At 48.5% G+C, this 71,013-nt stretch overlaps 1 protein-coding gene across 3 annotated transcripts; it reads left to right on the forward strand.

The window, feature by feature from the left end:
* Positions 1–23,059: 23,059 nt before the first annotated feature.
* LOC122431024 (inner centromere protein) lies at positions 23,060–50,766 on the forward strand. 3 transcript variants are annotated; one of them, XM_043452047.1, is made up of 20 exons: positions 23,064–23,216; positions 23,435–24,060; positions 26,554–26,704; positions 27,065–27,178; positions 28,001–28,770; positions 33,656–33,707; positions 34,551–34,608; positions 34,692–34,785; positions 36,097–36,148; positions 36,577–36,694; positions 36,967–37,101; positions 37,578–37,589; positions 43,175–43,284; positions 43,355–43,475; positions 43,799–43,921; positions 44,978–45,156; positions 46,864–46,942; positions 47,127–47,234; positions 48,657–48,807; positions 50,239–50,766. In XM_043452047.1, exons 2-20 carry the CDS (start codon positions 24,000–24,002, stop codon positions 50,451–50,453), a joined length of 2,703 nt encoding a protein of 900 aa, XP_043307982.1. In that variant the 5' UTR covers positions 23,064–23,216; positions 23,435–23,999; the 3' UTR covers positions 50,454–50,766. The 3 variants fall into 3 exon arrangements, with proteins under 3 accessions (XP_043307985.1, XP_043307982.1, XP_043307984.1); XM_043452050.1 differs by lacking the exon at positions 23,435–24,060 and having other exon boundaries at positions 23,060–23,216; XM_043452049.1 differs by lacking the exon at positions 37,578–37,589 and having other exon boundaries at positions 23,065–23,216.
* Positions 50,767–71,013: the final 20,247 nt, after the last annotated feature.

Below are 71,013 nucleotides of genomic sequence, written 5' to 3' on the forward strand. Positions count from 1 at the left end.
GGTTCTCATGCAAATGAGGCAAGGCTTATGCAACTCAGTTTTAAATTATCAGTAGAGATTTCTAAATGATATGATTTTAAAGAAATGATTCCTGGACTTCCCTGGGGGTCCAGTGGTTAAGAATCCGCCTGCCAATGCAGGGGACATGGGTTCGATCCCTGGCTCGGGAAGATTCCACATGCCTCAGAGCAACCAAGCCCATGTGCTGCAACTACTGAAGCTCATGCTCTGCCACATGGAAAGCCACGACAATGAGAAACCTGAGCACCGAAACTAGACAAAGCCTGCGAGCAGAAAATATTTTTTTAAAAAAAGAAAATCTAATTTTTAAAAAAGTGCTAAAAATAAAAAAGGAAGTGATTGATGTGAGCTAGATGTTTGGACTAACCCGGTAATTTCTTTCCTACTCTGCGCATCTAGGGCTTTATGAGATAAGGAAAGCTTTATGGCAGAAGACTAAATAATAGAACCTTCTCCTAGGTCGTGGTAGGCAGCTTCTAAGCTAGCCCCTGGTGATCTTTGTCTCCTGTTATTCGTGCCCTTGCATGGTCCCCTCCATGCTGAGTAGAGTTGACTTGGATAGCCAGCTGGATGCCGTGGACAGGAAAACCTTGAGACTTCTGAGCTAGGTTGTAAAAGGCATTGAAGCTCCTTCCGCGTTCTCTCTTGAACTTCTTGCCCTGTGGCAAGTCAGCTGCCAAGTGGTAAACACACTCAGGCAGCCCTATGGGGAGATCCTTGAGAGAAGCTGTGACTTCCCATTAACAGCACTGACTCATCATCCACCTGAGTAAGGCAGGGTGGGAGCAGGTCCTCTGGCCCTAATCAACCTCAGATCAGCTGCATCATGTCTGACATCATGACCACAGCCTCGTGGGAGACTTGGGGCCAGATCTACCCAGACAAGCTGCTCTTGAATTCCTGACCCACCAAAACAATGTGAGCTAATAAATATTTGTCCTTTTTTTTTTAAGTTACTAAGCTTTGGTGTAATGTGTTTTGCAGCAATAGATAACTTGTACAATGGTTTTCTTATAGATAATCACCAGTCTAATAACAAGAAAACAATTCTAATTGCTCAGAAGCCTTTAATGATTGTTATTACTCCCACAGACTCTGAGGCAGATGGTGAAAGGGAAGTCTTAGAGAAGGTGAACTATTTCTTTAATTCAGAGGGATAGATGACAGGGATAAAAAGATATTTCAGATTTCAGTGCACAGTACAGTACTTGCACTTTCAAGTTATAGCTATTTTAAAAACACTCTGGGGACTTCTCTGCTAACACCCCTTGTTTCCAGTGCAGAGGACCTGGGTTCGATTCCTGGCCAGGAAACTAAGATCCTGCAAGCCACAACCAAAGAGTTTTCACACCACAGCTAAAAGTTCCCATGTCACTAAGACCTGGCACTGCCAAATAAATAAATATTTAAAAAAATGAAAACAGTCTGGCAACTCATTTAAGCCTTACAATGTTAGGTTTATAGATGCATACACGGTATATGTGTGATTTAGAAAAAAGTTTTGCAACTTCCTTAAGTACTAGAAATACTCTAGCTAGTATTCTACACACTCCTGTCATTACTGATCTGTTTTTCCCGCTTTAATAAATGGTCACCATTCATTCCTAGAGAAAGCATCAACTTGTGGGCAAATTCATGTTTGATAGTCTTTTTCTACTCACACAGAAAAGGGGGGGTAGATTTAAAATATTCAAAAAGAAAACAGAACCAAAACAAACAAACAAAAAGACAGTTTCTTATGGCAACTGTAACAAACACTGAAAACTGAGGGACTTCCCTGGTGGTCCAGTGGTTAGGACGTGGCTCTTTCACTGCAGAGGGCCCAGATTCAATCCTTGGTCAGGGAACCAAGATCCTGCAAGCCGTGCAGCGCATTCAAAAAATAAACTATAAATTTAAAAAAATTAAAAAGAAGATATGGTACATATGTACAATAGAATATTACACAGCCATAAAAAGGCAAAAAATAGATTTCACTGAGCTCAAAATCAAGGTGTCAACAGGCCTGCGTTTATTCTGAAGAGTCAAGGGGAAATCTGTTTCACACAGATGGGGCTGAGTTCAGGATCTTGACATGGGGAGATTATCTTGGATTCTGCAAACGGGTTGATGTGATCACAAGAGTCCTTATAAGGGAAAGGGGGAGATAGGTGACTCAGAGGAAATGCTACAGGCTGCCTGCATTCCTTGGCTCATGGCCCCTTCCTTCCTCTTCAAAGCCACCAGTGTAACATCTTCAAACCTCTTTCTTTCTGTGACATCCGCTATTTCCATTGTCAAGATCCTGAACTCAGTCCCACTGGTAAATTCCTTTTTGCCATGTAAAATAACATATTCACAGGTTCCTGGAATTAGAATGTAGACATCTCTATGGGCCATTATCCTGCATGGCGGTGGGTGGGAGTGGGGCGTGCTCAGAACCACAGATGAGAAGCAGGATGAAAATGCATTATGGTGAGTGGGCTTGCAGAGCTCCAGGCTCAGACATTCAGTGAAAGCCCCAGATTCATTCCTGGAGGGTCAAGGGAACTAAAAGTCTCAAATTAGATGGGGGATAGAATTGGACCCCTGCCCAAAGTTGTGGGCCGAACCAGGCCAGGCTAGGGGCTGCTGAACTAAATTGCTGCTGAAACCTGCCTGGGCTAAGGTGTATAACAGGCTGCAAGTCCAGAGACTCATCTTGCAGCCCAGGGAGTGAGCCAGGCTGCCTGCTGGCTTCGTGCCTGGATCTGTGTCATCCTTCATCACTCAGTGGAGCAGCTCAACCATCATAATGAGACGCAGTTCTGAGCTACAGCCTTGAGGATGGTAGGAAGGCAAATGCAAAAGCGTAAGACCTAGAGGGTTGAGCACGGGAGAGAGACAGGAGAAACATACAAACCCTGAGCATGGCCCACAAACCAAATTATGAAACCCTGAAAAGATGTAATACTAAGGCAGTCCATAAAATCAGAAATTAGAATATGAGTTTTAGATGAAATTAGTCTAATAAAATAATCTGACAAAGACTTTAAACTGAGCCTGTTCAGTTTTGTTTCTCACTTTTAAAAATTTTGTTTGTTATCATTGTTTACCAATAGGGAGATGCAGGTTATTTACACCAGCAGCTATAGGGGCAAGGGGAATGCACAGTAAGTTAGCAACCTGTATAGGATGGACAACTTAGGCAAAAATAAGACTCTCCAAAACAAAGGACAGTGGTGAGCTTCACTACACTCTGAGCATGCTGTTTGCCCAAAGAGATAAACAGAATGGTTCCAGGGGAGTCCCAGGATGCTGAGGTCCTGTTTGAATTTGGGAGAAGGTTACCAACACTACAGTCGGGACTTTGTTAGGAAAAGGGGAGTGTCCTTACCGTGGAAGCCATTGTCAGGAAGATCTCACTGGAATGTCAAGGTCCAAGCTCGAAAAGGCGGTTTCTTTGCCAAGTGTATAAACATGTCTTGAGAGACTATGTCACCCACAGAGAGAAGCCAGATGTGTCTGGTCCAAATTCCATCTGGAAAACGGGGCAAAATTTTGTCTTTGGAAGTCAGAGGGATGTGAAGTGTTCAATCCTTTGCTATGTTCCCACTTTACTGTTTATCCACAGCTTATTAGTTTTTCTGTAGTAGAGTTTCTCAGGTCAAAAGTTCTATTCTATTCCCTCTCAGGGCATTCCAAAGACTCAAATGCTCTAGTCCACTGCAGCCCCAAGGGATGGTCCCATGAATTCTCAACTATGAGTTTATAGTTTCTAGATTTGGAGACATCAAATCTTTTAAACAGGAAGATCCTCTTTTTACTCAGCAAGGATTGCTTTTTTAAATAGGTAAGAAGTGGACTTTATTCAGAAAGAAACACACTCCACAGATAGAGTGTGGGCCATCGCAGAGGGCAAGTGTGGCCTCTCAGCAAGGATTTTAATGAGCACCTACTATGTATAAATCTTCGGCCATATTGCATGAGATTTCACAGTGCAGTCGCTTTCCAGGACCTTTGAGGTTAAACTGCAGGTTTGAGGTGACATTTTGTAGGGGCCCTAGAATCAGGCATCCCTTGTGACTCAGATGGTAAAGAATCCTCCTGCAATGCACGAGACCCAGGTTAGATCTGTCAGTCGGGAAGATCCTCTGGAGAAGGAAATGGCTACCCACTGCAGAATTCCTGCGTGGACAGAGGAACCTGACAGACTATAAGCCATGGGATTGCAAAGAGTCAGACATGACTGAGTGACTAACAGTTTCTAGAATCAGGACCTGAGTTCAAAACCTGGCTGCTCCCCAAGCACCTCCTCTGGGTCCAGAACTAATTGGCTCATCTCTTTGAGACTCTGTCCACATTTGTAAAATGGAGATGATGCTAGTAACTACCATATAGGATGTTGTAAGGATTGAGTAATGCCTGAAAAGTACTAAGCCCCATGCCTGGTACATGCAGTATCAGTAGATGTTAGTCAGTAATATAAAGCAAATAAACATTATCTGAGAAAGAATTTATGGTGCGGATAAGCTGAAAAGTTGCTAAGAAAGGGGACAACGTGACAAAAGTGTGAGGTCAGAAATCTGAGGGTAAACCCAGTCAGAAAGCCTTCAAACCAGAGGAAGGACATCTCAACAGCAGTAGAAAAGGACCTAGGGTTACACTTGGAGTATATACTTTGGAGTATTTGAATATGTGAATCTTATTCTGAGAAGCCCTCATTAATAGCTTGTATGTCACTAGTTTCTGGTCTTCGCTGACCATGGGAGGAAGTAGACAAAAGCTAACCAGTTCAGTTCACATGGAGACGTGTTAAACGTCAAGTACCTGTGCTGAACCAAATTAAAACTACTCTGAGAATAAAGAGGGGCAGGTGTTTAAGTGTTTCATTTTATTTTTTATTTTAATTTTTATTTTATACTGGACTACAGTTGATTTACAATGTTGAGTTAGTTTCACATGCACAGCAAAGTGATTCATTTATATATAAACATATGTCCATTCTTTTTCAGATTCTTTTCCCACTTGGATTATTATAGCATATTGAGTAGAGTCCCCGCACCATATAGCAGGTCCTTGTTGATTATCTATTTTATACCTAGTAGTATGAATATGTTAATTCCTAATATATCCCTCCTCCTACCTTTCCCCTTTGGTAACCGTAAGTTTCTTTTCTATGTCTGCACTTTATTTCTGTTTTGTAAATAAGTTCATTTGTATCTTTTTTTTTTTAATTTATTTTTGGCCACGATGGGTCTCCATTGCTGTGTGCGCGCTTTCTCTGGTTGCAACACTTCAGGATCTAGAGTGTGGGCTCAGTAAGTGTAGCACATGGGCTCGGTTGCTCTGAGGCATGTGGGGTCCTCCTGGACTGGGGATCAAACCCATGTCCCCTTCATGGGCAGGCGAATTCTCAATCACTGGGCCACCAGGGAAGTCCCCATTTGTAGCTTTTTTTTAGTTTCCACATATCAGTGATATCATATGATATTTGTCTTTTTCTGTCTGACTTACTAGTCTTTCGTTTTAAAATAGCATTTCAGGATGGGGAACACATGTAAATCCATGGCTGATTCATGTCAATGTATGGCAAAAACCACTACAATATTGTAAAGTAATTAGCCTCCAACTAATAAAAATAAATGTAAAAAAATAAATTTAAAAAAAAACCATACTCTTAGACACAGGAAAAAAAAATAAAGTGCTTGTATACTAATTTCAAAAAAAAAATAGCATTTCATCTGTTTATTGTCCTAGTTGGTTAGTCACTGAGTCACGTCCAACTCTTTGTGACCCCATGTAACTGCAGCATGCCAGGGTCCTCTGTCCTCCCCTCTCACGGAATTTGTGCAAATTCATGTCCACTGAGCTGGTGATGCTATGTAACCTACTTATAGTTGTTAAACTAGCTAACCTATATCTAATTTAAAATAGAATATTTGATAATTACTACTATGAAGTTAAGCCCTCTCACTCCCACACTCTATGGAATGCTGCCCCTTTGAACATGTACTGCTAAACTCTAAATGGTTATCAATGGGAAACATCCTTCTACTTGGTTCTGTCTAAAGGAGTTAACCAGGATGTCCCCAAAACAGAAGATGCAAACAAAAGAATATGGAAAAGTGTTCAACTTCACTGATAATCAAAGAAACATGTATTAAATACAAGCTTTTATTTTAATTCAATTAGTGAAGATTTTGAGCATAACAATAACTAACATAGGCAAGAGCCTGGCAGAATGAATCCTTTCAGGAGTTTCCAGTGAGTAACAACAACAACAAAAACTGTATTGTCCTCAAGCTCAACAAGGAAATATTAAATGACATGTGCCACCCACAGGAAGCAATTTCATAGGCAGTAAAAGTGAGACTCGTGGAATGGTGACATGGTAAAATACACACACACACAAGTGACGAAAGACTATGAGGTGGTTAGGAATGGTTTTTCCAGGAGTCATGTATGGATATGAGAATTGGACTATAAAGAAAACTGAGTGCCGAAGAATTGATGCTTTTGAACTGTGGTGTTGGAGAAGACTCTTGAGAGTCCCTTGGACTGCAAGGAGATCAAACTAGTCAATCCTAAAGGAGATCAGTCCTGAATATTCATTGGAAGAACTGATGCTGAAGCTAAAACTCCAATACTTTGGCCACCTGATGCAAAGAGCTGACTCATTGGAAAAGACCCTGATGCTGGGAAAGACTGAAGGCAGGAGGAGAAGGGGATGACAGAGGATGAGATGGTCGGATGGCATCACTGACTTGATGGACATGAGTTTGAGCAAGCTCCGGGAGTTGGTGATGGACAGGGAAGCCTGGCGTGCTGCCGTCCATGGGGTCGCAAAGAGTTGGACATGACTGAGTGACTGAACTGAACTGAAGGTTGCCACGATTACAGTTGTGCCTAAAAAAAAATACCCAGAAGGAGCCATAGGAAGACATACAGCCACGGTGTGATGAGGTAATGAGATTAGTGATCACTTTCTATTTCTGTTTGTCTCAAAGTTCCTATAATGAATGTGCCCTATTTGTAAATGTTTTCTTTTACTTTATAGTTTATCTTAAAAATTTACTTTAATTATGTAAAAACCTGGTGATCAAACATCACAGCTCTCAGTCCCCAGTTCATATGTGGGTGGGGAAAAAAAAATCACAGCTCTCAAGGTGACAAAAACTTGGTTTGCAGGAACAGTAGAATGACTATACCATTCTCCTGAAAGATTCTAGAACATTCCTAACAGCACACCTGATGAAAAAGGTTTTGCAAGTAATGTACTTATCTTTGGGAAAATATGTACTAACCCACCAGAGCTTTTTATTATAGCAGAAACTTTATAATCCTTAAAATTTTTTCTTTTTTTTTTAATTCATTTATTTGGCTGCATCAGGTCTTAGTTGGGATCTTTCCTTGTGCAGGCTTAGTGGCTCTGCAGCAGGTGGGATCTTAAGTTTCCTGACCAGGGATTGAACCCATGTCCCCTGCTTTGCAATGTGGATGTTTAACCACGGGATCACCAGGAAAGTTCAAACAGTTGTTTTTTTTTTTTTTCTTATTTCACCCTCTCCCCCTGGTTCAACTTTTCTGAGGAAATGAGATTTTCAGGCATAACTTCAAGTTCTGGAGAGACGTCGTGGCACAAACCCCTTTCCCTTCAGGTGGTCATGGTTGCCTGTTCCCTGGAGGTAGAAATTCTCTGGACTCCTACGTTATTCAAGAGCACACAGTGCCTAGGGAGTGCCCTGAATGCCCCTACTCTCTGCGAAGAGTCCTAGACTCACTTTTATTCGGCTCTTTGAAGAAAAGAGGCAGAGTCTATGAGAGAGAAAAATGGGTCATTATTGATAAAACAGAATATAGGTACAGTCTTATGACCGAAAGGTGCTGGGAATCATACTCTGATTTCTATATACCCAGTAAATCTCGAAAGAGGATGAAGTTTGTTTTTTTCTTTTTTTAAGTATGTTATTTTTTTCAGACAATATAACATAAGAGGCAGATAAAGTGAAGAGTGCCAACTGCTGTCAGGAACATGTTGCTTGTTAAAACTGGAATCTTGGCACTTCCTCGGGAGTCCAGTGGCTAAAAAGATCCCACATGCCACAACTAAGACCTGGTGCAGCTAAATAAATAAATGAATAAATATTTTAAAAAGAGAAAAAGCTGGAGGGACTTCCCTGGTGGTCTGGTGGTTAAGACTCCATGCCCCCAGTGCGGGGGTCATAGGTCCCATCCCTGAGGGAACTAAGATCCCACATACCACGTAGTACAGTAAAACAAAACCAAAAAAAAAGCTGGAATCTGGTTTAAAGAGAAGAAGAGAAAAGCCAGCACTATCTGAGTGACTATTGCTAAGAGTCATACAATGTCCTTTAAAACTCTGCACAGGGATTAGTCCCTTTGCCAAAGAGCCACTGAGTAAATAAAAACAGGAATTCAGTGTCTTGGTTTCTCCTGAGGATGATCTTTGTTGTTTTTCAGTCACTCAGTCACGTCCGACTCTTTGCTACCCCATGGACCGCAGTACACCAGGCTTCCCTGTCCTTCACTATCTCCCAGAGTGTGCTTAAACTCGTGTCCATTGAGCCAGTGATGCCATCCAACCATCTCATCCTCTGTCACCCCCTTCTCCTCCTGCCCTCAATCTTTCCCAGCATCAGAGTCTGTTCCAGTGAATCAGCTCTTTGCATCAGGTGGCCAAGGTATTGGAGCTTCAGTTTCAGCATCAGTCCTTACAGTGAATACTCAGGGTTATGATTACCGCTCCCTTAACTGCGCTCTCTGAATCTGCTGATTCTGAGCACACTGACTCATGAGCCCACACAGCAGCTGCCTACACCATCCTGTAGGATTTAACCTACCTCTTACTGGTACAGCAGGTTAACATTCACAGAAGGAAAATTTTTCTCTCTTTCCCACCCCCATTTGACTCCTAAGCCTCCAGAATGTTTTATCATCTAGAAATTCAAGTTACAAATCTCCTAAGAAGTTCTTTGCAAGTTCAGCTTTAGAAGACCTACTTTCCCACTCTCACTATTTTCTCTAGCAGCCTGGAAATGTGTTCAACCTCCAGCATCTCTTGAGGGGAGCCAGGCAGAGGCAAAAGTGTTCTTTTGTAGAGGAACTTCAGTCACATTGGCTAGTTCCTTAAGGCAGTGGTTTCCAAGGCTGATGTGTAGGCTGGGTTTGGCGGGTGGCAAGGATTCTACTAATTTGGGCAAGATGAGAAAAATAAGAACAAGGCAAGCGTTTTTCAAAAAGGAATTTATCTAGTTGTGATGGATTCTGAGATTGCATACTCTTTTTTTTGGGGGGGGGGTTAAATGTCTTTTATAATAGTGGGATCATAATAAGTGATAGATTTTTTAAAAAGACATGTGTATCTGCTCAGTAAAATCAATACAATGTACATTTTTGTTAATTTACAATTTTGTGAAATCCAAAAGTCCAGAGAACAATTTCTCTCATGGATTTCATCAGAGATTTAATGAGATAATGGTATTTAATGAGACTTAATTAATTGCACTCATCTCACAAGCTAGTAAAGTGATGCTTAAAATTCTCCAAGCCAGGCTTCAGCAATACATGAACTGTGAACTTCCAGATGTTCAAGCTGGTTTTAGAAAAGGCAGAGGAACCAGAGATCAAATTGCCAACATCTGCTGGATCATTGAAAAAGCAAGAGAGTTCCAGAAAAACATCTGTTTCTACTTTATTGACTATGCCAAAGCCTTTGTGTGGATCACAATAAACTGTGGAAAATTCTGAAAGAGATGGGACTACCAGAGCACTTGACCTGCCTCTTGAGAAACTTGTATGCAGGTCAGAAAGCAACAGTTAGAACTGGATGTGGAACAACAGACTGGTTCCAAATAGGAAAAGGAGTATGTCAAGGCTGTATATTGTCACCCTGCTAATTTAACTTATATGCAGAGTACATCATGAGAAATGCTGGGCTGGATGAAGCACAAACTGGAATCAAGATTGCCAGGAGAAATATCAATAAACTCAGATATGCAAATGACACCACCCTTACGGCAGAAAGTGAAGAAGAACTAAAGAGCCTCTTGATGAAAGTGAAAGAGCAGAGTGAAAAAGTTGACTTAAGGCTCAACAGTCAGAAAACTAAGATCATGGCATCTGGTCCCATTACTTCATGGCAAATAGATGGGGAAACAGTGGCTGACTTTATTTTTCTGGGCTCCAAAATCACTGCAGATGGTGACTGCAGCCATGAAATTAAAAGACGCTTACTCCTTGGAAGGAAAATTATGACCAACCTAGACAGAATATTAAAAAGCAGAGACATTACTTTGTCAACAAAGGTCCATCTAGTCAAGGCTATGGTTTTTCCAGTGGTCATGTATGGATGTGAGAGTTGGACTATATAGAAAGCTGAGCACCGAAGAATTGATGCTTTTGAACTGTGGTGTTGGAGAAGACTCTTGAGAGTCCCTTGGACTGCAAGGAGATCCAACCAGTTCATCCTAAAGGAGGTCAGTCCTCGGTGTTCATTGGAAGGACTGATGTTGAAGCTGAAACTCCAATACTTAGGCCACCTGATGCGAAGAGCTGACTCATTTGAAAAGACCCTGATGCTGGGAAAGATTGAGGGCAGGAGGAGAAGGGGACAACAGAGGAGGAGATGGTTGGATGGCATCACCGACTCAATGGACATGGGTTTGGGTGGACTCCGGGAGTTGGTGATGGACAGGGAGGCCTGGCGTGCTGCGGTTCATGGGGTCGCAAAGAGTCGGACACGACTGAGCGACTGAACTGAATAGAATTTCATTCCGATGAGGAAAGTTCTGAATAATCTATCTTTGTACCCTCAAAAATCAACCTACTTGGAAGCTACCACGGTGTCCTTCAGTAGATGAATAGATAAATAATAGATAAGTTCCATTTTCTGCAGTCCATCAGAAAATGGAATGTTATTCAGTACTAACAAGAAATGAGCTATCAGGGCATGAAAAGCTATGGGGGAAACTTAAATGCATATTATGAACTGAAAGAAGTCAATCTGAAAAGTCTCTGTATTCTGGGATTCCAATTATATGACATTCTGGTAAAGGCAAAATTTTGAACATGATAAAAATAATCGTGGTTGTCAGGGGTTGTAGGCAGGGGTAATGACTAGGCAAAGCAGGAGAATTCTTAGTACTCTGTTTGATATATCATTTTGATACATATCATTACAATTTTAGCTAGACCCTACAGCACCAAGAGTGAATCCTAAGGTCTAAGCTATAGACTTCTAAGCTTAGACGTCTATAGACTCCTTTTTTAAATATAGAAGTCTATAGACTTCTGGTGATAATGATGTGTCAGTGTAAGTTCATTAAATATAGTAAGTGGACCATCTGATCAGGGATATTAATAACTGGGAAGGCTAAGCATGTGGAGGGGCAGAAGGTATATGGGCAATCTCTCTATTTGTCACTCAAGCTTGTTGTGAACCTGAAAATTCATTTAAGAATAAAGTCTTTTTTTAAAAAGTCAACCTATCAAGCAAAATTAATGATTAGTTAGAGCCGCCATGGGGGAGCAGAGATCTCTGGCCAAGACCAGAACATCAGTTTCTTAAGCCTAAAGCTTTAGATCTTCAGAGATCACCTCTCACATAGCTGAGAAAGTTGACTTTGATGGTTTCTAGTCCTGGCCCTACCACTAACTTGACATATAACCTTAAACTAGCCACTTACTAGTCTGGTCCGTTTCCTCAGGCTGCAAAGAGCCCTTTCCAGATCTGAAATTCTGTAACTTAACAAGTTAATGATCTGCAAGTTCAACATATTAAGAAAAACAGAGTGTTCCTCCTGGGTAAGGGGTCAACGCTGGGAAAATTCACACTAATTATAGAAAGCAGCAATATACTCAGTGAAACTAAAAACTGGAAACATACAGTTTTTCTTATTGCCCTAAATGGTCATGACTTATAAGATGTTATTTTAGAGTGGTTTGGTATTGAGAGGAAAACTAAGAAGACATTCCTACCCTATCCCCTCCCCTCTCCCCATTCACTGACTTCTAGTAAGTGAGAAATCCCATGGAGAGAGGGGCCTGGCAGGCTACAGTCCATGTGGTCACAAAGAGTCAGACATGCATGCCTGTTAAGTCACTTCAGTCATGTCCAACTCTTCGCAACCCCATGGACTGTAGCCTGACAGGCTCCTCTGTCTGGGATTCTCCAGGCAAAAATACTGCAGTGGGTTGCCATGCCCTCCTCCAGGAGATCTACCCGACTCAGGGATCAAACCTGAATTTTCTGTGTCTCCTGCACTGCAGGCAGATTCTTTACCACTGAGCCACCTGATAATCCTGAAGAGTCAGGCAGGACTTAGCAACTAAAACAAAATAAGTGAGACATTGTTCTCAAATGGCAGTGGATCCAAATCCACAAAGCGAGTCACTGCCTTTTAGCGGACACACAGCATGGGGCTCACCTCTAGATTCAGAGATTTCAACTCAATTGCCCAGCAGCTGCAAGAATCGTTGCGGCTGGAGGGGCCGTAAACAGCTGGCCGTTTCACTTCCTTTACTTTGCGATGGGGGTGTTGACACTTGAAGTCACATGGTGGGGCCCAGGGTTTTTTGTCTCAAGTCCAGGGACCATCCCCCTGCATCACATGGCAGCTTCATAGGGCTGCACAAACTCTGCCTATTTCTGTAAACATCTTGAGCGCTGGGGAACTACCTTTGGCAGGAAAAGAAAGATACCTCTCCATGTCAATTGGTCTCCCACTGGAACAGGAGGAGGATGCCTCAGACACAGCCATGTGACCTGTGGACTTGAAAAATATTCACAACCTAAAAGTTGAGAGTTATGTTTATTCAGTGGGAATTTTTAGGACTTCAGATCCAGGAGACAGCATCTCAAGCAGCCCTAAGAGAACTGCTCTGAGGAGGCAAGGAAGGAGCCAGGTTGCATAGAAGTTCTGCAACAAAGGGCAGTAGTCTGAACATCAAAACATTGTCGTGAATTAAAGGAAAACCAACCTGCCAATGCAGGGGATGCAGAAGACTCAAGTTCTATCCCTGGGTAGGGAAGATCCCCTGAAGGAGGAAATAGCCACCCACTCCAGTATTCTTGCCTGGGAAATCCCATGGACAGAGGAACCTGACAGGCTACATTCCATGGGGATACAGAGTCAGATCCAACAGAGCACACACACACACACACACACACACATACACACACACAAAGCAGCAAAATACCAGATAACTCAAGTTAAGGAATTTAGTGCTTTCCTATGTATGGGAAAAAATCAAGGGTTTCTGTTGGAGAAGGAAATGGCAACCCACTCCAGTATTCTTGCCTGGAGAATCCCATGGACAGAGGAACCTGGTGGGCTATAGTCCATGGAGTCACAAAGAGATGGACATGACTGACCAGCTAACACACACACACACACACAAGTCTCTGTTCACTTAACTCATTCCCGGGATACGCACCTATGTAGGATATTCCCTGTGTGTCACCTATCTGGGGCCAGTAAACTGTGTTTTCCCACCCTGAGTTTCCTCAGGGCTCACCATGGGGAGTGACTGCAGTCTGATGGCTGCTAGATGGCAGGTGTTCTTTCCTTCCTGAGTTCCCTCTGGACTCACCAGCTTACCATCCATAATGGTTACAATTGCTGATGACTGTGACATCCTTTGTTTACTGATATGGCAGGAATTATTCCATTTCTTAGGCCTGATAAGGCTAACACAGAGGGAGAAGGTCATGGAACATGAAGGTAGAGATGGGATGCGCCAGGATGCCCGGCAAACCACCCGACACTAGGAGAGCAGCAGGTAACAGCTTCTCCCTCAAAGTTCTCAGAAGGGGCCAATGCTGCCGACCCCATCATGAACTTCAGGACTCCAGAATGATGAGACAATACATTTTTGTCATTTAAGCCACTCAGTTTGTGGTACTTTGTTATGGCAGTGCTACCAAATTCATAACAGATTTTGCAGAGCTTTCTCCATCAAACACCTTCCAGTTGTCAAATAGACTTTGATTTTGCAGGACCAAATGAAGCTGCCTTTTCTCCAAAGTATCCAATGACTGTGAAATTTCAAAACATGGAATGGTTGTGTGTACTTAGAATTTCAGAATCATTCTTTGCGGGACTTCCCTAGTGGCCCAACGGCTACCAAGTGCTCCCAGGCTCAGCACTCCCAATGCAGGAGCTTAGGTTCAATCCCTGGTCAGGAAACTAGATTCCCACATGCTTCAACTAAGGGTTCGAATGCCTCAACTAAAGATCCTGCATGCCTCAATGAAGATCAAAGATCCCATGTGCTGAAACTAAAACACAGAGTGGCCAAATAAATAAATAAAAATAAATATTTTCTAGAAAAGAATCATCAGTTGGAAGAAACATAATCTAATGCAGAACGAGTAGGAATCCTTCTACAGTATCTCCTTCAGCCAAGGGCAGAAAAGAATGCTGTATCCCAGGATGCCCCTGGTGGTCCAGTGGTTAAGAATACATCTGGCAATATAGGGACACAGGTTTGATCCCTGATCTGGGAAGATCCCACATGTCCCAGAGCAACTGAGCCAGTGAGCCATAACTATTGAGCCCAATCTCTAGAGCCAGTGCTCCACAATAAGAGAGCCCACCACAATGAGAAGCCCACACACTGCAATGAAGAGTAACTTCCACTTTCCACAACTAGAGAAAGCCCATGCACAGCAACAAAGACCCAGCACGGCCAAAAGAAAGAAAAGAAAGAGAACTCAACTCAGCTGTGTCCGACTGTTCGCGACCCCATGGACTGTAGCTGACCAGGCTCCTCTGTCCATTGGATTTTCCAGACAAGAATAGTGGAGTGGGTTGCCATTTCCTTCTCCAGGGAATCTTCCCGATCAAAAATAATAAATAAGTAAAATTAAAAAAAAAAAAAAAAGACTTCTGTATCCCTAGGTCACAAAAAAGGCAGGACAGTCCAGATGAGATATTCTGTAATAGAATAGAGATGTAGCCTTAGAACTCAGCAAAGGATCAGCACACTCAATCACCTTCCATACCTGAAGCTACAGGGGAGCTCCTTATGAACCTTAAATGAGGTAACTGGGGTTGCCATCCATGAGATTGACTCTATGATCAGGTATAAGGGACTAAAGCGGAGACAATCAAAGTCTCCCAAGCAAAGCAAAAGGTACAGCTGGAAGAAAACGCTTCCTGTCCAAGTGCTATACAGGGAAGGATGAGTTTTAGTCACCAACTTTAAGCAGTTCCTGTTTCAAAGCGCTATTTTTCCAGCTAGGATGGTTTACTTGGGATCAGCAGAGAATTGCAATTTAGAGTCAGCCACCATGGTGAGCTATATAAAAGTCCCCACATGGCAAGGGAAAGGAGATAATTTTTTATGGAGAAGAAAAGGAAGTTGGGGGGTTTCCCTGGTGGCTCAGTCAGTAAAGAATCCTCCTGCAATGCAGGAGACCCGGGTTTGACCCCTGGATCTAGAAGATTCCCCTGGAGAAGGAAATGGGAACGGGCGCTCCGGTATTCTTGGCTGGGCTAGTATAAACAAAGGGTCCTTGGCTTTTCATTGGCTGAGTCCTTGCCAGAAAAGATGAGTCTTTTCTTTTGTTGGGCTCTGCTGTTCTTGCAGGGTGTGAGCGCGCCCCCTGCTGGTCTCCCAACTCTATTTAACTGAGGTATTTATTATGAGTAACTTTTTATATCTCTTAGGTATGTACTCAAGGAACATGACAGACTACGCATTTCTAATTCCGCTGGCAAGACCCTCTCTGTTATAAGCTGAATGCATCAGGCTGTCGTAGCTGGCTGCCATTAACCATTCATCCAAATCCCCATGCTAATTAGCAGCACATGGGACTACAGTGTGGTTTTTGCTGTACATTAGCGACTTCACTTTCACTTTTCACTTTCATACATTGGAGAAGGAAATGGCAACCCACTCCAGTGTTCTTGCCTGGAGAATCCCAGGGACGGGGGAGCCTGGTGGGCTGCCGTCTATGGGGTCGCACAGAGTCGGACACGACTGAAGCGACTTAGCAGCAACAGCATAGAAATGCACTTGATTGCATCCAGCCTCAAACTGTTTGCCCCAAAACTAGGATTCCTCAAACTAAATCGTCAACAAATGAGCTTCTGATTGTGATTTCATTCATTGCCTGAGGGAGACTACACAGATAACACCCAAGGATTTAGTTTGGTGAGCTTTATTCTTTACTGCACGAGGATCAGGAAGCATTCTTTTAATAAATTTCCTTTGCACACTTCCTAGTTCATATAAATGAGTTTCTCAGCCATTATGATCAGAGGCTAACAACAAAAAGAGTGATTCTTTGAGACTCCAATGTATCGCACCCTCCCTCCCCGCAATGTATCGCACAATTGTGGAGAACTTCAGCTACCAGCTGTGATGGAACCAGTACAGAATAAGCCCTCCTATGGTAAACAACAGTAAAGCTGGAGTCAAAAATATGAGCAACTCTTTTTAGGCATTAGACCACAGGAGGAGGCAGACTATTGTCCTGGAGAGAAGGGACACACCTGGGGTTGAGCCCCAGGACCACTCTGTCTTCCTGGGGTGCAGTCAGCTGGCACCTCAAGTAGCTGAGGAAGCAGATATCAGATCTAGGAACAGGTGGAGTGACTGGAATTTCAGAGCATGGGCAGACATTGTGTGGTCCTCTACCAAGTAGGGAAGATGTGGAAGATGTGGAGCAAGTGGAATTAGAATCAGTTGCGTGTGGAAGGGTGAAATGGCGCAAACACTCTGGAAAACTGTATTTTATCAAGTTACACATACACTGGCTATATGCCTCAGCATTTTCATGATAACAGAAACATGGAAAAAATCATATCCCAAATATCCCCATCAGCAGAATTAATTAAGATCACAAAATATTCATAAGTTGTATCTATACTTTTATACATCAGTAGTAAGAATGAAAGAACTAGAGCCACAAATAACAGCATGGATGAATCTCACATAATATTGAGCAAAAGACGCCAGACACAAGAGCAAACTGTATAACACTTTATTTTTTTTTAAACACAAACTTTTATTTTTTAAAAAACAAAAATTATGTTGAGAGATGCATGGGTTTTGGTGGTAGACCTATACAGTAGTCCCCCGTATCTGTGGGGGATAGTTTCCAAGAACACCAGTGGATGCCTAAAGTTTCAGACAGTGCCAAAGTATATAGCAGGTTTTTTTCTACACATACATACCTATGATAAAGATTAAACTATAAATTAGGCACAGCAATAGATTGACAATAATAGTAGAACAGTTATAACAATCTACTGTAATAAAAGCTATATGAATATGATCTTTCTCTCTCAAAATATCTTATTGTACAAATGTAATGCCTTTTCCATCATAACTAAGCAGTTCTTGGGCACTGTAGGCTGAAACATTTACAGTTTGAGGTGTGACAGCAAACTAGCACGAGTTTCTTTTTTCTTCTTACAATTTCACAATTCTTACCAAAGATCTTAGTATTTTTTGTTTGTTTGTTTATTAAGAACTTTCACATTTTCACTTAAAGGAAGCACTTAATGGCTCTTCTTTGTCATATCTCAATTGCCAGCATCACTACTCTGCTGTCTTGAGGCCAGTAAGTAAAATTAGGGCCACTTGAACACTGAGCACTTTGATGTCTGGACAATGAATCCAATCAATCAAGACAGTAAGTAGCTAAATGGGTGGGGTACACTGGAAAGGGATGAATCTTGGCACCAGCTGGATACAGCAGGTGGTGTGAGATTTCAACACCCTACTCTGAACACAGCACAATTTAAAACTTATGAATTATTTACTTGTGGAATTTTCCATGTAACATTTTTAGACTGCATCTGACCCCCGATAGCTGAGATCTTGTAGTGAAACCATGGATAGGGGAAGACTACTGTACAAGCAATCAAAGATTACCCTTTTTTTTTTTTTAAAGGCTTTACTTTGGGAAAGGGAGCAAGTGGGCTTCCGGGAGGCTAGCGAAGCTCTATTTCTTAACCTGGGAGGTGCTTTTTAAGGAGTGATTTTGACAAACTAATAAGCTGTATATCTCTGTTTTGTGCCTTTTTCTAGAGGTGCGCTCTATTTCACAATTAAATTGTTGGAAGGGAGGAATGAAGGGAAATCCTCACTCAGGATAATTTGAGGTGTCCAAGAAGCCACGATCTGCCCCCAGGTCCATACACCACCCGCAGCATGAAGCCCCAGCCAGGGTAGCCCCTTCTCTGGTCGCCAGATGCTCTGGCACAAGCTTTCTAGAAAGTAAAACGCCTAGAACGGTGCTTGGAAGCGCAGCACTCTTGGCTGCCAATCAGCTGCTTCCAATCACCTGCGCCTGCGCATAGGTGCCTGCGGGAGACTCGGTTACGCCTGCGCAGTCTGCGCTGCTGGGCTTTAACTCCAGTCCAGAAGCAGCTGGAGCCAGGGAATCGTTGGCAGCTGCCCTGTGGGTAAAGTATTAATACTTGGCCAGGAGGTGAAGTCTCATGTCCGCTGAACCGAGTTGCAGGCTACTAAAGGGGTAGCCATGTTTAGTTCCAGAAATGTTGTTCTACCTTGTGCTGTGCTTAGCCACTGTCGTGTTCGACTCTGCGACCCCCTGGACTGTAGCCCGCCCGGCTCCTCTGTCCATGGGGATTCTCCAGGCAAGAATACTAGAGTGGGTTGCCATGCCCTTCTCCATGGGATCTTCCCAATCCAGGGGTCGAACCCAGGTCTCCTGAATTGCAGGCGGATTCTTTACTGTCCGAGCCACCAGGATTCTAACATAGGGATCAGCAAACCTATAGAGGACAGACAGTAAGTAGTTTAGGCTCTGTGGGCCAAGAGGGAAAATCTCCTATATTACACAGGTATTTTAGTAACAAGAAAAAAACTTATCTACAGCTTTAAAACTTGATGTAAGTCAAAATAAAGCAATAATGATTAAAAGTTTTAAAGGAATAGGCCTACTAATTAAAATAGAATTGTAGTTTGAGGCTGGGGTGTGGAGGATAATATTTTCTTAATTGTGGCTCATAATTAAGTTTGAGCAAACGCCAGCAGATAGTGAAGGACAGGGAAGCCTGGAGTGCCACAGTCCATGGGGTCACAAAGAGTCGGACACAACTGAGTGACTGAACAACAATAATCATTAAAACTCAAATATGATGTTCATCTGTAAATGCAGATCTACAGTGAGATTTTTACCCACTTCCTTTTTAAAGTGTCTTTTCACACAGATATGTAATGCCAGATATTGATAATCTGAGATGATTTCAGTAGACCATATTCATCACCAGAAAATGGGCTTCCCTAGTGGCTGTTCCCCAGGTTGGTAGGTGCCCAATATGCTACTGGAGATCAGTGGAGAAATAACTCCAGAAAGAATGAAAAGACGGAGCCAAAGCAAAAACAACACCCAGTTGCGGATGTGACTGGTGATAGAAGCAAGGTCTGATGCTGTAAAGAGCAATATTGCATAAGCAAGCAAGCAAAGTTGCTCAGTCGTGTCCGACTGTTTGCGACCCCATGGGCTGTGGCCTATCAGGCTCCTCCGTCCATGGGATTTTCCAGGCAAGGGTACTGGAGTGGGTTGCCATTTTCTTCTTCAGGGGATCTTCCCGACCCAGGGATCGAACCCAGGTCTCTCACATTGCAAGCAGACGCTTTATCCTCTCAGCCACCAGGGAATATTGCATAGGAACCTGGAATATTAGGTCCATGAATCAAGGCAAATTGAAAGTGGTCAAACAGGAAATGGTAAGAGTGAACCTCGACATTCTAGGAATCAGTGAACTAAAATAAACAATAAGCATAGGAACCTGGAATATTAGGTCCATGAATCAAGGCAAATTGAAAGTGGTCAAACAGGAAATGGTAAGAGTGAACCTCGACATTCTAGGAATCAGTGAACTAAAATAAACAATAAGCAAACTCCTTATTGCCAAATTTAGACTTAAATTGAAGAAAGTAGGGAAAACCACTAGACCATTCAGGTATGACCTAAATCAAATCCCTTATGATTATACAGTGGAAGTGAGAAATAGATTTAAGGGACTAGATCTGATAGACAGAGTGCCTGATGAACTATGGACAGAAGACGTGACATTGTACAGGAGACAGGGAACAAGACCACCCCCCCCCAAAAAAAAAAGACCATCCCCAAGAAAAAGAAATGCAAAAAGGCAAAATGGCTGTCTGAGGAGGCCTTACAAACAGCTGTGAAAAGAAGAGAAGAGAAAAGCAAAGAAGAAAAGGAAAGATATACCTATTTGAATGCAGAGTTCCAAAGAATAGCAAGCAGAGATAAGAAAGCCTTCCTCAGTGATCAGTGCAAAGAAATAGAGGAAAACAATAAAATGGGAAAGACTAGAGGTCTCTTCAAGAAAATAAGAGATACCAAGGGAATATTTCATGCAAAGATGGGCTCAATAAAGGACAGAAATGGTATGGACCTAACAGAAGCAGAAGATATTAAAAGAGGTGGCAAGAATACACAGAAGAACTGTACAAAAAAGATCTTCATGACCCAGATAATCATGATGGTGTGATCACTCACCTAGAGCCAGACATCCCAGAATGTGAGGTCGTGGGCCTTAGGAAGCATCAGTACAAACAAAGCCAGTGGAGGTGATAAAATTCCAGTTGAGCTATTTCAAATTCTAAAAAATGATGCTGTGAAAGTGCTGCACTCAATATGCCAGCAAATTTGGAAAACTCAGCAATGGCCACAGGACTGGAAAAGGTCAGTTTTCATTCCAATCCCAAAGAGAGGCAATGCCAAAGAATGCTTAAACTACTGCACAATTGCACTCATCTCACACACTAGCAAAGTAATGCTCAAAATTCTCCAAGCCAGGCTTTAGCAATACATGAACCGTGAACTTCCAGATGTTCAAGCTGGTTTTAGAAAAGGCAGAGGAACCAGAGATCAAATTGCCAACATCTGTTGGATTATTGAAAAAGCAAGAGTTCCAGAACATCTATTTCTGCTTTATTTATTATGCCAAAGCCTGTGATGGTGTGGATCACAACAAACTGTGGAAAATTCTGAAAGAGATGGGAATACTAGACCACCTGACCTGCCTCTTGAGAAATCTGTATGCTGGTCAGGAGGCAACAGTTAGAACTAGACATGGAACAACAGACTGCTTCCAAATAGGAAAAGGAGTATGTCAAGGCTATATATTGCCACCATGCTTATTTAACTTATATGCAGAGTACATCATGAGAAATGCTGGGCTGGATGAAGCACAAGGTGGAATGAAGATTGCCAGGAGAAATATCAATAACCTCAGATATGCAGATGACACCACCCTTATGGCAGAAAGCAAAGAAGAACTAAAGAGCCTCTTGATGAAAGTGAAAGAGGAGAGTGGAAAAGTTGGCTTAAAGCTCAACATTCAGAAAATTAAGATCATGGTCTCCGGTCCTATCACTTTCTGGCAAATAGATAGGGAAACAGTGGCTGACTTTATTTTTTTGGTCTCCAAAATCACTGCAGATGGTGACTGCAGCCATGAAATTAAAAGACGCTTGCTCCTTGAAAGGAAAATTATGACCAACCTAGACAGGATATTAAAAAGCAGAGACATTAGTTTGCCAACAAAGGTCTGTCTAGTCAAGGCTATGGTTTTTCCACTAGTCATGTATGGATGTGAGAGTTGGACTGTAAAGAAAGCTGAGCTCTGAAGAATTGATGCTTTTGAACTGTAGTGTTGGAGGAGACTCTTGAGAGTCCCTTGGACTGCAAGGAGATCCAACCAGTTCATCCTAAAGGAGATCAGTCCTGGGTGTTCACTGGAAGGACTGATGTTGAAGCTGAAACTCCAATACTTTGGCCACCTGATGTGAAGGGCTGACTCATTTGAAAAGACCCTGATGCTGGGAAAGACTGAAGGCAGGAGGAGAAGGGGACAACAGAGGATGAGATGGTTGGATGGCATCACCAACTCAATGGACATGAGTTTGGGTAAACTCTTGGAGTTGGTGATGGACAGGGAGGCCTGGTGTGCTGCAGTCCATGGGATCGCAAAGAGTCAGACACAACTGAGGAACTGAACTGAACTGAACTGAGTGGCTCAGTCAGCAAGGAATCTGCCTGCAATGCTGGTGGACCAGGGTTCAATCACTGGGTTGGGACTGTCCCCTGGAGAAGGAAATGGCAACCCACTCCAGTATTCTTGCCTGGAGAATCCCATGGACAGAGGAGCCTGGTGAGCTACAGGCCACAGGGTGGGCTATAGTCCATGGAGTCTCAGGAGAGTCCAACACGCCTTGGCGACTTAACTATCACCAGAAAGGTATGTGTAGAATTGTTAGCTCCTTCTCTTGATATCTGCTTTTAGCAGGTCATCGCATTGCAGATTAATGAATTCCAGTTGGAGATTAAGTGGAAAGTCCTGAATAACAGAGTTAAATTGATTATGAAATAATGGAAATTTCCTCTGCATTTGCATCAAAGTCTGAAAAAGTATGCTGGAACTGCAGTTTGAGGTTGGAAATTTGTGTGGAAATGGAAATCTGGATTCTTACTTTAACCTTTGACAGCATGGAAAGCATATAAGCAATTTGGCTTTACTTGTGGCTCAGACGATGTTAACTGTTATGGAAATAATTTCGCTGTATTATAAATTTTGCTGTTTTGCTTTGTAATTTTAAGTTGAAATCATTAAGAAACATCATCGTCTATATCATTTCTGTAAAGTGGCAGAGGTCGTCCCGTATTGAGGACAGAGTTGGGTGAAGAAATAGCAAAGCGTAGACTCCCGAAAAGAGCACGATCCACTACTAAGGCCTCACCTATCTCCCAGGTCCCTCGGGGCACTCGCAATGCACGCTGGGACTTGTAGTTCTGGCGTGTGAGGCTTTGCGCGCGCAACCCCCACCTCCGGTGATCTCCTCTCTAGGCCGCGCGCCGCTGTTCCCGGAAGCTGTACAGGTTAAAGTTTCAACGCTTCCTCGGCCCTCCTCTTAGTCCCGCAGACTGCCAATCCACATAGCCAATCGATGGCCTGACTGGTGCTCCCTTTTACTTGATTGGCTTAGAGTTTTGCAGCCGCCCAGACAAACTTGACGGGGATTGGTCGAGCCTTCAGTTTTGAAAATCGTAGGTTTGGCCCGCGCTGTACCGCCCCGTTGCTTCACTGCAGCCGCAAGCCTCGGAGGCCGGGAGCCGTGGGGCCTGGGCAGGCTGGGATTTGTGTTGGGAAGGTCGCCGGACTTGGATCGGAGCAGCACTTAAGGAGACGCGGTGCAGTCGAGTGAGTGTGCGCGGGCGGCCGGCTGGGGGGTCGTTAGCAATTTGTTATTCCTCCGCCAGCCCGAGACCGGGGAGCATGACCTCCCCTATCCCCCGTTGCGGCTTGCAGGGGATGGGTCACCTCTTTCAAGTGACGAGGTGCCCTGCCTTGGTCCTGGGGCCCAAGATGACCCCACCCCGCCGCGTCCAAGAGAATAACCCCGTCCCCTCCCCCTCCAGGTGCCTTTTGTTGACCTGGACGCGCAGGAAGCACCCACCGACCCGGTTGTGTGGCGGCATTATACCAGATGGCATTTCACCAGATGGCATTTCTGTACAGTTAACCCTCGCTCACCACATCCCTTATCGACTGAGCAACGTTTTAAATTGACCCATTTCCGGAGGCCACTGCTGACTTGTCACTCCCCAGGCCCGTTTACTGACAGTGGCCATCTCTGGGGCGCCCAGTCACAACTTGGCGCCTACCTTTCCGAAGTTGAAATGGAGTAGGCGGCAAAGCTTGAGGTTAAGAGCACAGTTTAAATCCGGGCCCCGCCCCTGACTTGCCCGAAGACCTGGACTTAACTTCAGTCTCCCTCAATTTGCTTATCTGCGCTAGGATCTCCTTGAGGTTGTGGCGAGAATGAAATGAGATGATGCTCCACCCGAGCATGGAGCAGGTCTCTTTAAAGAAAGCAGCTATTACGACCCTCCTTCACTGAGGTGTGGTCAGGGTTGGCTGGTGGACTTCCCGCACCCTCAAGAGAACAGGCATTGTGAAGGAGGGCCGTGGGCCTCTAGTCTGATGTATGACGTGAGAAAAGTATTGGGAGAGGAAGATGAGTCTCCTTCACCCTTGGTGGGAGGTAAGGTACTTTGGGTTTGTATCCAGGTTCTTACAGGGGGCTAAAGAGATTTTTGCTGCTTTTCCATGGGACCCTCATTCTTAACACTTTCTGAGGGTCCTCTCTGATCTAATGACAGTGACCGTTTCAAAATAGGCTGAGGCAAAAAATAAATAAATTAAAATAAAATAGGCTGAGGCTGCTGAAAAAAAAAATAAATAAAATCGGCCGAGGCTGCTGAAAACAAACTTCTTATGGAAGAAGCTCAAACGCCTTTTTGCACTTTGTATAAGAAGCCCACACCCACTTTGCCATTTTGAACAAATACTTTTTTAAATAAAAGAGCAAGTTGTTGCTTTCCATAGCGCAAAGTATTTTGTGTTCCTTAAACAGGTCTCTCTTTCCTAGCCTCAAACTGGATTCTTGTCGTTAACCAGGGCTGAGCGCTGGGACAGAGGTACTGGGGGGAGTCAGAGGGCAGCCAGAAGGCTGTGCTGTGACTGGAATCCACACCTGTCTCTGCCCAAAGCTTCTGCGGTCCTGCCCAGCTGGTCCTACCCTGATGGGTGCTGCTCTTGGCTCCTCGGAGTAGGGCTTTGGATGAGGAAGGTGTGCTCTAACCTGTGTAGAATGCCCTCATTTGGTGTCCGTGTGTGTGTGTGTGTGTGTGTGTGTGTGTGTGTGTCTTGGGGCAGGGAGTTAGAGTGGCTGTAGAATGTTTATTTCTAGGTGTACAGTTGGTAGATGGATCTATTCATTCAACAAGTATTCCTTTTGTGCCAGGCACTCTGCCAAGCTCTGGGCTTCAAAGCTACAAGCAAGACAGACCAGGGCTTGCCCTCAGGGAACAAATGCTTAGTGGGCAGAGACAGGCAGTCAGCAAGCAGATACATCGTCACCTGAGTGTTGTGCAGAGTATTGAAATTGATGGATAGGATGGTGGCTGGTGGTCAGGTCCTCCCTGCATTGCTGAGAGTCAAGTGCTGAGGAGTGAGCTGTACCAAATAGGAGACAGAAGGTTCCAGGCAGAGGGCAGAGCTTACTCGAGGAACAGAGGCTAGTGTGCCCTGGAAATCAGGCCCCAGGAAGTCAGTCCTATGAGGCTGCAACAGCACCTGGCGTTAAGCCCTTTATAGGGGTCAGTGACTTAGCCCCTCCTTCCAGAACCTCCTGTCTTAGGTAGAGGCTGAGCTGTGTGTGGTTCTTGGTTTTGAAGGTGTCGATCAGAGTGGTGGGTCACTGCCATGGCATGAGACATGCAATCTGTTATTATGGTTTGTGACTGTCACCCGTTAATTCGTTCTTTCATTGCCCCAGTCGGGATATTTATTGAGCCCCTGCTGTGAACCAGAATAGAACACTTCTTCCTTGCCTGGGGCTTTGGTGATAATTTTATAACTGAGTTTTGAGGAGAATATCTGAGTTTCTAGTTGTTTGGTTTTGTTTGTTTGAGTTGCTAGTTTTTTAAGAAATTAAGACATAGTAAGCAAGCTTATGGTTACCAAAGGGGAAAGGGGGGAAGAGATAAATTAGGAGCTTGGGATTAAAATATACACACTATGATATACAAAATAGATAACCAACAAGAACCTACTGCATAGCCCAGGGAACTCTTCTCAGTATCTTTTAATAACCTGTAATGAAAAAGAATAGATATATATGTATCTGTAAACAGAATCACTTTGCCACGCATCTGAAACTAACACAACACTGCAAATCACCTATGCTTCAATAAAAATTATTTTTAAAAAATTAAGGGAAAACTAATTTTGTATTTTATACTACCTGATATTTCTAAACTAAGTTTTCTAAAAAATAAGACGTTGCTTATCTGCTCCCCTCATGCTCCCTCGTCCATCCGAAGGCATTTCAGCTCAAGGGAGAGAGTTGTAGAGGCCCGTTAGAGAAGAACCTGTCTCTGGACCACCACTTTCTTACCCACCCCTTTGGAATGCAGATCTCCTGTCAGTTACTAGCATCCGTAAGAGGCAGTTGGATTCGATGTTCTTTGGCCGGGCACCTGGGGTTAGCTTGTGTGTACCTCAAGTGTTAGTCACTCATTCGTGTCTGACTCTTTGCAATCCCATGAACCGTAGCCTGCCAGGCTCCTTTGTCCATGGGATTCTCCAAGCAAGAATACTGGAGTGGGTTACCATTCGCTTCTCCAGGGGATCTTCCCTACGCAGGGATCGAATGCAGGTCTCCTGCATTGCAGGCAGATTCTTTACTGTCTGGGCCACCAGGGAAGCCCCTAGGTGTACCTTAAGGTGGCCCTCAATCACCTTCAGGCAGTAAGAGGAGTGGGTAAGAGCAGGCCTGTGTTTGGGCAGGTCAAAGGGGTCCTACCTGATTGGACCACAGTTTCTCTTGAATCCAGGAAGCCCATTTATAAGGAGGTCCGTTGATCCCAGAATTGGGCGGACAGTGTCTTATGGGGGTGGGGAAGGGGTGGTGTTTGAAGAGTGTGAAGATTCCAGCCTGAGCCCCCATGCCTCTTGTCTCTGCTTTCTCCAGGCAGAGCCGCCATGGGGACCACAGCCCAGGGGCCCTTTCACTTGCTGGAGCTATGTGACCAGAAGCTCCTGGAGTTTGTCTGCAACGTGGACAATAAGGACATGGTGTGGCTGGAGGAAATCGAGGAGGAGGCCCAGCGCATGTTCACCAGGTGTGGGGCTGGGGGGGGGCGGGAGCGGCGGCTGGAGCGGGGACGGTGCAGCAGGGGCTGCCTGGCTGCTGCGGCCTTAGGGCACTTCCCCACCTGCCAGGCAAGACAGTCTGCCAGGGGTCCCTCCTGAGTGCCCCGGATGCTCAGATGCTCGGCGCTAGGGAGAGGGGTGGGTCTGCGCCTTGGAAGGTAGGGCTGCCTGGCAACCTTGCTCCCCTGCTCTGTCTACGCGAGGAAGCCCCAAGTGCCTGGCCTCAGCTTGACCAGCCATTGCCAGGAATGGGGCAGTGGTCTGGCTGGGTGGGGGAGGGGCAGTGGTTTCCAGGCAGCCTCGACCATCACTGTCTTCGTACCAAACAGAGAATTCAGCAAAGAGCCTGAGCTGATGCCTAGAACGCCTTCACAGAAGAACCGACGGAAGAAGAGACGAATTTCTTCCATTCAGGACGAAAACAGAGACCCTATCCGGAAAAGGTATGAGGGGCAGGAGGCTTGGTGCCCACTAGGAGAGCTTGATTCGAAGGTGTTAACTGAGATCAGGAGCAGTGGGCACCGCGTGCGCCATGCCGAGGGGAATGAAGCGGGTCTGGAGACCGTGGAGTCCAGAGCTTGTGTGCGTTAGGGTAGGGGTGGTGTTTGATCTGGACCTCGGAGGATGGGAAGGGTTTCTGGAGGTGGGAGAAGCAAGAGAACTGACTTTCTGCTTGGGGGAGAGTGACCAGAGGTGTAGACTGGGGGCTGGCTGTCTCCCAACCCCATCGCTATGCTGGTTCTAACTGCCCCTGTAATGACCGTGGGTTTCAGAGTACCAGGGGAAAGAGGCTGGGTCTTGAAGTCAGGCAGTCCTGGGTGTACACACCAGCTCTGCTGCGTAGCAACTGTGTGTCCTTGGGTTAATGTTCCACCTCTGAGCCTCCAGTTTCTGAAATCTAAAGTGAGGATGAGGGTCCCTGCCTCTCGGGGACTGTGTGGTAGATTAAGCCACAGAAGGCGCGATGCCTCCAGCAGGGTGCTTGGCCCAGTGTGACCCAGTCAGCGGGAGGTTTATGGGAATTTAATCTTCCCAGTGGTTTTGTGAGGACTGGGCATCACCCCAGTTCATAGATAGGGAGATTGAGGCTCAGAGAGGAGCATCTGGGGTCTCTTGGCTAGGGGTGGCAGAGCCTGAATTGGAACCCTAGTCTTCGGCCTCCAAGCTTCAGACTCCACTGGAGCTAGCAGCTCCTCCAGCTGGAATTTCGGGCAACCTCCCCACCTCCCTGGGTCGTCTCAGCTTCTGCTCCGCCCCTTCACCAGGTTGTCCCGCAGAAAGACACGGAGCAGCCAGCGGATCTCCCGGCACCTCCGCAGCAAGGACAAGGCGGAGAAGCTGGCCACGGTGGTGGGCGAGAATGGCTCCGTCCTGCGGCGCGTGACCCGGGCTGCCGCTGCAGCGGTGGCCACCTCTGCGGCAACCGCCCCTCCTTTACCCACCCCCGGATCTCCTACCGTCCTGACCAAGAAGCCCAAGGAGAGCCCAACCCAGTGCCTGCCGGTGCCTGCGGTAGAGATCAGTGCCAACGAGCGCCAGAGCGCCGAGAAGTACCTCAGTCAGCTCCAGTCTGCCCAGGCTCCGACCCCTGCCCTGGCCCCGGCCTCCCAGATCCCCTCGAGCTCGGATGAGGATTCAACACCCCAGAAGGCAGAGGCTGGGAGGCTGGACTCTGTCACCGTGAGCTCCCTGATGACTACACCCCGGGACCCCAAGGGCCGAGGGGCCGGGGCAGGAAGGTCTGCCTCCAAGCTCCGGATTGCAGTGGCTGCCCCGGGCCCACAGGGCTCACCCAGCTCTCCGACCTCCCCGTGGCGGGAGCGGGTGCTGGTTCCCCTCCAGCCAGATAACTTCTCCACGCCCACGGGTGCCCGTGTCAACCGGCGGTCCGTGCGGCGAAGCCTGATCGCCCCATCCTCCCCGGGCCCCCAGAATCGCTCCCCGGTTTCCAAAGAAGAGGGCACTGTCCGACGATCAAGCAGAAGGATCGCCAAGAAGGCTGCCAAAGAGCCAACTGCCTCCGCCCGCATCATCTGTGAGTTGGGGCTCGGCATTGGGCAAGGCTCCAGAGGGTGGTCCTTTGTGCCTGGCTCAGCAGAGAGTGTCTGGGGACCCTCTAAGCAAGGAGCTGTCCACAGAACTTTCTGTGATGATGTGAACATCGCAGATCTGTGCCATCCCACACAGTAGCCACTAGCTAGCCACATGTGGCTATAGAGCCTTCAAAATGTGGCTCCTTTGATCCAGGAGCTGAATTTTTAGTTTTATTACATTTTATTTATTTCAGATTTAAGTTGCCATACAAAGCTTGTGGCTGCCATGTTGGACAGGACAGATTCAATCCAATGCTCTTGTTTTCCAAATGAGAAAATTGAGGTCCAGTGCTGTTTTCCACGGTGTCCCTGTGGTTAAAGCCATGCTGAGCTCAAACCTGGGCCTCTCCCCCAGGGCCGGCCTGTTCTACTTCCCTCCTGCCCAGACTCTCTTAGATTCATCCTGCTTATGGGCCCTCTCCTGTTAGCATGACTGTAAGGCCTGGAGATACCGAGGTGAAGAGAGATGAATTCTGGGAGGGACACATAGCTGGGTCTGAGTGCCAGCTTGACCCTTTACCCGCCCCGTGACCTCGGGCAAGTTACAGGAATTCCTTCATGAGCTTCAGTTTCTCATGTGTCAGCTGATAATAATAGCATCACCTCAAAGGGTCACTGGGAGATTTTCTTGTTAATCCACATAGGATGCTTAGAACAGTGCCTACACAGAGCAAGGTCTGTGTAACGTTAGCTGCTTTGTCATCATCTGATCCCAGCTCCAGGGATCCTTGTCCCAGGTGGTAGCAGGTGTTGTGAGCCACAGAGGACAGGCAGCTCTAAGAGTCAGGACTGTCTGCATGGAGGAGGTGGGGTCTGAGCTGGGAGTGTTGCGAAGGCTTCCTGGGCTTTTGCCTGGTGGAAAAATGCAGGAAAAGGTATTCCTGGCAGAGAGAACAGCTTGTATGGAGACCCTGAGGCTTGAACTGGCCAGTGATCGGGAATCTGGGACTCGAGCTTGACCCCACGAAGGATGTGGCCCCTCGATGGTTGTTGGAAGGTTCCAGCACTGTGTGAAAAACAGCCAAGAAGAGAAGGAACAGGACAGGGAAGCCAGGGAGGAGGCTGCAGGGTCCAGCCAGAGGACAATAAGGTCCTCGGATTGGTGGAGAGGACAAGCCAGGTTTTTACATTAATGAAACTGATGCTTAAGGAGGCCACTGAGTCTGTTAAGTTGGGAAGCTGGGGTTAAAGCCCCGTGTGTTTCATCCTTTCTGGGATGGTGGGCGGCTCACCAAGGAAGCCAGGTGGAAAGCCTCAGGGCAGGGCATCGGGCAGGTGAGGGCCTGGCCCAGTTTCTTCCCTGTGTGGGGAAGGGCTTGCTCCAGGGTCGGGGGCTCAGGGACACACAGCCGGCGGCCTGTGCAGACCTGTGTTCAGACACACTGACCATATTTGGATTTTCAGGAGGGCCCAGATGGTTCTGACCTGTCCTGGGGATTTCCGTAGGTGTGAATCTCATCCTGGGCAGGAGCCCAAGGCAGAGGGCAGACCTGGAACTCTAGAGGGAGGGTCAGGGAAAGACCCTTAAGGCCCTACCAACACTTCTGGTTCAGATAGCTAGATACTCTTAAGCCAGTCTTCACTGGAGAAGGAAATGGCAACCCACTCCAGTATTCTTGCCTGGGGAATCCCATGGAGGGGAAGCCTGGTGGGCTGTAGTCCATGGGGTCGCAAAGGAGTTGGACTGAAAAACAACACTGCCCCGCCCTGCACAGAGGTGGGCTTCAGATTTGATCTGCCTATGACCCAGTCCTCTGGAAGGAAGACAGTCAGACAAGGTGGTTAAGCCCTGGAGTCACCTAGAGCCTGGGGGGCCTGGGGCACACCCTTCTCAGAACCTCAGTTTTCCCGTCTGTTAAATGGTAAGAATGCCTGCCTTGAGTGTGGGTAGAAGACCCATCTTAGTGGTTGGATATGGTACTGCTCTTTCATATAAAACAAAACAAAACTAGATGATAAAACCACAGGCAGCTTGTGTCCCTAAAGCTCAGCGGAGGTGTGGCCTGGCGCACCCTCCTAGGGTGTGGAACAGGGAGGGGCAAGAGGGCTTCCTGGAGGCCTTCCTGACACCCAGGCCCTGGGGCTTAGCAGGTCGGGCAGCTTAGAGGTGTGGGTCTTAGTTTGGGTTCCCCGGAAGCAACCCTCAATGTCAGGATTTGAGAGAAGCTTGTTACTGTGGGGAGGGGAGGAAGCACCTGCAGCAGGGGAGCAGGGAGGTGAGCTGGGGAGAGAAGACCACCAGTAACGGCACCGGGGCCTCAGGGGACCTCTGGAGCCAGTGTGGAGCCCTTGGGAGGGGCTGCTGGGTGGAGGCATTAACCCCCCAAACTCCTGGCAGGGTGCACAGTTGGCCACACTTCACTGGGCAAAGAAGTGGTCTCTGAAGTGGTCAGGTGGGGCCAGGGCAGCTGCCCCAGGGTTTCTGCAGGGCCCAGCTTTACAGGCCAGGCTCCTCCTTGGGTGCCCCGCCCAGCTCTGCACTGGGAAACGACCCCTCAGCCCCTCTCCAGGCCTTCTCCCTGCCACCAGACCTGTTCTAAAGCCCTAATGGCATGAGTTGGCACTTAACATTCCAGAGAAGTCTTTGCACACTTCTGTGTGGTCACATGGGCGTCTTCTCAGCTTTCGGCCCCCTCATCAGCCAGCCTTGAGCTGGGATGGGAGGCAGGGGGTGGGAGGAGTCTCTTGGCTGTGGACCCCGCAGGTAGGAGCCTGCCCCTGTTCTCCACCCCACTCCCCCAGGCCTGCCTGCCACCCCCCAGTGAAAGTCGCTCAGTCTGTCCGACTCTTTGCAACCCCATGGACTATAGTCTGCCAGGCTCCTCTGTCCATGAAATTCTCCAGGCCAGAATACTGGAGTGGGTTGCTGTTCCCTTCTCCAGGGGATCCTCCCAACCTAGGGATCAAACCCTGGTCTCCTGCATTGCAGGCAGATTCTTTACCATCTGAGCCACCAGGGAAACCTCACTGCAGGAAGGTCCCTGCTTCAGGCCTCCCATCCACTGCCTTAACTTCTGACCAGGCCCCCGTGGCTCAGATGCTCCACAAAGCCTGCTCCTTCCTGCCTCATGGCCTTTGCAGATGTTGTTCCTTCTGCCTAGACTGGCACCTCTCCATTTGTGGCCTCAGGACCTCAAAGAGCTTTTGATTATGAGGACTCTTATCTATCGGTAGTTATTTAATACTTTAATATAAGAGTAACAAACAATTACCTATTAAGGTTAGTTTTTCTTTCTTTCTTTCTCTTTTTTTTTAAAGAAAAAAATAACTTTTCCAAACAGATGTGGTGAGGAGACTGGCATTATTCTCATGTTGTAAATCCCATTCATGGGTGGCTTAAAAGAAGGCAGCTGGGTGCTGCATTCCGTCTGTTGCATTGTGTTTGTTTGGGTTCAGGTCTGTGTAGAAAATCTGGCCTCACACGGAAACATAGTTGGAAAAGGGAAGAGGACTTAGAAAGTCTTTTGTTGTGTACTCTCTTTTTTTCTTCCAATTAATTTGCGCGTACTCGCAAGTGTGTGGAGTTACGCACATCTTCCAGGTGTCAACACACTTTATTATATATTGTCTTAAAGGAGCACGTTTGTTTTCTGGTCTCATCAGAAAGGTTTTTAGGTATCAGGAAGCTATGAAGTTCATGGCGGTTTTGGCTTTTTGTGGGGCTCAGTTTTTTATTCTTGGCAACAAATCCTGTTCGTTTGATTTGAAGGGACAGGCTCCCTTTGTTCATTTTTAAGAAAGTATCTACCAGACACCCAAGCTTGTTGAGCCATTGTTTGTCAGTTGTTCTTTAAAAACAGCATTCTGTTTTAAAAAAAAAGGGAGCGGGTGGGACCAGTTCAGGTGAGACCTCAGACCCCTCTGCTTTTTAGAGATATGACTATGCAGTCCAAGGGCATTTTGCATCCTTTCTACTTTATGACATAGTGTATTAAAAAGATATGTACTTAAGTTTATTTATTTTAAAAATATTTTATTTATTTACTTATTTGCTTGGCTTCAAGGTTTTTTTTTTTTTTTTAATGCTTACTTATTTGACTGTGCCATGTCTTACTTGGGGCACACAGGATCTTCGATCTTTGTGGCAGCATGTGGGATCTTTAGTTGTGGTTTTGGTATTATGGTGAAAATAGTTAAGGCCTTGTGAGTCCCCCAAAAGAGTCCTCTTGGGCCCTCAGCTCTCAGGAGCCCCAGACTACGCTCAGAACTACTGGCCCAGACATCCCCACCCCCTCCTTTGCTGCTTTCTTGCACTTCACATTTCAGCCTCCAGACCAGCTTGTCTTCCCATCATAGGGTTTTCAAGTCCTCTCCTCTTTCCTGTCATGACACGTCACGTGTCAGCCACAGGATTATCTGGTGATTGTCTAGACCAACTTGTGGACCGTCTGGTTTGCTCTCTGTTGGGTCCCCAGGGCCTGGTGCATAGTAGGCCCTCAACATATGCTTGCTGAATGCATCCGCTGCTTTGTGTTCAGCCTGTGCTGGGAGGTGGAGGCTCCCTCTTTCCAGACACTCCCACCCAGTGAACTTTGTCCTGGGAGCGGCATATTACCAGCTGGGGAGTAGCAGGAGATACTCAGGCAGCAGCTCCGTGGAGGGTGTGAGGAGTCAAGGGAGTGCTGACGGCAGGACTATGCACCCTGGCAACAGGGAGGGGTCTGTGGGGTGGAGGGGGTCTGTGACGAGTGTAGGGAGGGGTCTGCAGGTGGATGGGGTCTGCAGCAGAGGGACGCAGCCAAGCCCCCAGCAGAGCCTGACTCCTGGGACCTCTTGGTCTGGGACCAATTCTGAGGGCGTCTTTTTGTCCCTTTGTTTTCCTGTCAGGTCACAGTTACCTGGAGAGGCTCCTGAATGTTGAGGTGCCCCAGAAAGTCAGGTGAGTTGAGTTCCGGGGCTTGGGGACCTTCCCGGGGCTGGGCAGGGCACACGGGGGGCCTTTCCAGGTGAGCCCCCCGGGTGGAGGCATTTCCTATGCCCGAGCCTTCCCTTCCCTTGGGAACTGCTCCTGAGCAGCCCACCACTGCCCCTGCCCCTGCCCCAGTCTTAGCAGGAAGTGCCCCGCGGGTGCCAGGGCTTCCCACATTGCTTGTCAACATCCCTCGTCAGCCCTGACCCCTCCGAGCCTTACCCTGGGGCCAGGGCTCCATAGGTTGTCAAATCCAAAGCCAGCGCAGTCATGAGGAGCCAGTTCCTCCTGGAGTGGGCGGTGTGGGGATTGGGCTGCTCCGTTTATACCCCAGCACTGCTTGGGGCCAGTGCCCCTTTGCCAGGAGGCCACGTCCTGCCATCCCTGAAACTACTCCAGCCCCCCCACCCCCGTGGCCCCTGCTCTGGAGCAGAGGGTCGGTGCTGGGGATGGGCAGACCCACTGGCTTTGCTGGCCCCACGGTGAATGGAGGAGAGGCCTCAATGAGACACGGCTCATTCCGGCCAACCGGGTTGACACAGAGCTGAGATAGGGCTCCAGAACCCAGGCCCCGATGGGATCTGAGTGAAGCCAGACTCAGAAGCTGATACCCCTTGTCTGCCCGGGCCGCAGACTCAGAGCTCCGAGCACCTGGCTCTGGCTGCCCTGCCTGCCTGGGGCTGGGGGGCTGTGGTCCAGTCTGGGGCGTCTGATGGACCCCTCCTGGCTCGCTCCCCCAGGGCACGGGAGAGGGGCTCCTGTGGGGAGGCTTGGGCTGGGTGGGTCCCACAGTGACCCCTGCTCTGCTTCCAGCCCCAAGGAGGAGGAACCCAGCAAGGAAGCTGAGCCTAAGGAGGCAGCTGAGCCAGAGGTAAGTGGGCAGGCCAGGGAGGGGTGAGCTCGAGGCCTTCGAGTCCCGGGTGCAGACTCCTGAAGCCTTGGTTCTTCCCTTAGGTCCCCAAGAACAATGGCAAGGCCTTGCAGCTCCGCAGCACCACCAACATCACCCTTAGCCCACCCGGCTCACAGCCTGCAGCCAGTGGCCAGGGTGAGTGTGAAGGGCGGCAGGGTGAGTCTCCTGCCCTGATGGCAAGGGACACTCAGGGCCGTGCAGGCCTTGGTAGCCTCTGCCTGACTTTCTCTCGGAAGAGGGGCGAGCCCGGGTTCCTGGGCTGACAGGCCGAGGGTACATGAGACCTGGGGTGCAGAGATCTCCTTGAGTCTACATGTTTCATCTCCCACCGTTTGGCCGAAGCTGCTGCTAGGTGCAATTGGGTGGCCATGGCCGGTCGGTCCAGGAAGCTGGGGTGGGGTGGGGGGACCTGGATTAGGGCAGTAACTGGGAACATGCCAGGTCAAAGCCTCGAGCCTCCCTCCAGGGTGGGGAACAGGAGGGACTGGGTGCTGGGGTGTGAGCACCTGGCCTGTGTTTCGTCTGCCGCTGGCTCACTTCTCACCTCTGGGTGTCCCAGCTGAAAGGGCTGGAGTGCTGTGGGCTCTGGAGCCCTGCCCGCACCTTCCCTGGTTCAAAGTGCAGACACTGAGGGGGCTTGAACGTGGCTCCCTGGCTTCATGACTGGGTTAGGGACAATGGCTATGCCAGCCCCACAGACCCAAGGGGTCGCTGCCAGAACCCTTTGGAGTAGAGAGTGTTGTGAGGGACTTCCCTGACGGTCCAGTGGCTAAGACACCACACTTCTACTGCAGGGGGCATGGGTTCAATCCCTGGCTGGGGAACTAAGATCCTGCATGCCACATGGTGTGGCCCCCCAGAAAAATAGAAATGTAAAAATAAAAGTGTAATAGTGTTGAAGAACCAGGGGAGGGGAGATCGGCCCTTTCTCTTGCCAGGGAAACAAAACCTACTGACCCACACCCCACGTGTTGACCTTGTTCGGGAGCACCCCACCCCTACCCCTCTGCCACCCCCAGTGGAAAGAGCCAGGAGAGGTCAGGTTTTGAAGCCAGTCCAGGGGCCTGTTAGAGCTTGCAGCTTCCAATTCTTCCTCCTGTGAAAGGCACCTCTTGTTAATGTTGGGCTGGGGAGAGGGGGCAACTGGGCTCCCAGTGTTAAAGGCGGGTGGGACATGCTTGGGGCCACCTCGATGGGACTGTCTCACTGTTTTCACCCCGGAGGCCAGGCCTCGAGGGGTCTGTGGACTGGGGGCAGCATGCTGGCTCTGCACGTCCCGAGATGTGTCAGGGCCAGACGGTGCTAAGGCGGATGCTCCTGCCCCTGGCCACCACGAGATATGCTGGGAAGAGAACTTCACCCCTGCTGGGGCTGCTGCCTGTGGGCCCCTTCCCTGGACCCCTCCCCACCCTCCCTGCCACCCCCCTGAACCTGCTATCTCCACAGAGTCTGAGACTGACCAGGAAGATGGCCCCAAGGAGCCACCCCAGAGTGTCAGGTTTGTATCCGGGAAAGGGCGTGCAGGCCACCATTCTGAGGGACCCAGAGGGGCGTGAACCCTGAGTCCTTGGTCAGGGAGGGTGGGCACCTGTGTTTCCTCTCAGCAGAGCTGGGGCCTGGTGCTGTCACTTAATAAAGGAGACAGCTTCGTGCTGTGGGGGGGTGAGCCTGGCCTGGGGGTGGGCAACGGGATCCCAGACCCCATCCTCCTGGCCGCATGACCTTAGACAGGTCATTTCCCTTCCTCTGACCAGGCAGCAGAGGGTCAGTCAGGGAGACTCACCTCTGCAGTACCTTTCAGGGTGAAGTCTTAGGGGCTGGGCCCAGTTCTGTTCACAGGGGGAGATCTTTCCTGGGGCGTGATGGGGGCGCTGGGGAGGATGCCAGGGCCAGCCCCCTCACACCACTGCCTCTACCTCTCGGCAGGAGGAAGCGCAGCTACAAGCAGGCGGTGAGTGAGCTGGACGAGGAGCAGCAGCTGGAGGATGAGGAGCTGCAGCCCCCCAGGAGCAAGACACCCTCCCCACCCTGTCCTGCCAGCAAGGTGAGTGCGGTCTGCCTTCCCTCCACGCCCCTGCCCCACCCCCGGGGTCTGACCCTGGTCTCCTCTGTCCTGCCCCCCGAGGCCTGACCCTGGCCTGTCTGTCCTGCCCCCGGGGTCTGACCCTGGTCTCCTCTGTCCCACCCCCAGGGCCTGACCCTGGCCTGTCTGTCCTGCCCCCGGGATCTGACCCTGATCTGTCTGTCCCGCCCCTGGGGCCTGGCCCTGGTCTGTCTGTCCTGCCCCCCGGCGCCTGACCCTGGTCTTGTCCGCAGGTGGTGCGGCCCCTCCGGACCTTCCTGCACACTGTTCAGAGGAACCAGATGCTCATGACCCCGACCTCAACCCCCCACAACAGCATCATGAAATCCTTCATCAAGCGCAACACTCCCCTGCGCGTGGACCCCAAGGTGAGGAGCTGCGGGGGTCTGGGCCAAGGCAGGTTGTGGCCCGGCCCACCAATCAGGGGCAGCTCGAGCCTCTGTGGCCCTGGGCTGCCTTGACCCTGGGGACTGTCCCATCCCCTTGGCCTTTGCCCGGCAACCTCAAGGCTTGGCGGGCTCCAGGTGGCCTCCCAGGTCCTGGGTCCTGGGCCAGGAAGTTACAGAACTGACCTGGCTGGCTGCCACCATGACCATCCATCCCGCTACACACACACACCGTTCCCTCCCGGTGGCCTGAGTAGTTAAAGTGGAGGATACACGTGGACACTGATTTGCTGGGGATGAGGGCTGGGTGATGCCAGAGGAGGTGACAGAGATGCTGGTGAGAGGTGGGCAGGCCCCAGGCAGACTTGCTGGCATCACCAGGCGGGTGGTCTGCCTTCCGGGTCTCCCCCAACCTGGCATTAACTCTTGGCTTTTTCCCTGTCTCCTCTCCTCCACAGTGCAGCTTCGTTGTAAGTAAGGCCTTCCCCTGTCCTCGTAACCTAGCTCCACGCAGCACTTACCCGCTGTAGCCCTGTCTCTGCGAAACTGACAGCACCCGTAGAGGCACTAACATCATCCGTGGGAGCGTTAAGGGGGGGGCCGGGGGAGGGAGGTGAAGCCGAGGTGCCGGCAGGCTGACCCAGCAGAGCCTGCTCCGGAGGAGGCGTCTCAGAGTCTCCCCAAGGCAGGAGGCAGCAGAGGGGGTGTGACCTGCGGCCTGTCACCGGGGCCACATCTTGCAGCATCCCCCCAGCCCCCAGCCACCTCCTTCCCACCTCCTTCCCTCCCTCCTCCCCAGTGCTGGGCTCACCCTCAGGGTCTGGGCTGCGAAGAGAACAGACAAGGCTTCTCTGATCCCAGGCCACCGAGATTTACTGGGTCGCAGACCTAAGCTGCTGCCTTGAGGGGCAGGGCAGTGCGGGGAAAGGAGGTCCGGGTCTGCCGGGTGACGCTTTCTGGAACGGTCAGTGCCATCCCTTCAGAAAGAAAGCCACAGGAGCTGTTCTCGTCTCAGATGTCCCAGAGCCGAGCTGGACCACCGGCCATGTGCAGGGAGCCGTGGGGCACTGGGACCGGCTTGGGCCACGGTCCTGGCTCCCGGGGTCTCCTGAGCAGCTGCAGAGCTACATACAGCCCCCGCGGTCCTTTCGTGTCCACTGGCGCTTTAAAGGGTCTCCTACCAGGAGGGCTTCTGCCTCCAGTCGAGGGTCTTAGGGCCTCAGCTTGGCAGTCAAGGGGCTTCCCCACAGCTGGACATGCGGTCCCTGAACTTGCCTCTCCTGCAAGAAGGCTGGTCCCATCTGGGTGGACAGGGCCGGGGCGTGCCATCCAGCATGCCAGGGAGCAGCTGTGTGGTCCTTATGCACCTGTCTTTGCGCCAGGGCCCTGCTGGGCATCTGTGCCCACAGCAGTGAACCAGCCTTGGGCTTGTTCCTCCTACGAGGAACTACCCGTGCCCCACCCAGACTGCTTGGAGCCTCGCAGGGCCCCTGGGGATGACCACGGGATCCAGGAAGCTGCCGTTCCCAGCTGTGGGGAGCCCAGGTCTCTGCACGGGGCATCTGGTGGGTAGGACAGTCCTCAGGAGACCAAGGGACCTACGCAGGTCCCTGTGGCCCTGGACTGGTTTCCTAACCTTTGGGCCTACATTTCCTTGGCTATGAAATGTGGAGACAGTGGTCCATTCGTGCAGACCGGATGAACCAAAGAGTAATATGTGTCAAGCCCCCAGCACAGGGCTCGGCATGAAGTGGTGATTTGATGAGTAGCAGTGACGCTGCTCATTGAGGCCCCTGGAGGCAGGAGGGGCTGTGCAAGCTTTTGACTCCTCCCACCCTCTGCCCTGGCCTTGGTGGGGGGCCTCTGGGGAGCAGCCCGCCTCCCAGGGTTGGGGCAGAGAGGAAGCACGGGTTCTGTGGCATAAGTAACTCTTGTTTCCTTGTGTGAAATTCACAATGCAACAGGATAAATTCTGTGACCTGGACTGGGAAATCCTAACACTCGAACTTCCGGACAAGAACCTGTTTTTCTGAGCCCTGCTGGGAGCAGGAGTCTGGGCATGGGGAGGAAGGGTGGGTAGGAAGAGAGGGTGGGTACACTCTGGATGCCACATGGCCTTTGTTTCCCAGATGCTTTCCTCACAGGCCAGCAGGCGGGGTGGCCTCTTGCTGGGTTCCCCTGGGTCTGAGTGGGTGGAGAGCAAAAGGCCACCTGCTCCCTCCCCCTCCCTTTAGGAGGGGGCCTCCCGAAGGCCAGCGTCCTCCTCCAGCCTGGCTCCTATGGCTCAGGATCATCTCTGTTTCCATTTCTCTCTCCATCTTAAAAAAAAAAAGAAAACTTTTATATAAAAAAAACTTTATAGTAAAATTTATGTTAAAAATGATCATATGGTAAAATCTATACTTTGTGTAAATATAGGTTTATGTAACCCCTGCCACAATTGGAGTGCAGAGCAGTTCCATCACCACCCCCAAAACTCTCTCCCCCACCCATAACCTGTGTTCTCCATCACTATGGTTTTGGATATTTGAGAGTGTCACGAGTGGAATGATAACAACAGGTGACCTCTTGAGATTGGCATCTCAGCCATCACATTTGAAGTCAGTTTCTGGTAGACAGCATATAGTTGAGTCATGGTGGTTTGGTTTTGTTTTTTCTTCTTAAAATCTAACAGTGTCTTTGATTTATTTTGTTGTACGTTTGGATTTAAGGATTTAAGCCTACTTTTTTTTTTCTATTTATTTTTATTAGTTGGAGGCTAATTACTTTACAGTATTGTAGTGGTTTTTGTCATACATTGACATGAATCAGTCATGGATTTACATGTATTCCCCATCCGGATCCCCCCTCCCACCTCCCTCTCCACCCGATCCCTCTGGGTCTTCCCAGTGCACCAGCCCCGAGCACTTGTCTCATGCGTCCAACCTGGGCTGGTGATCTGTTTCACCCCTGATAGTATACATGTTTCGATGCTGTTCTCTCAAAACGTCCCACCTTTTTTTTTTTTTTTTAAGCCTACTGTTTTATTGTTGTCGGCTGTTACCTTTGTTTTTTTCCTTCTGTTTCCCTTTCTTCCCTTTTTTTTGGGGTCCCTTGAACATTTAGTATCCCATTTTAATTTGTCTTCCACGATTTGGACTGTATCATTTTGAGTGTTTTTTGGTGTTTGTTCTGAGGCATTACATACTTAACGTTCACAATCACTTTAGCATCTGTATCTTATCAATTACCTGTAGGCGCCTGACTCCCTGCTATGTGTGATCCTTGTCTCACGTGTTTCATCTCCATACATTGACAGACCTGGCAGAGTAATTTTTGCTTTCAACTGTCAAACATTTTAAAGAAACTCGAGAGGAAAGGAAGTCTGTTGATATTTACCCAGATATTTATCATTTCTGTTCTTCATTTTTGATGTTTTCTTCTACTATCATTTCTCTTCCATCTGGAAAACACACTTTAGCAATTTTTTGAGAACAAGTCTGCTGGCAGCAAAAATTCTCTAGTTTTCCTTTGTCTGAGAAAGTTCATTTAGGAAGGATATTTTCACTGAATAAGTGGAATTCTTGAGTAACAGTTCTTTCCTTTTAGCAATCTTAAAATGTGCCATTTCTGTCTGGCCTCCATACTTTCTGATGTCAGTCAAATGATTGCTTCTTGTTAGATAATGTGTCTTTTTTTTCAGTGCTTGCTTTTCAGACTTTTTCCCTTTGTATTAAGTGGGGTTTGTTGGTTTGTTTGTTTTTTCAAGCTATGCTGGGTCTTCATCCCTGCAGGCTTTTCTCTTGTTGTGGCAAGTTGGGGGCTCTCTCTAGTTGTGGCGTGCGGGCTTCTCATTGCTGTGGCTTTTCTTACTGTGGAGCATGGGCTCTAGGCACGTGGGCTCAGTAGTTACAGCTTCTGGGCTCTGGAGCGCGGGCTCAGTAGTTGTGGCACATGGGCTTAGCTGATCCACGGCATTCGGGATCTTCCCAGCCCAGGGATCAAACCCATGTCTCCTATATTGCCAGGCAGACTCTTTACCACTCAGTCATCAGGGAAGCCCTGTATTATTAAGTTATTATCAGTTTGATTCTTTTCTGACTGGGTATGGGTTTCCTTGGGTTTATCCTCTCTAAGTTTTGATGACCTCCTTTAATTTGTAGATTTATATCTTTCAGCAACTCTGGGCATTTTCAGCCATTATTTCTTCAAGGTTTTTTTTTTTCTCCACAGCATTTCATAAACCTTATGTTGTCATCCCACAGTTCCTGTAGGGTCTGTTAATTTTTCTTCAGTATCTTTTCTCTCTGTGCTTAGAGTGGTTTCATTTTATTGATTTGTCTTCAAGTTTTCTCCATTCTCCATTGGGTCCATCCACTGAATTTTTTTTTTCCAGTTACTATATTTTTAGTTCCAAAATTTCCATTTGATTCTTCTTTAGATCTTTTACTTGCTGAAAGTTTCTGTTTTTCCAGTTTCTTAAGAATCCCCTGATGACGTATTGAAGCATTTTTGTCATAGCTACGTTAAAGTCTTTGTCAGGTAATTCTAACATGTCGTCTTGGCGTTGGTGTCTGTGATTGTCTTTTCTCATGGGAGTTAAGATTTCCCTGGTTCTTTTATGCTGAATAATTTGGGATTGCATCCTGGACATTTTGAATATGATGTTAGGAGTGAGTTAAAGTTGCTCAGTCATGTCCTACTCTTTGCCACCCCATGGACTGTAGCCTGCCGGGCTCCTCTGTCCATGGAATTCTCCAGGCAAGAATACTGGAGTGGGCTACCATTCCCTTCTCCAGGAGATCTTCCCGACCCAGGGATCAAACCTGGGTCTCCCACATTGCAGGCAGATTCTTCACTGTCTGAGCCACCAGGGAAGCCCTATGCAAGGAGACTGGGTCTTGTTTAAATCTTAAGAAGAATGTTAGTGTTTGCGTTAGTGGCAACCCACTGGTCCCGGTTGTGGTTCCAGCCTGCTTTCTGTGGCCTGTGGTTCCAGCATCAGTTCAGATTTCAAAGCCTTCAGAGCGCTATTTGGACCTGTCCAGGGTGTACCAGTCAGCAGTCAGTCTGGGATCTGGCAGGTGGCCTATGACTTTAGTTCTCAAAGTTTCAGGTGTGATATTACAGGGATTGAACCCGTGTCTCCTGCGTTGACAGGCGGATTCTTTACTACTGAACCACCAGGGAAGCCCTGAAACAACTAGTACTTTTAAAAAGTTGTTTTTGAAATTATTATGTAGCCATATCATAAGAAGTGTGAAAAGTTAAGGGAAAAAATGGCATCTCTGATCTACCTCCACAGCCTATAGTAAACCTCTGTTAGCATTTTGCAGTATTATTTTTTCTTTTTTTTCAACTATTAGGAAATAGTTGATACACACAAAAGTGTGTGTGTACAGTCATAAACTTATTACACATATAATAAAAAATTAACACGTGTACCCACCCAGGGGCTTCCCTTGTGGCTTAGCTGGTAAAGTATCCACCCGCAATGTGGGAGACCTGGGTTTGATCTCTGGGTTGGGAAAATCCCCTGGAGAAGGGAACGGCTACCCACTCCAGTATTCTGGCCTGGAGAATTCCATGGACTGTATAGCCCATGGGGTCACAAAGAGTTGGACAGGACTGAGCAACTTTGGCTTTCGCCCACCCACCCCCTTAAATAGAACATTAACAATAACTTTCAAAACTGCCTTTCTGTCCCTTCCCAATCTCATTCTTCATTCTATTTTCAAATACACTTTTTACATAGCTAGACTCAGAGCATACATCCAGTGTTGAGCCTGACTTTTGTGTTGCCCAGGACTTGCCCAGGCCCAGGTGAGGGCATGCATGTCTCAGGCCCCTGGGAGGCCTTTGGATTCCCCCAGGGGAGAGACCGAAGCCCCAGGCCTCCATCTGGGTGGGAATGGAGGCCCATTTGGGGTGACTTTGCCTCTCGGAAGCAGTCTGGTGCTACTGCCTGTCTGGCGGGGTTTGGGGGGAGGTGCTGTGGGGGTCCCAGGGCAACCTCTGGGGGTCGTCCTGGCCCAGCACTGGGCTGTGCTCGCTCACTCCCTACCCCCCACCCCAGGAGAAGGAGCGGCAGCGCCTGGAGAACCTGCGGCGGAAGGAGGAGGCCGAGCAGCTCCGCAGGCAGAAGGTGGAGGAGGACAAGCGGCGGCGGCTGGAGGAGGTGAAGCTGTAAGTGCCCTGCGCCCCGCAGCCCACCCCAGCCCCACCGGGCCCCCGTGACCCCCCTCTGTGCCCGCAGGAAGCGCGAGGAGCGCCTCCGCAAGGTGCTGCAGGCCCGGGAGCGGGTGGAGCAGATGAAGGAGGAGAAGAAGAAGCAGATCGAGCAGAAGTTCGCTCAGATCGACGAGAAGACGGAGAAGGTGCGGGCCTGGGCTGTGGGCGTCAGCTCAGTGGACTGGGCCCACGGGGACCTTACCGGGGCCCTGCCCCATATCCTCCTCCTGTCCGTCGTGGGCCCTGGGGTCTGCTCTGAGCCACGTGGAGGGTGGAAGGTCTGCTCTGGAGCAAGCACAACCCTGCGCCCCTGGCAGGACTGCCTCCTGGCTGCCCCCTCCCTGGGGCTGTGGGAGCAAGCTGGGCCCATAGGGACTCAGAGTATCTGCCACGCAGAGTGCCGAGCCCCACTCCGTAGGGTTGAGTGAGGGGGGCTGCTCCAATGGGCCTCTGGGCATGGGCTCCACAGGCCAAGGAGGAGCGGCTGGCAGAGGAGAAGGCCAGAAAGAAGGCAGCGGCCAAGAAGATGGAGGAGGTGGAGGCGCGTAGGAAGCAGGAGGAGGAGGCGCGGAGGCTCAAGTGGCTGCAGCAGGTGCGAACGCCGGGCGCGGCCGCAGGGAAGAGGCGGGGGAGTCTGCAGGGCCCCGAGGACCGCTGGGCACACGCCCCTCCATCAGGTTGATCCTGGTGGATCTTGTCGGCTCGAGCTTGGAAGGAGGTTCAACAGAGGCCGTGGAGATGGGGATGGTGACGTGACCTGCCTTGGGTTTTCTGTAGAGGCAGCAGTTTGAGGGCCAAGTCCATGGGCTCTGGAGCCAGACTGCCAGTTTCAGTTCAGCCCTCTGTTAGCTGTGTGACCTTGGGTGGGTTCCTTCACTTCTCTGTGCTTCAGGTCCTTCAGGTAACAGTGGTATCTACTTGATAGGCTTGTTGTGAGGATTAAATGTGCTGCCTGTAAGATTACAGGGCTTCCCTGGTGGCTCAGGTGGTAAAGAATCCACCTGCAATGTGGGAGACCTGGGTATGATCCCTGGGTCAGGAAGAGCCCCTGGAGAAGTGAATGGCTACCCACTCCAGTATTTGTGCCTGGAGAATCCCTATGGGCAGAGGAGCCTGGCGAACTACAGTCCATGGGGTTGCAAAGAGTTGGACATGACTGGGCGACTAAGCCCAGCATACAAGATTACAGGCCTGCCTCTTCCTGGGAACTGTCAGTCTTAGGACTCTGGGGAACGCAAATCTGTCATTAGGGGTTTACAAGACTAGTGACCGAAATTTATGAAGTATTTACATAGTACTAGGCACTGTTCCAAGTGTGTCTTGTATATAAACCCAGCAGTCTCATGAGGCATGGGCGTAACTGTTGTCCATGTTTTATCAATGAGGACAAACCAGGCCAGAGGGCCCTGTGACCCGCCCAGTGCCCCCCAGCTCCAGGGTCTGGCTCCAGTCTGTACCCTTAACTACTAAATAAGCTGCAGCAGCAGAAGTTGTCACGAGATGCGTCTCCGGCCAGTCTTGGCGCTCCTTGTGGACGGGGCTTTGGTGGGGTGTCCCTGGGCTCACGCCCCGCCCCTGCTGCCCCGGACGCTCTGGCCGCTCCAGCCCGGGCTGGCCTGCAGGCCCTGACCGTGCTCCCCGTTCACAGGAGGAGGAGGAGCGGCGGCACCAGGAGCTGCTGCAGAAGAGGAGGGAGGAGGAGCAGGAGCGGCTGCGGAAGGCGGCCGAGGCCAGGAGGCTGGCGGAGCAGCGCGAGCAGGAGCGGCAGCTGGCGGAGCAGCGCGAGCAGGAGCGGAAGAGGGAGCAGGAGCGGCTGCAGGCCGAGAGGTGAGGGGCCGGGCGGGTGGCCCGCCCCCCGGGGGCCATGCCGTCCTCCTGCGCGTGAGGTTGACACAGCTGTCGCCATGACCAGGGGCAGCTCCCACCTCCACTCGGGGGTCTGGAAAAGAAAGCTTCCCTGGTGGCTCAGATGGGAAAGAATCTGCCTGCAGTGCAGGAGACCCGGTTCCATCCCTGGGTCAGGAGGATCCTCTGGAGAAGGGAATGGCTACCCACTCCAACCAGTATTCTGGCCTGGAGAATCCCCATGGACAGAGGAGCCTGGTGGGCTGCAGTCCATGGGGTCGAAAAGAGTCGGACATGACTGAGCAACTAATGCTTTGGAAAACAAGGAGCCTTTTTTCCTCTTGACTCCAAACCAGGCAGGCCACCCAAACGTGGTGTGTTGGCTGCTGGAGATTCAAGGAGTACCGGGCAGAGTCACTCAGGGTTTTGTCTTCATTATGCCTCCAGCCGGATAAGCTGAGCCCATTGGTGTGTTTTTTCCTCAGCTGACCTGAGGCAGGAAGGTCGCAGGACGAGCCAGCATTTCTCAGCAGTCGCTGAGGGTCTTTGGGTGGAAGCGTCCCACCGAGAAGGATGCCCTCTGGCGTCCTTGGCTCCTGCCCGCCGCTCTGCTCCTCTGTTCTGATGATGACTCGGGTTGCCCCCCATCAACATTTCCTGGCTGCCCCCTGCCCCCACTGGGGACCGTGGCGGATGAGCCCTTTCAGAGACAGGGGTCTCTGCAATAGACAGGATTTCCGCTGGTGTTTATCCAAGGCCAATCCCTGTGCCTGGTTGTGCTGGGTCCTGGGGTGCTGGGGAGGATGAACCGCAATCACCATTGGCCCAGAGCTGTATGGGGCCCTATGCCTGTGTGTAGACATAGAGAACTCTGCCTGTGCATGTGTAGACACACAGGCAGACCTCGGCCCAGGCCCTGCCTCCACCTCCTAGGAAACACCAGGCGTCCGTCTGCGTGGGGGGTCCACCGCCAGGGGGCTCACTGCATCGGGGCTATCTCCCATGCTTGATGGTTGGCACAAAGGTGTACTGTGACCTGTGGGCAGAGTCGGAGACAGGAGCCTGGGAAGGGAGCAGAGGGTGGCAGCTGGTGTGGTTTTAGAATTCGATGTGTGCCGGGCAGCACCGGGGGCTTTAAGGGGACGGACGATGATTTGGTGGTCATAGTGGTTGGCAGCTACACGCCTTCCACCTGTTTCCTTGTTTAAACCTGTGGCAGGCGCACCAGCAGCTCCACCTCCAGAGGGGCACACAAGTTCGGAGAGGTTCCGTGGCTTGCTTAGGGTCATCCGAGCAGGCACACAGAGGTGGCCCGTGAGCAGCCCCGCCCAGCTTCACGTCAGGCCTGGGTTCAGTGTGGGCCTGCGGTCAGGACGAGTGGCAGTGACTCAGAAGACCTCATTTCTCTCTCCCGTCAACTCTGGAGGAAAGGGGTTAGGCTTGCCTCGTAGGGCAGATAAGAGTGAGGTGCAGAGTTGTGTGGAGGAGGGGGGCCCAGTTTGGTGGCCTCGAAGCCCAGCACCCCCCCACCCCATCGGGTGTGCACGGCAGCCCCCCAGCCCCCAGCGCAGCTGCTGGCCCTCAGCTGGCGTGCCCGCTCCGCCAGTGGGCCGGGGGGCCTGGCTTCCCTGGCAGGGACGGAACAGAGGCTTAGCTTCCTGCCCTGACCAGCTCTGGCTCCATCCTCAGGGAGCTGCAGGAGAGAGAGAAGGCCTTGCGGTTACAGAAGGAGCGGCTGCAGCGGGAGCTGGAGGAGAAGAGGAGAAAGGTAATGGGGGGCCGGGCGTGTGGCTCCCACGGGCTCTGCGCTGAGCTCTGGGCTGGGGCGGCCTGGCCCCGGTGGTTCTGGCAGGAGCTGCTGTGCCCCCTGGGCTGTGCTGGGGCTGGCGCGGAGGAGGGGTGCGCACCCCCCTGGTCCGTGACAGCCTGCCTCCCGCGTCTCCGGGCCCCAGGAAGAGCAGCAGCGGCTGGCTGAGCAGCGGCTACAGGAGGAGCAGGAGAAGAAGGCCAGGGAGGCCGCGGCTGCCAGCAAAAGCCTGAACGTGACCGTGGATGTGCAGGTGAGGCCCAGGCGTCGGGGTGGAGAGGCCCCCAGCTCTGATGAGTCTGCCCAGGAGCTGGAGGCACAGGCTGAGTGTATTAGGACCATGAGAAAGAGGGGGGCTTCCCTCGTGGCTCAACTGGTAAAGAATCCTCCTGTAATGCAAGAGACCTGGGTTGGGAAGATCCCCTGGAGAAGGGAAAGCGTACCCACTCCAGTATTCTGGCCTGGAGAATCCCATGGACCATATAGTTCATGGGGTTGCAGAGAGTTGAACACAACTGAGTAACCCTCACTTCACTTCATGAAAAAGAGAAAGGATACAGTCGGCCCAAGTGATTTTTTTTATCCCCCCACTATTTTTGTTATATGTATTGTTCCTTATTCTGAAAGTAGAAGTTAGTTTTTTAAAAAAAGAAACTGAACTTTATAAAAGAATACAGAGCAAAAGAAAGGTGCCCTCAAAGGATAATTCTTAGCCTGGTGTATTTCTTTCTATATTTAAACATTCATAAATATTTTGTACACAATTTTTCTCATACACGTAGCTTTTTAAAGGGGCCCAGACTGTACATACCGGCTCAGTCTGTTCATGCTGCTATAATAAATGACCCTAGACTGGGTGGCTTAAACAGCAGACGTGCTGGGAAGTCCAGGGTCAAGGCGCTGGCAGGTGAGGGCCCCCTCTGGTTCACAGATGGCCGTCTTCTCACTGTGTCCTCACATGGCTGGAGGGGAGCACGGGCTCTCTGGGGTCTTTTCTAAGGGAGCTAATCCCACTGAGGTGGGCTGTGCCTCCCAAAGGTCCCACCTCCAGGTACCATCACACTGGGGATTAGGATTTAACATAGGGATTTGGGGAGAATACAAATGTTCAGTCCAGAACACATACCATTTGGCAGCTTGATTTTTTTCCCCTTCCTTTTTTTTGCTTGTTTAATGTATTGTACACGCCTGTCTCACCGTTTATTAATTTCTTACTTTTGGTCACTGTGTTCCACTTAATTGGTACCAGAATTACTTTAATCAGCCCCTTCCTGACAAGCATTGAGGCTATTAATGCTGTTACAGACGGATGTAGTGTGAGGACGGGTTTTCGTTGCAATGTAACTTAGGATGTTGAAAACTTGGAAGGTAACTGAACCAGGTGGTTAAATTGTAAATCATGGAGTTCCCAGTACAGTGCCCTGCAGCCGTTCAGAGGACACACACACACACACTGGATGAACGTTTGCAACATACTTTTACATGAAAAAGGAAGACACGGAGTCATGTATGTGGTCTGATTTTTTTTTCCCCCCCAATCAAAAAGCGACCCCTGAACCTTTTTCTTGCTTTTCCCTGTGAAGTGAGGGGAGGTGGCCAGAGCCCGGCGCTTCTCAGCGTCAGGAGAGGCCAGCGTGCAGGGCGGGCAGCCAGTAGCCGTGTTCATCTTTTCCAGTCTCCAGTTTGTACCTCGTATCAGATGACCCCCCAGGGGCACAGGGCTCCCCCCAAGATCAATGCGGATGACTACGGGATGGATCTAAACAGTGATGACTCCACCGATGACGAGGCCCATCCCCGGAAGCCCATCCCCACCTGGGCCCGAGGTGAGTGGGGCCTGGAGCCCCCAGGAGGGTGGGTCCCCACTTGTGACTTCGAGGGCCTGGAGAGTGTGGCTCGGCAGCTGTGGATGTCAGGAGCCCTTTGTGCCCGTGGGCTGGCAGCTTGAGTCTTGAGCCAACTCTGCATCGGACCTCCGGACGCTCCTGGAAAGGGTGGGTGCCCCATGACCAGTGGGCTCACCTGCAGACCAGATCTATGGGGCTGGGTGCCTCCGTTCTCTAGCAGATGTGTTAGATCCTGGCTGACTGCTGGCAGGCGTGGTGCGGGGTGTTCCGTCTCAGACTCTGGCCTACCCCTGGGAGCCCCACCCAGCAGGCCAGATGGACCCAAATATGTCGCCTGGGATGGGAATAGAGCTCAGAGAGGTAGCGGGGCTTTGGCCATGCATGAAGAGCTGGAGCGGGAGTTCTGGCCAGCTGGTGGCGGGAGTTGGGGGTGGAGATGGGGACCCTTGAGCAGGATTGGTCCCCGAGTTTACATGTCTCTAAACGGGAGTGCAGGTGAGTTTGAAGGTGCCTCAGGCCTAGGTCCAAAGCCTGCAGGAGTGAGCGAGGCCAATGGGCGCCCATCTCACAGAGCTGGCTGAGCTGGGGGCAGGGTGAGCCTCACTCCCTGGAGGAGGGCTCAGAACCCTGGGCCTCAGCCCTCTACAGACCACGGGCCCTTGAGTCTCACCTCATCTCAACCCCACAGTCAGCGGGATCTGACTCCGTCTCCTAATAGTGAGTCATTCTGAGGTGGCAGCCGGCAGGAGTCCGCGGGGCTGGGATGCCAGGCTCATTGTGGTTGACCTCCATCAGCCCCCTTGAACTCTCGGTTTTCCCATCGGGAATGGGGGTGCTGAGAGCACCCAGCTAAGGGCTACTGATAACGAAGCTCGTTAGTGCAGGAAGGCCTGGTACCGGGCAAGCGCTGGGCACGCATTCTGCCACCCTGACCCCCTGGGTTCCTCCTCAGCCTTGCTCTAGGCCCTGAGCCAGCAGCAGCCCCAGCCTGCTCCAGGCATGACGGGGGCGGCGCTGCTGATGGCGTGAGTAGCCGATCAAGGCCGTCAAGCGTGGTGTCAGACGTGTTAGTTCTGGAGCTGGACTTGTCTTCAGACCCCAGCTCTGCCGGTCACCAGCTGTGTGCCTTTGGGCAGGTCTCGCCGAGGTGGCCGTGGGGATGAGGCGGTCATGCAGTGACCTCAGCCGAGTACCTGGCCCACGTGAGCTGCCAGAGCAGGGCTGCAGGAGCGGGCAGTGGGAGGTTATCGCTGTTTCCTGGAGGAGGACCCTGAGGAGAGTTGATGTGGCAGGAGGTGGGGGAGTGATGAGGTGGAGAGGTTGACAGGGGTTCTGTGGGAGGGCAGGAAGATGGGAGGAGGCTCAGGGGGAACCCAGGGCAGTGAGCCAGCCCTTCATGTGCCCCCGCAGGCACCCAGCTCAGCCAGGCCGTCATCCGCCAGTATTACCAGCCCCCGGACCTTCTGGATCTCTTCGGAAGCCTCCTCCAACTGGACTTGGAGGAAATCTTTCAGAAGAGCAAGCCCCGCTACCATAAGCGCACCAGCTCCGCCGTGTGGAACTCGCCGCCCCTACAGGGCCCCAGGGTCCCTGGCAGCCTGGCCTACAGCCTGAAGAAGCACTGAGCCGGGCCCATGGGCCCGCTCGGCCGTCTCGGCCTTTGTCTGTGTCTGTCTGTCCGTCTCTCTGTTGACCCGGTGCCCTCCTGCCTGGAATCCTGTCGCTGAGGGTTTGGTCAGGTGTATATAAACGTCCTCTGTGCCACGGGTGAAGAGCGGCCCAGGCCGGCTGGGAGGCTGAGCCTGGTGGGTGTTCAGGGAAGACAGGGCCCAGCCCCAGCTGGTCTGTTGACAGCACTCTGTAAATAGATTGTTAGAGTTGAGCTGAATTTTAGCCTCTAGTGTTTGAGAGCTAGGTTAATAAAGTCTATTCCTTTAAGCCTGCTGTGGGTATCATGGCACCAGGGCTTCGCTGCACAAAGCCCTGGACCCTGGCTCTGTCTTGGGCCGCCGGAGGGGCTGGAGGAGGAGGTATGTGTCAAGGTCAGCTGGGTCCCAGAGGGGCCGATGGAGCAGGCGATTCCGATGGCAGCCCTGAACAACCCTGGGAAACACTTCAGTTACTTTCGTGTTGAGGCAGGTGACATTACAAGCCTGTGTTTCTGGGCACCGCCCTGCGTTGGAAAGAGAGGCTCGTTCAGTGGGTCCGACTTGGAGCTGAGGTCAGAGCTGGGCTCTTGGCATAGCTCTGCCACTTAACACAGGCCCTCAGCCCCCCACGCCTCAGGCTCCATCCACCGTCGCCGCACGGATGCTGAAAGGGTTTTAGAACATGGACATGCCGCTGAAGCAGATCTGGGTTAGGAAGGGGACGTCTCTTGAAACTACCTCGGGACCAGTACGTGCAAGCAGCTGGGATGTTTCTCCAGCAAAGCCAGGCAGCCGCTCATTAAATGCTTCTTGTTCACGGAAGCTGGCCCTGCCCCACTGCCGCCCGCTGTGTGCTAAACCTGCCATAGCTTCATCTCCTGCTCCAGCTCCAGGACGGGGGATGGTGAACTTGGGCCTGCGGGCCAAATCAAGTCACAGTCCGTTTTCGTCAAGTTTTATTGGAACCCGCTCTTTAGACATGAATTAAATACTGTCTCCACCTGCCCTGCTGAGGGCAGAGTTAAGTAGTTACACCAGAGACCTAATGGTTCGCAAAGGTGAGAGTATTTATTTTATACCTTTACAGAAAATGTTCGCTGACCCTACTCAGGACAAAACCAGGCTGAATATAGAGGTTTTCTAAAATGAGGAAAGAGTGAATATACATAACAGGCTGAAATCTAGAAGATTTCACCCATGAAAAGAAAAACATTTTACTGTTCATTCAAATATGGTACACAATTTAAATTTGTTTCATGTGTTCTCTGGGCTTCCCAGGTAGCGCTAGCGGTAAAGAACCCACCTGTCAATGCAGGAGACCTAAGAGACATGGGCTGTATCCCTGGGTCGGAAAGATCCTGTGTTCTTGCCTGGAGAATCCCATGGACAGGAGCCTGGCAGGCTATAGCCCATGGGGTCACAGTCAGAAATGACTGATGCAGTCTATGCATGCACGCGCACACACACACACACACACACACACACACACACACACACACACACACACACACACACACACACACACACACACACACACACACACACACACACACCTGGAGAATCCCATGGACAGGAGCCTGGCAGGCTATAGCCCATGGGGTCACAGTCAGAAATGACTGATGCAGTCTATGCATGCACGCGCACACACACACACACACACACACACACACACACACACACACACACACACACACACACACACACACACACACACACACACACACACACACACACACACACACAACACACACACCACACAACACACACACCTGGAGAATCCCATGGACAGAGCCTGGCAGGCTATAGCCCATGGGGTCACAGTCAGAAATGACTGATGCAGTCTATGCATGCACGCGCACACACACACACACACACACACACACACACACAACACACACACACACACACACACACACACACACACACAACACACACACACACACACACACACACAACACACACAACACACACAACACACACACCACATGGAGAATCCCATGGACAGGAGCCTGGCAGGCTATAGCCCATGGGGTCACAGTCAGAAATGACTGATGCAGTCTATGCATGCACGCGCACCACACACACACACACACACACACACACACACACACACACACACACACACACACACACACACACACACACACACACCCGGAGAATCCCATGGACAGGAGCCTGGCAGGCTATAGCCCATGGGGTCACAGTCAGAAATGACTGATGCAGTCTATGCACGCACACACACACACACACACACACACACACACACACACACACACAGATGTTCTTTGATGAGAAACTTGTGTTGAGTCTACTGTTGAGGGTGTCTTTGCCTAAAGCCATAACAGTCAGAAATGACTGATGCAGTCTATGCATGCACACACACACACACACACACACACACACACAGAGAGATGTTCTTTGATGAGAAACTTGTGTTGAGTCTACTGTTGAGGGTGTCTTTGCCTAAAGCCATAATGTCAAAATATTGCCTCTTGTAAGCTTATTTGTATGGTGGGTTTGAGAAGAAATTGTTAACCAGCAAAAGGGTAGTTAGTTACTCTCCATCCTCACCAGCACTTGATATTCTTGGTGCTTCTTATTTTCACTGTTTTTATAGATGTGTAGTGAGTTCTTGTTGTGGTTTGTTGTTGTTTTCTCACTTTGGCGGCACTGTGAGACTCGCAGGATCTTGGTTCCCCAACCAGGGATCAAACCTGCGCCCCCTGCAGTGGAAGCTTGGAGTCGATAAGTCCTAACCACTGGACCACCAGGGAATTCCCTCTTCATGGTTTTAGTTTGCATTTCCCTAATGGCTGCTTATGCTGAACATCATCTCATGTGCTTACTTGCCATCTGCGTATTTTTAGCAAAGTGTCTGTTCAACTCATTTGTTCATTTTTAAATTGAGTTGTTAGTTTTCTTGCTGTTTAGAATCTATATATTCTAGACATAAATCTGTTGTCAGATATGTGCTTTGCACTATTTTGTCCTGGTCTGCAACTTGTCTTTTCATTCACTTACAGTATTTTTCATAGAGCACAAATTTTACTTTTGATAAAGTTCAATGTACTAACTTTTTCCTTTTATGGATTATGCTTTTTTGGCTTCATGTCTAAGAATTCTTTGTCTAGCTCCAGTTCTCAAAGACTTTCTCCTGTTTTCTTCTAAATATTTTACATTTACTTACATATTTTGTTTACATATTACGTTTAGGTTTATGATCTAGTTTGTGTTAATTTTTTTTAATGTGAAGTTTATGTTTTTGTTTTGGGAGCATATCTATATGCTCCCAGTTGTTTTAGGACCATTTGTTTAAACGACTGTTCTTTTTCACTAAATTTCTTTTGTGTCTTTATCGCGAGTCAGTCAGCCGTATTTGACTGTATCTGTTTCTGGACCTTGTATTCTCCTTCCTTGGTCTGTGGGTCTCTCCTTTTACAGTAGTCTTGACCATACTACGTGGTCACATTACTGTAGCTTAAAGTCTTCAAAATCTGATAGTGTGATTTCTCCATCTTTATTCTTCCCTTTGAAAGTTATCTTGGCTTTTCTATTAGTGTTGCCTTTCTGTATAAAATTTAGAATCAACTTATCTATATAAAAATGCTGCTGGGATATTGATTGAAATTACATTAAACCTGTAGATAAACTTGGGGAGAGCTGACATGTTAGTGATGGTGAGTCACGTGACATAGCTCTCCATTTATTTGTATTTTTAGTCTCTTATCAGCATTTTGTGGTTTCAGCATGCAGATTCTGTATAAGTATTGTTAGATTTATAGCTGAGTATTTTCTTGGAACCATTATAAATGGTATTGTCTTTCTAATTTTGGTTTCTACTTGTTCATTGCTGGTATGTCAAAATCCAGCTGACTTCTGCGTGTTGACCTTGTATCTTATAATGCAACTTAAGCAGCACTTAGAGGGAAATTTATAGCATTAAATGCTTGTATTAGAAGAAGTCTCAAATCTATGACCCTAGCTTCCACTTTAAGAAACTAGAAAAAGAACAACCCAAAATATAGGCAGAAGGGAAATAACAAAGGTTGAGTGGAAGTCAATGACATTGGAAAGAAAAAATAACAGAGAAAAGTTTAATTAAACCAAAAGCTGATTCTTTAAGAAGCTCAAAAAAAAAAAAATTGTAAACCTCTTTCAAAACTGATAAAGAGAAAAAGAATAAACAAATGACCAATGTCAGGAATGAGGAAACACTACAGATTCTATAGATACTAAAAGAATATTATGAACAGTTTATGATGTCTGACAATCTAGATGAACACAGGTTTCTTGGAAAATACGAATTATCTCAGTAACTCAGAAAGAAATGTAAAACCTAAGTAGCCCTATCTTATGAGAGAAATTTAATTTGTTTAAAATACATATGTATGGTCACCTGGTTTTGGACAAAGGTGGAAAGGCAATTTAGTGTGAGAAGAATGATTTTTTTCCCCGCAAATTGTCTTGAAACCATTGGATGTATTTAAAAATCTCCAGCCCTACTCACACCATCTACCAGGTTAATTCATGGTGGATTGTAGGCCTAAATGTAAAAACTGAAAATATGAAACTAGAAAAAAAAAAAATGGGACAAAATCTTTAGCATCTGTGTTCAGCACAGATTTCTCTTACACATGACAACGAAAGTATTCTCTGGTGGCTCAGAGGGTACAGAATCCACCTGAAATGCAGGAGACCCAGGTTGTATCCACGGGTTGGGAAGATCCGCTGGAGAAGGGAATGGCAACCCACTCCAGTGTTTTTGCCTGGAGAATCCCATGTACAGAGGAGCTACCATCCATGGGGCTGCAAAGGGTCAGACACGACTGAGTGACTAACACTTTCATAAAGGAAAAAGGAAACGTTTAAAACTCTGCGCCCTTTAAAAGTCACTGCTGGGACTTCCCTGGTGGTCCAGTGATTAAAAATCTGGCTACCAATGCAGAGAACACAGGTTCAATCCCTGGTCCAGGAGGATCCCACATGCCGTGGGGCAGCTAAGCCTGAGCAGCACAACTACAAGCCCATGTTCTAGAGCTGGCGCTCTGCAACAAGAGAAGCCCGTGCACCGCAGCAGAGAGTAGTCCCCGCCCGCCACGGCTAGGGAAAGCCCACACGGAGCAATGAGGGACCCAGCACAGCCAAATAAAGTACTAGAAAGTCACTGTTGCTAACCATTCCCCCACCCCTGTGACTGGGGTGATGCAAATAGCCTGTAACCATATTCCTGGGGTTTCCCAGGTGGTGCTAGTGGTAAAGAATCCACCTGCCAATGCAGTACCAAAGGAGACTCGGGTTTGATCCCTGGATCGGGAAGATCCCCCTGGAGTAGGAAATGGCAACATGCTCCAGAATTCTTGCCTGGAAAATCCCAGGGACAGAGGAGCCTGGCGGGCTACAGTTCGTGAGGCCAAAAAGTGGGACACGACTGAGCAATTGAGCTCACCGTTATTTCCAGGGATGAAGCTGGGAATGGCTTCAACGAGGCTCTCTCTTGCTTCGGTAGGACCCATTCACGTGTGCCCATCCTGCCCCTCATCGTAACCTTCTTTCACCTATCTGACACTCTTCCCCTGGTCAGGCCCCAGCTGGCACCTGCTCTGTGAAGCTTCCCCTGTCTCCCTCAGGTGGACTAAGGCACAACTGCTTTCTGGCTCCCTCTGGGTGGTGATGCTCCGGGTACCCACAGCTCTGAAGTCAGCTGAGCAGCAGGAATGCTGGGTAATCTGCCTGGGCAAGAGCCGTAGCAGCCTCTGCTCCTCTGGGCTTCCGTGATGCAAACACTCCTCCAGAAGCTTTAGGAAAGAAGGAAGCGCAGGCATGAGAAGGGAAACTGACCATAGCCTGTATTCCAAAAGCTTCCAAACTTGACCCAGACCTAAGGTTACGGTCCGGTCTGAGCCTTGGAGCTCAGTTCTGAGGTTCCCTTGGACATCTAGAGAGCAGTCAGCAGCGCCTAGCACCAGAGAAGCTGAGTCACTTGCGCCCCGAGGCGCCAGCTTTGTATCCTTCCTGATGGGAGAACAAGCTTAGTTGTCCCCAACCAGCAAAACAAAATAAATTCCACGGCCCACCCCAACCAAAGCTCCACTCAATGCAAATAATTTTGAACTTTCTTGACCAAAACAATCTGTCATGCATGCTGGAAGGAGGAAGTGAACTTACTTTCTTATAATTGGGGGGCGGGGGGGGGGGCTTTTAAAATAGTCATATCTTTTTCTTTCTTTGGCTGCACCGGGTCTTCATTGCAGCACCCAAAATCTAGTTCCCTGATCAGGGATTGAACCCGGGCCCCCTGCATTGGGAGCACATAGTCTTAACCATGGGATCACCAGGGAAGTCCCTAAAATAGTCACATCTTCATTTGGCGCTTGCCTTGATTGCAGTATATTAAGCCTGAAAAAATGGACATGAAGGTGGACACTTTCATTAGGATTTAGTTGCCTTTAATCGTACTTGCCCACAGATACACACACCTGCGTACACACACACCTGCCAACATTATTTACCTCTTCAAACATTCCCCATCCTCTGCTATGAAGATACAGGAAGGCAGGTCATATCAGGTTAATTTCAGGGTAACCATTCTAGGGTTACGGGAGAGGAGGTGACAACCCATGAGAGCTGTGACTTTGCTTTGGGCCTCTTGTGTTGTCCCTACCAGCTCTGATTGGGACTGGTGGGGTCGGTGGGGGTGAGCATCCATCCCTCAGAGCAGGAGAACTTGAGGGGTGTGTTTGTGTCCTTGAGTTGTGATTTGAGAATAACAAAGAGGTAGGGGCCCCTGGGATTCTGTAACAAAACAAGTAAACACAAAGGCAGTCACTGTGTTTTTGTTGAGAGAAGCCAAGAAGAAGGTGGTACTGTGGGAGCAACGGGGGGTCCAGACAAAGACGGTGGCCCTCAAAGGAGCTGGAACGTGTCCCCGCTCTGGTCCAGCCCGGGGGACGCTGCTCGGAAGAGCATGGTCTCCTGGGCTACAGCCTCAGGACCGGGTCCCGCTGGCCCTTCCGCTGTTGTGTCCCGTGTTTTGATGAAACAGATAAGGAAGAGTGGCTCAGGCAGAGAACATAACCCAGCAGTAAACTCCTTACTGTGTGAGGGTCAAGGGCATGGGGTTTGTCATCCAGCCTGAGTTAACTGCTTCCCCCGGGAACTGTCTGGGAGTAAGGATGATAACTGTCAATTACAAAGCACCAACTGTGGACTTTCCTGGTGAGTCAGTTGGTAAAGAATCCGTCTGCAGTGCAGGAGACAGGTTCGATCCCTAGGTTGGGAAGATCCCCTGGAGAAGGAAATGGCAACCCACTCCAGTATTCTTACCTAGAGAATCCCATGGACAGAGGAGCCTGGCGGGCTACAGTCCATAGGGTCACAAAAAGTCAGACACAACTTAGCGACTAAACCACCAGCACCATGTACAAGTCTTCTGCAAGGTCTGAGGGTCTGTGCCCTCAATCACATCTTCTCTCCAAGCCAGGGGAGGGGTGGTAATGGTATCATTTTCGTCTTCATTTTAAGTTTATGCAAAGTGAGACTCAATGTCAATGCCAAGCTCAGGTAGGGCATGTGGTTGGGTCGGAATCTCTTCACTCTGAAGGTGTTGCTGCAGATCAGCTCTGCTGCACCGCTGTCTAGACATGAGGAAGGTAAGGGGAGGCCCTCCATTGTCTCCTGCTTGCTCCCAAACTTTTCTGATGCTGCAGGCAACCACCTAGTCTTTGGCCTGCGATGAGTCCTCATCCAAGGCTGCTGTAACTTACCCAGACTTCCTGGCGCCCCCTGGTGGCCAGGCATGGTATCATGTTTCACCCAGGAGGCTGACAGATGACAGGGAAGTGCCAGGAACTGAAGTCTTCCTGGGGTGGATTTTGACTAATGGGGAACTGGAGGTAGGAGGGAGCTGCCACCTTCCTGTCTCCCACGGGGGTTTCTGAGGCATCGTTTCTCCGCACAGCCCATCTGGAGAAGTCCCACAGCCCAGCAAACTGCCGTGTCTCCACACTGGGTGGGGGTGGAGCGGTGGTTGATGCAATCAGGCCCATTTGGCTGACACCTGTCCTGGCTCACGTCCCTTTTGCCAGGTTCCCGGGAGGCCTGGGGACATCTAGTGGTGAGGTAGGGGCCCAGCGGGTGTACACAGCATAGATGTCCCCGGACTTGGCCAAGTAAGGGAGCGGTAGAGTAGATCAGGGCCAAACAGTTTCCTTATTTTTATTATTTTCTAAGTGACAGTTGTAAGGAATCCGCCTGCCAGTGCAGGAGATGCAGGAGATGTGGGTTCGATCCCTGGGTCAGGAAGATCTCCAGGAGTAGGAAATGGCAACCCGCACCAGTGTTCTTGCCATGGACAGAGGAGCCTGGCAGGCTACAGTCCATGGGGTGGCAAAGAGTCAGACATGACTTGAGCATGCACACACACACACACACAGTGACCCCCATCAGCCATGAAGGACCCTTGTAACTTTGGGTGTTGGGATCTCCATTGATCAGAGGGAGAATCTAAACATCAGATTCTCACACTGGAGCCCCGGCTACACGTTGAAGAAATACAGTGAAATTGACATCCATCTCTGGGTTCTGGATCAGGTCCCTCTGGAGTTGTCCTGCCCAGGACTGAGCCCTGATTCATGATGGGTGGGAGGAGAGCAGAGGAGCTGGGAGAGCTGGGCTCACCTCCGTGTCTGCTATCACTGCTTTCTCCTCGGCCAAGAGCTCAGCAAATGAGCTCTCAAAGCAAGCTTTGACAAACACCTTCAACTCTGCCCACAGATGCTGGAGGAAAAGGCTCAGGCCCGTTCACCATGACAGCAACCCAGCGCTTGTGCATTGTCAGGGGAGCACTGTGCACGGAGCGTGGCCCCACCTGTGAAGCAAGGTACCAGCCTATGGACATCCGTGTCTGGACGGATGGGGAAAAAACTCGAGTTTACACTGGCTGTATCCGAGTGACTTCCATCATCTTCCCTGTGCTTTCTTCATTTTTTTCAAAATGTCTAAGGAGTGCTCTGTCCATGACACAGTGCCTTGCATAACAACTTTCATTTATTCCTAAAAACCCTCCCCGCTGGGTGAAAAAATTCCTGTTATTTTTAATGGGAAAAATGATGATGTGTTTCCTTACAAACCAATGTTCCCAAATTATTTTCACAGATAGAAAAATTTGTCAGTGGAACAAGGGAAAGTTTTAAATAATACATGACACCTTGAAAGTCACAATGCAGTTTCTGTACATAAACAGGTCACAATAATGATATATGTGCTCTTTTTTTTTTCTGTCATCATCTCCACACAATTTTCATTATGAGTTTCTCAGTCTTTTGGGAGCTCATGATTACCTTGCACCCAAATGAGACTTAAAAGTATAGTACCTTTACTATATATAAAGGTGCATATGTTAATATATATACCTTTATATCCGTATCTATATCTACATATATATCTCTATCTATAGCTGTCTACCTTTAGAACAAAATTAAGGCTAAATACAGGAGCACTTTCCAAAAAATGACAGATTAGTTAACATGCACTGTACACTTTAGTCTAAAAGATTCTATCCATACAAAGAAAAGTGTTTTAGGACTTATTCAAATACAGAGTGCATTTCAAATTTGTTTCATATGACATTCTATGACTGGGAGAGGTTGTGCTGAGTAAAGTGGCAAGTATGTCTTTGCCTGGGCTTCCCAGATTTCCCAGGCAAGACAACTGGAGTGGGTTGCCGTTTTCTTCTCCAGGGGTCTTCCTGACCCAGGGATCAAACCCATGTCTCCCACATTTGCAAGTGGATTCTTTGCCAGTGCCTGCAATGCAGAAGACTGGGTTTAATCCCTGGGTCAGAAAGATACTCTGGAGAAGGAAATGGCAACCCACTCCAATATTCTTGCATAGAGATTTCTATGGACAAAGAAGCCTGGCGGTCTATGGTCCATGGAGTCGCTAAGAGTCGGACACGAATGAGCAACTAACACTTTCTTTCACTTTCTTTGCCACTGAGTCACAAGGGAAGCACAGCTGGAGCGTAGGAGCTCTAAAAGTTCCCGAGGGGATTCTAGTTAGGGAACCACCGATGTGTTCTGTGCAAACATTTTCATTATAAAGCATGATAAAAGTCATCAAGAATGCTGTCATCAGCAGCTTCATTTAATAAAAACTTAGTGTGTGCCTGGAATTATGATGAGTGCCTGGAATATGATGCATTATCCTCACTCACCCTCTCAGGGCCCTGCAGGACATTTTCAGTTCAGACCAGTTGCTTAGTCATGTCCAACTCTTTGCAACCCCATGGACTGCAGCACACCAGGCTTCCCAACTCTTTTCGACCCCATGGACTGCAGCACACCAGGCTTCCCTGTCCCATCACCAACTCCCAGAGCTTGCTCAAACTCATGTCCATCGAGTTGCTGATGCCATCCAACCATCTCATCCTCTATCATCCCCTTCTCCTCCCACCTTCAATCTTTCCCAGCATCAGGGTCTTTTCCAATGAATCAGTTCTTCGCATCAGGTGGCCCAACTATTGGAGTTTCCGCTTCAGTATCAGTCCGTCCAATGAACGTTCAGGACTGATTTCCTTTAGGATGGACTGGTTGGATCTCCTTGCAGTCCAAGGGACTCTCAAGAGTCTTCTCCAACACCACAGTTCAAAAACATCAATTCTTCAGTGCTCAGCTTTCTTTATAGTCCAACTCTCACATCCATACATGACTACTGGAAAAACCATAGCCTTGACTAGACAGACCTTTGTTGGCAAGGTAATGTCTCTGCTTTTTAATATGCGGTCTAGGTTGGGCATAGCTTTTCTTCCAAGGAGCAAATGTCTTTTAATTTCATGGCTGCAGTCACTATCTGCAGTGATTTTGGAGCCCCCCCAAATAAAGTCTCTCTCACTATTTCCATTGTTTCCCCATCTATTTGCCGTGAAGTGGTGGGATCGAATGCCATGAGCTTAGTTTTCTTAATGTTGAGTTTTAAGCCAAAATTTTCACTCTCTTCTTTCATTTTCATCAAGAGGCTCTTTAGTTCTTCTTCACTTTCTGCCATAAGAGTGGTATCATCTGCATATCTGCGGTTATTGATATTTCTCCTGGCAATCTTGATTCCAGCTTGTGCTTCGTCCAGCCTGGCATTTTGCATGATGTACTCTGCATATAAGTTAAATAAGCAGGGTGACAATATGCAGCCTTAATGTACTCCTTTCCCAATTTGGAACCAGTCTGTTGTTCTATGTCCAGTTCTAACTGTTGCTTCTTGACCTGCACACGTATTTCTCAGGAGGCAGGTCAGGTGGTTTGGTATTCCCATCTCTTTAAGAATTTTCCACAGTTTGTTGTAATCCACACAGTCAAAGATTTTGGCGTAGTCAAGAAAGCAGAAATAGATGTTGTTTTGGAACTCTTTTGCTTTTCCAGTGATCCAATGGATATTGGCAATTTGATCTCTGGTTCCTCTGCCTTTTCTAAATCCAGCTGGAACACCTGGAAGCTCACGATTCACGTACTGTTGAAGCCTGGCATCCTGACCTTGTGTCAGTGTTATCTCAATTTGCATGTTGTGGTTGAGGGGCCTGATGCCAGTCTCTGAGTTTTGAGACGTTTCCTTTCTCTAATTAGCAGATGGCTAGTCGCTATATAACACCCAGCTAAAGACTAGCAGGGGAGCACTCTTTCTGCCCCCTTCTGATGTCTATGTCAGAACCTTTCTCTATAGTTTAATAAAACTATTACACAAAGGCTCTGAGTGATCAAGCCTCATCACTGGCCCAGGATTGAATTCCTCTCCTGCAGAGGCCAAGAATCCCGGCATCTTTCACAGCTCAGCAACAACCTTTCAACAACCTTTCTGCGTGTAAGTTAAATATGCCCGTTTTACAGAGTAGTAAACAGGCTTAGGGTTAAAAATCACACAGCGAGTAGATGATGTAGTCACATTCCAGTTCAGGTCTCTGTCCCTAAAGCCCAGGCACATGGTTAGTATTTTGTCTCCTGGCTTCCCTGGTGATTCAGATGGTAAAGAATCCATCCTCAGTGAGGGAGACCTGGGTTTGATCACTGGGTTGAGAAGATCCCCAGGAGGAGGCATGGCAGCCCTCTTCAGCATTCTTGCCTGGAGAATCCCCCTGGACAGAGGAGCGGCAGTCCGTGGGGTCGGAAAGAGTCAGACACGACTGAGCGGCTAAGCACAACGCATCTTCTATATCCAATAAGGGATTTCCTGGGGCGATGACCCAGAGGTCAAATGGAGCTGAGAAGGTCAGGGTAACCCATGTTCTGCTGGCAGGAGGCATCTGACCTGGAGGACACTCAGCAGGGTGAGGAGTCCCAGAGTGAGAATCAGGAAGGCCAAGATCCCCTGCGTGACTGGACTGGCAGTGGACAGTGTTTAAAGACTCGAGCAGTGAGTCTCTGGTGTTCACTGCGTATGTCCCAGCATCGGAGCCCACCTACCTCAGCCATCTGGGCTCCTGCTGGCAGCCTGGACACGCCTTAGGGACCGGTAGGACGTGGAGGCCAGTCCCAAGGTGTCACAGGAGCAAGAATATGAACTTGCAACACAAGTGCTTCTGGGAGTGGTATTCCTAAGTACCTCAAGGTCAGCGGGAATGCTGGGTCCCCTCCTAGAGAAGGCTTTGTGCCCCAGGGATGGGAATCACTTCTTTGCCTCCAAACCTCAGTGCTTCTGCTTTTTGCCTCCCCCCACCCCCCCACCCCGCTCCCATTTCACAGTAAATCTAGCTCCTAGAGAGCACATACATGGTGCAGGGAAAGTCAGGTCACACTGGAGTTCCCTTTTCTTTGTTGATGGTTCTTTTTTTGAACCCGGACTCTGGAACCCACCTTCTCTTCGATTCCATTGCTACTTCCTCATCATCTCCTACTTGGAGCCTGCTTCCCTCATCAATCATCCTTTGACTGGTTCCTCCCTGCAGTCACAGTCATTCGTGCATAAAACCTCTTGTTGAACATGTGTTTCATGTAAGCCACAGTGGATACATCAGTAAAGAAAACAAACCAAAATCCTTGTCTTCACAAAGCTTATATGTTATTGAGAGGAACAAAACAATAAGCGAACTAAAGAGGTAAAATTTAAAGTACAAGGTGATAAATACAATAGAGAAAAAATAAGGCAGGAGGTAGGGTGGTTTTGTGGTTTTAATTAGGGTGGCCAGCACCTGAAACTAATATTTTTTTGTAAATCAGCTATAGCAGTGGTGTAGTGTTAGTTGTTCAGTCGTGTCTGACTTTTGGCAACCCCATGAACTGGGGCCCGCCAGGCTCCTCTGTCCATGGAGTTCTCCAGGCAAGAATACTGGAGTGGGTTGCCATTCCCTTACTTCAGTAAAACTATTAGGATGTACAGGAAAAGCCTCACGGAAGAGGACATGTTTCAGCCCTAATGAAGGAGGTGAGGGACAGAGCCCGAGGTGTCTGGTCAGTGAGCGATCCAGGTGGAGTGCTCCAGGGTCTGATCATCACGTTCTCTTTAGTTTTTACGTAAGTATGTGTTGTCTTGACTCTTAGCAGGAACCAGTGTTCCAGGAAATAAGCAATTAAGTTCTGTTTGCCACCAAATGGGAGATGCTCCAGGGCTGTGTTTCTCAAATACAATTTGCATCAGAATCACCTAGAGGTCTTGATGAAACTGTTGGGTTTGCCCTTGGGGTTTCTCATCAGTAGCTCTGAGGTGAGGTCCAAGAAGCTGCATTTCAAACATCAGGTGATACTGAGGGTGCTGGAGTGAGGATCATATTTTGAGGTCTGATCTAAGGCAGCTTGCCATCTCCTTCTGGAAGGAGTCCCCATACTTGGGACTTGGCTGACTTCGGTGAACTAAAGACACAACTTCTACTTATCAGCTTATCTGAACCTCAGGAAACCACTGATGGAACATTCTCTTCCATTCTGAGAGCATTTGCCTGGCCAAAAAGGAGATCATTTTATTAAAGACCCTGTCGTCCCCGACCTTCCAAACAAATGGCTTAGTGTTGGTTTAAACCTCATTTATTTTACTAAAATACATCCGATGTTAGTAAAAATAAACAAGGTTAGGGGCTTCCCTGGTGGCTCAGGTGGTAAAGAATCTGCCTGCAATGCGGGAGACCCAGGTTTGATCCCTGAGTCGGGAAGATCCTCTAGAGAAGGAAATGGCAACCCACTCCAGTATTCTTACCTGGAGAATCCCACGGACAGAAAAGCCTGGCAGGCTACCGTCCATGGGGTCCCAAGAGTTGGACACGACCAAGCAACTAATAAAACAACAACATCCAATATTAACAGCGTCCCCTCCTGTCATTTGCTTTAACCCTTCTTCCAGCTGCACATCTTGCAAACAGCAAGCTTGATATTTTTCTCCCTTTGTTGCCTTGTGCAGCACAGTTTATAGGCTCAATCAATGGTAAATTCAACATCCAAAAATTGTAAATCCCACAACAACAAAACAAGGTAAATTCAACATTCAAAAAAAGAAGATCATGGCATCCGGCCCCATCGCTTCATGGCACATAGATGGGGAAACAATGGAAACAGTGACAGACTTTATTTTCTTGGACTCCAAAATCACTGCAAATGGTGACTGCAGCCATGACATGAAAAGACACTTGCTCCTTGGAAGAAAAGCTATGGCAAACCTAGACAGTATATTAATAAGCAGAGACATTACTTTCCCAACAAAGGTCTGTCTAGTCAAGGCTATGGTTTTTCCAGTAGTCATGTATGGATGTGAGAGTTGGACTGTAAAGAAAGCTGAGCACCAAAGAATTGATGCTTTTAAATTGCGGTTTGGAGAAGACTCTCGAGAGTTGTTTGGACTGCAAGGATCCAAGCTGCCAATCCTAAAGGAAATCAGTCCTGAACATTCATTGGAAGGACTGATGTTGAAGCTGAAACTCCAATACTTTGGCCACCTCATGCAAAGAACTGACTCATTGGAAAAGACCCTGGAAAGACCCTGATGTTGGAAAAGATTGAAGGCGTGAGGAGAAGGAGATGACAGAGGATGAAATGGTTGGATAGCATCACCGACTCAATGGACATGAGCTTGAGTAAGCTCCAGGAGTTGGTGATGGACAGGAAAGCCTGGTGTGCTGCAGTCTATGGGGTAACAAAGAATCGGACACAGCTGAGCAACTGAACTGAACTGAGCAATGGTAAATTAATAGAACCAGATGGCAGATTCATTGCCTCTGCAACTGTAAGCTTTGAACCTCCAGGTGGTGCCATTTCACATAGAATCTGGGATCTCCCTGAACACTCGCAGTATGTATACTGCTGGTCACTAGAAGGAGCCTTTATGTTACACTCCTGAATGCAATGGTCAGTCACTAAAAGGAAGTAAAACTTTCACTTGGATTTGTACTTGTTCAAAACAACTGACCAGGACTTCCCTGGGGTCTCAGGGGATAAGAATCTGCCCGCCAATGCAGGGAACATGGGTTTGATCCCTGGTCCAGGAAGATTCCACACGCCTCTGAGCAACTAATCCCATGCCATACAACTTTGGAGCCTGTGCTTTAGGGCCCAGGAGCTGCAACTACTGAGCTCATATGTCTTAGAGCCCATGTTCTACAAGAGAAGCCACTGAAATGAGAATCTCTCTCACTGCAAGTAGAGAAAGCCCGTGCACAGCAATGAAGACCCAATGCAGCCAAAATAATACAACTGACCAGCTCTTCTCGAGAGCACTGCATGACCATGTCAGGTGTATTTAATGCCTGTCTCTAAATGATCACGTTGGTGGTGAAACTAAAGAGGAAGTGAGGATCAAAGGTGTCTCACTTGCAGAGGACCGCCACTGTCTGGGGGCTTCCCAGGTGGCACTAGTGGTAAAAACCTGCCTGCCCATGCAGGAGACATGAGAGATTCAGGTTCGATCCCAGTGTCGGGAAGATCCCCTGGAGGAGGAAATGGCAACCCACTCCAGTATTCTTGCCTGGAGAATCCCATGGACAGAGGAGCCTGGCGGGCTACAGTCCATAGGGTTGCACAGAATCAGACACAACTGAAGCGACATAGCACCCACACACGACACTGTCTGGATTATGGTTCTCCCTGAAGTGATAATCTCAGTGCTAAGTGTTTCACATATATACTGCTATTTAATTCCTAGGATTTCCTTGTTAATAAAGTGCATCTCCATTTATTAAATAACTAAAAGATTAGTGGTGTCCTGCATGTGTGTGTGCATGCTTAGTTGCTCAGTCTCTTTGCAACCCCATGGACTTAGCCCACCAGATTCCCCCTGTCCACAGGATCCTCCAGGCAAGAATACTGGAGTAGGCTGCCAAGCCCTTCTCCAGGGGATCTTCCAGACCCCAGGATCGAACCAGGGTCTCCTACATCGGCAGGTAGATTCTTTACCACCTAAGCCACCAGGGAAGCTCTACTGATAGACAAATTCAAAATTAGAATATGGAAAGCTGGCCTTGATTTTCACCTTTAACAATACTGGTATTATTTCCCTGCTATTGCTATAGTTCCTTCTCTGGAACTATCTTTACCTTTCTCACTAGCATCATTCACAGGAAATTAGGTCATCTCAGTACAGAAATAGTTGTCAAAAGGAGATTCAGAGGGAGTTATATTTGCTTTAAAAGAACATTGACCTTCATTTGCCACCACAAGTTCACAAATATCTATTATGTATCAATCAAAGCACCTGAACACAGTAAGAATTAAACACAACATCTGAGATCGGATCAAGAACACAGAGTGTAAGTTTAACCTCTACTCAACCTTCTTGGCAATCCCCAAGCATAACAAAAATGATATTAAAACAACAGCAAAAGAACAAAGTAAACTCAAGAGTGGGGTAGAAAAAGGAACGCAACAAAGACAAGTGTTTAAGATTTCCTGGTAGGCAGAGGACAGATAGAATGAAATCTACTGAGAGACAAATCAAGAGGAAGCTGAAGTCCAGTCATGTGCTGGAGACAATCCTTTAGAGACAGGAGTTTTGGGTACAAAACAGGAATCGAGGTTCAGGGTAGGATGATAAATATTAAAGCTGAGAATAGTGAAGGATGAAAGTAGAAACACCACATAACCAGAATGGGACAGGTACCCACCCCAGTTCTCTCTGTCATTGCTCAATATGTGGTGCTTCATAACTGCGTCTGTGCCTCTTATTCACCCACTTGTATGTCTGTCCGCCCCACACCCTCCTCCCCTCTGGCAACCACCCGTTCTCTAAGAGGTACAAACTTTCAGTTACAACATAAACAAGTCATGGGTATGAAATGTGCAGTGGGGAACATAGTCACTAATCATGTAGTGTCTTTGGAGGGTGAAAATCAACAACCAGACTTATCACGGTGATCATTTTGAAATGCACAGAAATGCTGAAACACTGCGTGCATACCAGGAACTAACATGGTGTTGCAGGTCAATCATACTTCAAAAACAAATATGCAAACTTATACAAAAGAGATCTGCTTTGTGGTTACCAGAAGCAGTGTTGTGAGGGAAGGAGTTGAAGGTAGTCAAAAGGTAGAAACTTCTATATATAAGACAAATATGAACCAGGGATGTAAGGTACAGCATGGTAAACATAATTAGCATTGTTGTATGTTATATATGAGGGCTTCCCTGGCAGTTCATTGGTAAAGAATCAGCCTGCCAATGCAGGAGATGCAACAGACACGAGTTCAGTCCCTGGGTCAGGAAGAATCCCTGGAGAAGGAAATGGCAATCCATCCAGTATTCCCGCCTGGAAAATCCCATGGAGAGAGGAGCATGGTGGGCTACATTCCATGGGGTCACAAAGAGTCAGACACAGCTTAGCAACCAAACAACAAGAGCAACAATGTCATATACAAAAGTGGTTGAAAGAGGAAATCCTGAGTTCTCATCACAAGGAAAAAAATTTTTCCATTGCTTTAATGTTGCATCCGTATGAGATAAATGATGTTCCCTAAACTTACTGTGGTCATCGTTTCATGATGTATGTGAGTCAAATCATTATGCTCTACACCTTAAACTTACACAGTGCTGTAGGTCAATTATGTCTCAATAAAACTAGAAGAAAAATATGAATATCAATTAGGAGTACTAAAAACTGTGTTCCACCATAGAAGACAGTAGTAAACAATTATGCAACTGATTTATTTCCTTTGTGTACATTAAGTTACAAGGATGCCAGATGAGATTGAACTGATACAATATCACAAGATATCATATTGTATCAATTATCAAATGAGCCATAGATTAGCAAATTTTCTAAAGTATTGGTAATGGTGGTAATCGCATGCTTTTGAAGATGCCAGAGTATTCGCTCAGAGATTGCAGAACTATAGGGCCTTACAGTTTGTTGACACTTTACTTGTGTTATCTGACAGTCAGTGTGACCCACAGTCCCATCCATGATGGGGCTTCTTGCTTCCCTTTCGTAACCCTGCAAGTTATGATTTTCACGCATGTAATCATCTGAGCGGGCTTTCCAGCTGGCTCAGTGGTCAAGAATCTGCCTGCAATGGTAGAGACACCGGTTCAATCCCTGCGTCTGAAAGATACCCTGGAGAAGGAAATGGCAACCCACTCCAGTATTCTGGCCCGGGAAGTCCCAGGGACAGAGGAGTCTGGCAGGCTACAGTCCATGGGGTCACAAAGAGTCAGACGTGACTGAGCGACTAAACAACAATTATCTGAGCTATATGTATCCTTTTCCAGTGTTTGTCAGTAAGTGTCCAATAAAAGAAATAGAAAACACTCTAGGTATATTGAACAGGAAGAAGTTCATCAAGAAATTGATAATAAAGGTGTTTGAAGAGCTGGAGAAACCAAAAAAAAAAAAAAAAGGAGGAAGGAGGGAGAATACAAGGGTGCTCAATGATTGATGATTGCTTAGAAGACACTACCCGCCCTAGAACTGGAAGGGAAAAAGAAAAATGGTGTTGCCAGATCTCATGACTGTAGGTGAAGCTGAGGCTCACTTGGAAGCAAGCTACCGGAGCAAGAAACCAGGAGCCCATACACGAGAGAGGCCACTGCTGCAGACGGTGCCATGGCTGGCTTGCTGTGGGTACCACACACACTGCTTCTACAACCATTGCAAGATATGATGTCAAAACTGGAAAAAAAAATGACATCTTCCCTCTTCCCACCTTCAAACTCTCATCAGTGTCTTCCACTGGAAAAGCTCTCAAGAAGGCAGTTTTCAAGAGAGTCTATATATGTAACTCGTCACCTTCAGTTATAGCAACAAAGTGATGAGCAGAGCAAACAACTCTGGAGCTGAGAAAACAGAGACACCCTGCCAGGTACACCGCGACTGTAAGCTGCAGAGTCTTCACCTGGTCTTCGTCTGGTGTTCGGCCACTTGGAGGCCACTTGTGTCTCCTCAGAAGAGTTTGCATCTGATGGCTTGTTGCCCACAATGTGATAAACACATTTAATGAATAAGAGGATCCATGCTTAGCCCATTCATTCTCCATAGTTTCTTCCAATTCAAAAGCAACTTTATTCAGCCTGTTGCTGATGCCACAGGGTAACTGCTTTCCTCCCTAGACTAACACCTGTGTTTGCAGAGGGTTCGAACTCCTTTGTTAGGGAGGGACCTGTGATGGGGTGGTGACTTGTTGTCCCCAGGGGTCTCCTGCACCTGTTCAATAAGGGGCATATACCTCAAGGACACGCCAGCTGCCCTCACTGACAGAGGGAGGGACAGGAAGCGTCGTTAGCACCTGGCTCCATTCCTGCAAGGCAGCTCACTCTCTGGAATTGCTTCCCGTAACATCTGTCCCCCAGGAAGAACAGATGTATTTGAACAATTCCCACCTTGATCTGTCAATCTTTTTTTAGATTTATTTTACTGAAGTGCAGCTGATTTACAATGTTGATTAGTTTCTGCTATAAAAGTGATTCAATTATACATGCACATTCTTTTTATATTCTCTTCTATTATGGTTTATCGCAAGGTTCTGAATATGGTTCCCTGTGCTATAAAGTAGGATCTGGTCATTTATCCATTCTATATATAATAGTTTGCACCTGCTAACCCCACGCTCCCCCAGTCCTTCCCTTCTCCAACCTCTCCCTCTTGGCAACCATGAGTCTGTTCTCTATGCCTGTGAGTCTGTTTCTGCTTTGTAGATAAGTTCATTTGTGTCATATTTTAGATTTCACACATAAGTGATAGCATATGGTATTTATTTTTCTCTTTCTGATGTACTTCACTGAGTATGATAATCTCTAGGCCTGTTTGTGTTGCTGCAAATGGCATTATTTCATTCTCTTTATGGTTTAGTAGTAATCCATTCCAAATACTTTATCCATCGATCTGTCGATGGACTTCTAGGCTGTTCCCATGTCTTGGCTATTCAAGCCTAGTGCTGCTATGAACGTAGGGGTGCATCTATCTTTTGAATTACAGTTTTATCTGGGTATATGCCCAGGAGTGGGATTGCTGGATCATATAGCAACTCTATTTTTAGTTTTTTGAGAAAACTTCATACCATTTTCCATAGTCTGTGCATGCTAAGTCACTTCAGTCATATCCTGCTCTTTGTGACCCTAAGGATTGTAGCCCGCCAGGCTCCTCGGTC

This window comes from Cervus canadensis, chromosome 29 (genome assembly GCF_019320065.1).
Source record: "Cervus canadensis isolate Bull #8, Minnesota chromosome 29, ASM1932006v1, whole genome shotgun sequence".
Classification (NCBI taxonomy): Eukaryota; Metazoa; Chordata; class Mammalia; order Artiodactyla; family Cervidae; genus Cervus; species Cervus canadensis.

Excerpts from the sequence above, each read along its gene's own strand:
- LOC122431024 (XM_043452047.1), top strand. The coding sequence starts at position 24,000 with ATGTATGACGTGAGAAAAGTATTGGGAGAGGAAGATGAGTCTCCTTCA. Across the intron at positions 46,943-47,126 it reads TGGAGGAGAAGAGGAGAAAG|GAAGAGCAGCAGCGGCTGGC; the intron begins GTAATGGGGGGC and ends TCCGGGCCCCAG. Across the intron at positions 48,808-50,238 it reads CATCCCCACCTGGGCCCGAG|GCACCCAGCTCAGCCAGGCC; the intron begins GTGAGTGGGGCC and ends GTGCCCCCGCAG.